At 38.3% G+C, this 60,948-nt stretch overlaps 1 protein-coding gene and 1 pseudogene across 1 annotated transcript; both read right to left on the bottom strand.

Moving 5' to 3' along the window:
• Positions 1 to 238: 238 nt before the first annotated feature.
• LOC125828844 (uncharacterized) lies at positions 239 to 2,803 on the bottom strand. Its single transcript, XM_049508167.1, has 3 exons — positions 2,483 to 2,803; positions 2,089 to 2,386; positions 239 to 402 (listed from the first exon to the last, which is right to left on the bottom strand). The coding sequence occupies exons 1-3, from the start codon at positions 2,801 to 2,803 to the stop codon at positions 239 to 241; spliced, it is 783 nt and encodes a 260-aa protein (XP_049364124.1).
• Positions 2,804 to 23,191: 20,388 nt separating this feature from the next.
• On the bottom strand, positions 23,192 to 23,599 carry LOC125828829 (histone H2B.3-like; annotated as a pseudogene).
• Positions 23,600 to 60,948: the final 37,349 nt, after the last annotated feature.

Raw genomic sequence — 60,948 nt, 5'->3', positions numbered from 1 at the left:
TCTTTTTTCATACCATTCCACCAGTAGACTTCCTGCAAATCATGGTGGCTCCCGGATGAATAGAATACATCTTGGTGGCTCCCAGATGAATAGAATACCAAGAACTATGAGCCTCCTCTAAAATTTGCTCCCTCAACCCATCAACATCCGGAATACATAATCAACCTTGGTACCTAAGTATCCCATCTCCCCTTTGGGAGAAAGCCTCAATGGACTTCTTGAGTACCGATTCTTTCAATTATATTAATATAGGATCAAGTCCTTGTTTAGACTTCACATCTACCACAAAGGATGATTCAGAGCCACTGTGAACCGTGAAATCACCCTTAGGAGAATCTACTAGTTGGACACCTAGCTGGGCCAATCTATGAACCTCTCGGACTAACTCTTTCTTTTCATCTTCTACATGAGCCACACTACCCATGAATAATCTACTAAGTGCACCTCTACAACATTAGCTTTTCCGAGATGGTAAAGGACACTCAAGTCCTTCAAAGGTTCTTACCACCTTATTTGTCAGAGATTCAAGTCTCTTTGGGTAAACACCTATTGAAGACTTTTGTGATCGGTGAAAACATCCACATGGACCCCATACAATTAATGTCTCCATATTTTTAAAGCAAACACAACTGCCGCTAATTCAAGATCATGGATCGGATAATTCTTATCATGTACCTTGAGTTGCCTTGAAGTGTAGGCAATCACATTACCTTGTTGGATGAGCACATATCCCAACCCCACTTTAGAGGCATCACAATAAACAACAAAGACATCGATACCCTCAGGTAAGGTCAACACCAGAGCGGTAGTAAGTCTATCCTTTAATTCTTGGAAGCTTTTCTCACAAGCTTCCGACCACACAAACTTGGTTTTCTTTTGAGTCAAAGCCGTTAACGGAGAAGCAATGGAGGAAAAACCCTCAAAAAACCTCCTATAGTAACCGGCCAAACCTAAAATACTTCTAATATTGGTAGGAGTTAGAGGTCGAGGCTAACTCTTGACCGTATTCGTCTTCTTAGGATCTACCTCAATACCTTTGCTTGACACAATATGACCAAGAAAGGCTACAAACCTCAACCAAAACTCATATTTATTAAACTTTGCATATAATTGGTGGTCCTTAAGGACTTGCAATACAATCCTCAAATGGTCTATATGTTTACCCTCACTCCTTGAATATATCAAAATATCGTCGATAAACACAATCACAAACATTTCAAGGTAGTGCCTAAACATCGTATTCATCAGGTCCATAAATTCCACCGGGGCATTAGTTAGGCCAACTGACATCACAAAGAATTCATAGTGCCCATACCTAGTTCAGAAAGCCATCTTGGGTATATCATCTCTATCACCCTAAGTTAGTGATAGCCCAAACGAAGGTCAATTTTTGAAAAGTAACTAGCCCCTTGGAGTTGATCAAACAAGTCATCAATTCTCGGAAGGGCTTATGTATTCTTTATGGTAACTTCGTTCAATTGGCGGTAGTCGATGAACATTCTAAGAGACCCATATTTCTTTCTAACAAACAACACCGGAGCACCCCATGGAGAGATACTCGGATGAATAAAGCCCTTATCTAGCAAATCCTTGAATTACTTTTTCAACTCGGCCAAAGCCTTTCTATAAGGAGGAATGGAGATAGGTTGCGTATCCGGCAAAAGATCAATGCCAAAATATATTTCCCACTCGGGAGGAATGTCGGGCAAGTCATTGGGGAAGACTTCCAAAAATTCATTCACCACGGGGACCGACTCTAGAGAAGGGGTTTCAGATTCAATATCCCTCACCCTAACAAGATGGTAAATGCACCCTTTTAAGATCGTTGTCCTAGCTTTGAGATAAGAAATAAATTGACCTCTAGGGATGGAATTCCCCCCTTTCCACTCTAAAATTGGCTCATTTGGAAATTGGAATTTGACAACCTGAGTCCTACATTCTATAGAGGCATAGCTTGCATGCAACCAATCCATACCCAAAATCACATCAAAATCTAACATGTTTAACTCCACTAAGTCCACCAAAGTGACTTTATGAGAAAAAGAAATAGGACAACTTCTATAAACTTTCCTATCCCTATGGACTCACCAACTGGAGTAGAAACTGAAAAAAGCTCCAATAACACTTCGGGGAGTATTTCAAATTTCATGGCCATAAAAGGTGTCGCAAAGGACAAAGTGGCACCGGGGTCTAACAAAGTATATGCATCAATAGAAAAGACTTGTAACATACCAGTCACCACATCCGGTGAGCTCTCATGGTCTTCTCGAAGAGCATAAAAGTGGTTTTGCTTTTTAGCATTGGAGTGTGAACCGCTTGGTGGATTTTGCTTATCTTCTCTTCCCTTGGCTGTAAGTGTTGGGTAATTCTTCAATTGATGGCGAATCTAACAACAACCATAATAAACACCCAAACCGGCTAAACATTTACCATCATGTTTCTTACCATATTTGGCACAAGTAGGCTTTGCCATGGGAGTTACCTTGTCATACCCTTTTTGAGGCTTAGGGTTAAGTACGCTATCCTTGTTGACCATTGGGCAAGCACTAGAGGAACTTTGTTTGAACCTTTGCCGACCTTGCCCATCAGACTTAACATTGGAAAAGTTCTTATCACCGGTCCTAGCCCTCTTCACCTCCCTATTCATTTTCTTGAGCTTTTGCTCCTCAATTTGTTCGGCATGGACCATAAGACTTGAAATATTCATACTTGGGATAAGCATTGTCGAACGACATACATTGACTACCGAATCAGACACTCCCATCACAAAGTTATTCATTCTGACCCTTGAGTCTACCACCATGGTTGGAGCATACTTGGATAGTTGGGTGAACTTGAGAGAATACTCTTTCACACTCATCCCCCCTTGTCGAAGGTTTATGAACTCTTGCATTTTTCATTCTCTTAACTCTAGGGGAAATAACCTATCAAGAAACGCTTGCTTGAATACCTCTTAATCTATGGGACCCACTCCTATTGGCCCTCACCCTTCCACTGTTCATACCAATTTTGAGCCACATCCTTTAGTTAGTAAGAGGATAGCTCCACCTTCTCCTCCGAAGACACCCCCATAACACCAAGTATCTTGCAAACTTCATCAATTAACCTTTGGGGATCCTCTTCCACCTTGGAGCCAAGAAACTCGAGGGGGGGGGGGTTCATCCTAGAAAAATCCCTCAATCTCGAAGCCATAGGATTCACATTAGTGTTCACTCGAGGACCAATATCTCTATTGGCTTGCGCCATTATGTCGTGGGCTTGAGTTGTCACGGCTTGAGCTTGAACCGTCATGGCTTGGGTCAATGCTACCAAAGTCGACCTAATCTCCACATCCGTCATAATCGGAGAATCATTCAGAGCTTGATTTACTTGAGAAGTTTGATTACCTTGAAGAGCTTCCTCATTCACATTGTCACCTTTCACTCTTCTTGCATTAGCCCTTCGTGTATTCATTTTCTGAAGACACAAGAGAAGGATTAGGAGAGGGACTTTTATAGAGTTAAACTCTAAGGCACGACTTAAGAATAATGAAAGAAGTGAAATTTCCTAAACATCTTATAGCCTCTCATTCATAAATGAGGTCTGCTTCACACTATGAATAAGATTCTACTAGACATGGCTTATGAGACATCATCCTAGAATCATTCTAAACCTTTCGCTCTGATTACCAAGTTTGTCACCTACACAAAGGTACTCCCTAGATGTAACAAGGCACACAATGCCCCTAAAGGCACCATGTAAGCCACTTAACATCATCATCACATAAAGAACAATAAAGAGTAAAAGACATTTTCACAAGTCCTAAGAAGTTTTCATAAAAGCAAAGCGGAAGTCTAGACATTGTTTCTTTTAGCCATCTATTACAATCGAAGTCTCAAAATAAGGTCACAATCCTTACAATAGAAATCCGACATGAAATACAAAGAAATGAAATGAACAACAAAACATCACTCATCCTCGGATCCATTAGGACTCACCACAAGCTTTGGAGAATAGTCAATCCAAGCTTTGCACAAGAAGAAAGGTCACCTCAAATGCTGGAACCTACACTTTGTGGAAAATGTAGAAGAAATATGGGTTAGTACAAAGATTTCACAAGTAAGGTAGACATGCACAAAACCATAAAAATATGCTAAAAAGGGACAATTTAGTTGAAGAGCATGCACTTTATCAAGTTTAAGAATCATCATGAAAAGGAGAGTGAAAGTATAATTCGTGAGAATATTCAGTATATAAGTCACCACATCATAATAGAAACCCACCAAGAATACCCTCAAAATCTACTTGTGCCATATATAAGTAAGATCCCATAATCATACCCATGCTAAGAAAAACTCCTTGAACAACCATAGTTAATAATTCATCTTTTAATTACATTGGGAATAAGCCTTAACCGACATAGACCATGTGAGCTTAACATGGAAACCGGTGTCATACCCCACACCGAACAGAGGTGTCCTACTTGCCTAAGGTAGAACTAAATGTATTAACTTTTAGGTGGATTAACTAGCCAAAGGCTTATGAGGGCACATAGGTAAGGGATACATAAATTGTTACTAGAAACCAAACCTTACTTAACGGGGGAGCTTCCATCTCATGAGATTAACTTTAGAAACCCCGTCTTTCTTAACGGGAGATCCTCTATCTCATATTCAATATCCACTCGGTGCTAAGCATTACTTTGCACAATTACATGTTTAGTCTTTGAATTGCATTTACAAGCATGAAGGAGTGTCTAAACCCTCCATCCAACACAATTCACAAAATAGCTCATAGATTCAATAGGTGAGAATAGACTTTCAAACTTAGAATCATCATATAGTGAGAAATTTAATGTCATGATCATTATGTGTTTATGAGAATTAACTTTCAATTAATACAATAACTAGATTATAATCATGTTAAAAAAATATGCATATATGAAGCCCACAATTTGCCATAATTCTCTTGTTTTACCCTTCTTGGATCAAGGATCACACTCTCGCAATAAATTTAGGGTTACTAAATTCAACATGGATAATAAAATGATCAAAAGAACTAAATTACAACAAATACAATTCCATACAATTGGTCTTACTACAATTCACCCCCATCACAAAGTCATAAATTAGGATTATGGGGATTTCATGGATTCATGGGAGATTATATCATAAAATCAACATAAAACAACAATTCAACCATAATATATGTTAAATAAATCATTGAAATCATTTTTAGAAAGAATCCATGACTTGGAATGAAAACCCTAGGTTTTGGAAAATTGTCTACTTTTAAATTGGAAGTTTAAAGACTCCATGGAAGAAATAATTCCATGAATCAAAGACTACCATACCTTAGGTGTAGAAATCCAACCAATTTGTGTGAGAAAGCCCCCTTATTGAAGCCCTAACTTGATCTTCTTCTTCTTCTTCTTCTTCAATGGAGTTTTTAGAGAGGTTTGATTTTGATTTGGGTAGTTGAATTTTTTATGAAGTGTTTGTATTTTTTTTATGACTTAAAAGACATATATATGTCTATTGAAAATCATATAAAACGACCATGCATTAAACTAACTTAATTAGGAATTTACCTAAAGACCCACTGGTGCCACCTACGAACCTAGGACCTATGGTCCGTGAGTGAACCTATTGGCCGTTCTGCAGGATCGTACGTCCATGGTCTGGGGCTTGATTTTTGGGGCATGACCCACGACCACCACCTACGGTGCATAGGTGGACCTACGGGGAGTAGGTTCCCTAATGGGTCACTTCCCAGGTCATTTTTTGGGGCCTTTTCCTCAAGGTTGGTCCTAGGGGTTTAGGCCTTGACGTTCTAACTTGAAAAAATGAATTTTAAGGTACAAGGATGTATTTTCTCGGCTTTAACCGTAACGTCAAGCTTTAGCTAAGCCTATTAGTTTTGTGCTTGACTCTAGTTTAGTTTAAAATTATCTGGAATTTTACAGATATAGATTCTGAAACCCCTTATCTCGAGTCGGTCCCCAGTGTTAATGAGTTTCTGAAAGTGTTTCCAGATGACTTAACTGGTATTCCTCCCGAGCAGGAAATAGACTTTGGTATTGACCTTCTCCCAGATACGCAGCCTATCTCTATTCCTCCTTACCGTATGGCTTCGGCAAAAATTAAGGAGTTGAAAGAACATTTGAAAGATTTGTTGGATAAGGTTTTCATCCTACCGAGTATATCTCCATAGGGTGCTCCAATTTTTGACTTTTAAGATTAAGTATCCACTTCCAAGGATAGATAATTTGTTTGACCAACTTCAAGGAGCAAGTTATTTCTCTAAGATTGATCTCCGATCGGGTTATCACCAACTGAGGGTGAAAGATGATGACATTCTGAAGACGGCTTTTCAAACAAGGTATGGTCATTATGAGTTTTTGGTAATATCATTTGGGTTGACTAATGCTCTGGCGGCGTTTGTGGATTTGATGAATATAGTGTTTAGACAATACCTTGACATGTTTGTGATTGTGTTCATTGATGATATCTTGATCTACTCAATGATTGAGGATGGGCATATTAATCATTTGAGGATCGTGTTGTAAATTCTTAAGGACCAACAACTTTTTGCAAAGTTTAACAAATGTGAATTTTGGCTAAGGTCCGTAGATTTCCTTGGTCATATTGTTTCAAGTAAGGGTATTCAAGTAGATCCTAAGAAGACGGATGCGGTCAAGAGTTTGCCTAGACCTCTAACTCCTTCATTTATTAAAAGTTTCTTGGGTTTAGCCAGTTACTACAGAAGGTTTGTTGAGGGTTTCTCTTTAATTGCCTCTCCTTTGACAACTTTGACTCAAAAGAAGGCAAAGTTCATATGGTCCGACGTATGTGAAAAGAGTTTTCAAGAGTTGAAGGATAACGTTCCCTCCGCTCCGGTATTGACCTTATCTGAAGGGACAAATGGTTTTATGGTTTATTGTGATACCTCGATAATTGGGCTAGGGTGTGTGCTTATGCAAAATGGGAAAGCTATTTCCTATGCCTCAAGGCAACTTAAAATCTATGAAGAGAATTACCCTACTCACGACTTTGAATTAGCGGCGGTCATTTTTTTCTTAAAGATTTGGAGACACTATTTGTATGGAGTACATGTAGATGTGTTTACCAACCACAAGAGTTTGCAACATGTGTTTAGTAAAAAAGAATTGAATTTCGCCAAAGAAGGTGGCTTGAGTTATTGAAAGATTACGACGTAAGTGTTCTTTATCACCCCAGTAAAGCCAATGTGGTAGCGGATGCTCTTAGTCGGTTATCTATGGGTAGTATTTGTCATATTGAAGAAGGAAATAAAGAGTTGGTTTGAGATGTTCATAGATTGGCTCGATTAGGTATTCAACTAGTAGAATCCACCAAGGGTGGTGTTATGGTTCACAATGGTTCCGAATCGTCTTTTGTGGAAGATGTGAAATCTAAGCAAGGTCTTGATCAAATTTTAGTAGAATTGAAAGAAGCGGTGCTTAAGAAATCCGTAAGGCTTTCTCCCAAGGGGAGATGGTGTGCTTAGATACCAAGGTCATTTATGTGTTCCAACTATGGAAGACTTGAGGGAACATATTTTGACAGAAGCACATATTTTGTGGTATTCCATTCACTAGGAGCCACCAAGATGTATCGTGATTTAATGGAGGTCTTTTGGTGGAATGGGATGAAGACGGATATTGCAGGATTTGTGGCTAAGTGTCCAAATTGCCAACAAGTAAAGGTTGAGCATAAAAAACTAGGAGGCTTATCCCAAGACATTAGCATTCAAACTTTGAAGTCGGAAGACTTTAATATGGACTTTATAGTTGGTTTTCCTCGCACCCGACGACAATATGATTTGATTTGGGTGATAGTAGATCGGATGATGAAATCGGCTTATTTCCTTCTGTTAAGGTTTCCTACTCGACGGTGGACTATGCCAATTTGTACTTGAAAGAGATGGTAAATTTGCATGGAGTGCCTTTGTCCATTATTTCCGATCCTGGTACCCAATTAACTTCACAGTTTTGGAAGTCGTTCCAAAAGGGTCTTGGCACTAAGGTTAATCTTAGCACGAATTTTCATCCCCAAACCGATGGGCAAGCGGAGCGTATGATCCAAACTTTGGAAGATATGTTATGGGCTTGTGCGATTGATTTTAAGGGCAATTGGGATGACTATTTTCCATTGATTGAGATTGTTGATAATAACAGTTATCACTGAAGTATCAATGTGGCTCCATTTGAGTTTATATATGGTAGGAGGTGTAGGTCTACCATAGGATGGTTTGAGGTGGGTGAAGTTTCCCTAATAGGTTCGTAATCGGTACAAAAGCCATGGAGAAAGTTCAGCTTATAAGGGAAAAGTTGAAAATGGCACAAAGTAGACAAAAGTCATATGCCGATGTGAGAAGAAGGGATCTAGAGTTTTAAGTCAACGATTGGTATTACTTGAAAATCTCATCCATGAAGGGTGTAATGAGGTTTGGTAAGAAGGGAAAGCTTAGTCCCTGATATGTAGGCCCATATCGGATTTTGAGACGCGTTGATAAGGTTGCTTATGAGTTAGACTTGCCGAATGAGTTGGCGATAGTGCATCATATTTTCCATGTCTCTGTGCTTAAGAAGTGTGTTAGAGATCCAACATCAATAGTTCCCCTAGAAGGGTTGGTAGTTGATAAGAGTCTTTCTTATGAGGAAGTTTCAGTTGAGATTCTGGACCTGCAAGTCAAGAAGTTGAGAAACAAGGAAATAGCTTCTGTGAGTATTGTGGAGGAATCTTGTCGTTGAGGGTGCTACTTGGGAGGTCGAGGCCGATATGATGGCCCGATATCCTCATCTCTTTCCTTCTACTTCTATTCTAACCTGAGGTAAGGAGTTCGTCTTGGTTTGTCCTTGTTTTTGGAGTCATGTGTTTTTATGTGTTTCCATGATTTCCTTATGTGATGCATATTCATGAAAACTTGTTTTTTGAAAGAAAATGAGTTTACATGATTGATTTTCCTCATGTTGTTGTGCATTGAGTATGAGTTGCCTATAAGACTTCATGAGATAAATTGATGAACATGCTTTAGCAATACTTTTTGAGATTGAATTGCATATGAGCTCCATGAGATTATGTTGAGAACGCTTTTATCTTGGAGAAGGTAGTTTCTCCTTGAACATGACTAATGTTGACATTTCATGCATATTGGGTTGCTAGATGTAGTTCCCACTTTATTATGATGCATTTAAGTATGTTTAGCTTGGAGTTGATGTTTCCTCCTTATTTATGTGCATTGCATGCATAATGGGTTGATAGAATTAGTTTCACCCCTCTTATGATGTTTTGAGAATGTCCTAGCTTTTGACGGTACCCTGACTGTCCATTTTCATCACCAAGTAGGTTCATCCCTAGGGCTGCCATGCTGGAACTTTTGGTGAGGTAAAGAATCACTCGGTGGCTCGTTGAGTGGTCTTGCCGATCACCAGGATTGCCTTTCTTTAACTTCTTCAGCTTTTTTGCTCCTTTTTGCCCGATAATGTACTTGCCTTGATCCTTAGCCTTCATTACTGCAAATCAACACTTTAACATTAGTTTAGAGCATAAATTAGGCATTGAGGTTAGTAAAACTATCAAAATAAAGCCCTAAATAAGTCGAAATCTTAGAATCATCAACAAGCGGAGTGTACCATTGAGACATTGGAAGCTATGTTAAGAGCTTGTGTGATTGATTTCAATGGTAATTGGGATGATCACTTGCCTTTGATTGAGTTTTCTTTTAATAATAGCTATCATTCTTGCATTGGGATGACACAGTTTGATGTTTTTTATGGTAGGAGGTGTAGGTCTTCTGTCGGTTGGTTTCAGGTTGGTGAGGTTTTTTTGATGGGGCTCGAGTTGGTGCATGATGATATGAAAAAGGTTTGACTTATTTGTGAGAGGTTGAACACTACTCAAAGTTAAAAGTCTTACTCTGATGTTAGAAATAAGAACTAGAATTTGATGTTGATGATCGGGTCTACTTGAAAATTTCACCCATGAAAGGTGTCATGAGGTATGGAAACAAAGGGAAACATAGTCCCTATTATGTGGTCCTTAGAATTGATACATATGGTATTCCATGACTCTTTGTTGAAGAACTGTGTTGGAGATCTGACTTTTATTGTTCCTTTAAAGGGTTTGGAAGTTAAGGAGAATCTTTCCTATGAAGAGGTTCTAGTGGAGATTTTAGACCGGCAAGTTAGGAAGTTAAGAAACTAAAAAGTTTCTTCTGTGAAGGTTCTTTAGAAGAATCAATTAGTTGAGGGTGCTACTTGGAAGGCCAAAGCTGATATGATGTCCTAGCATCCTCATCTCTTTCCCTCCGCTCCTACTCTAGCTTGAGATATTAGCTCATTATTGTTCATTCTTAAAAACTTTTGTGTTTTAGTCATTCTCATGTTTCCATATGCATGCAAGTTTATGAAAACTTGATTTTATATCTTATGATTTATCTTGGAGTGATTCTCCATGTTTTATGTACATTTTGATGAAAAAATGTATTCATGTTGCGTTGTTAGTTTCTCTCCTACTCTATTCTTGCTAGCTTGAGTCTCATTCGAGAACGAATGTTCCCAAGGGGGGATATTGTAATACCCTTGAAGTTGGAAAGTCTTAAGAAAAAGGAAAACAATAATTTTTAGGTACTGAAAACGTTCTTCTTGTTCAACCTACAGACCGTAGGAAGTTCGACGGGCCGTAGGCAGTCCTACAGATCGTACAAAGGAACTCTTAGACCTAGAATTAAGTTTTGGAAACTATTAAGCTTCTATGTTTGGACCTAGGACTTCACAGGACTAACTATAGAAAGTTTAATGGGTCATAGGACTGACTTGTAGAATTGATCATAGGTTTTATGTAAAACCTCAGGCCTATGGATTGTTTTGACGAGTCATAGTTGGTTTTACCGACCATAGGAACGTCCTATAGAAAGGTCCCAAACATAGTAAAATTTTGGACTAAAGGTTTAGTTCTACGGAAGGGGTCTACAAACCAGAGGAATTTGGAAGGACCATAGAATGGTCTCTGGGAAATGATTGAATATTTGGTATTCTAAATTTTGTTCTAAGGTTGACCAGGGTGGGCCACAGAAATTCCTACGGACCGTAAGTTACAACGGTAGGGCTATCCGACACTTATTTTGAAAGTATATTAGGGTATTTTCCTATCCATTTAGTGCCTATACTACTTCGTTTTGACCCTAGTTCTAATACCTATAACTACCCATATACTCCTAAATTTTCCCCAACTTCCTCATACAATCAAGTTTCCAAATTCTCTCATAGGTTTTCTCAAAATTCCCTCTCTAGATCAAGGAAAATGAAGTTAGGGTTCTTCAAGTTCAAGTCTTCTCTCTGCATCAATTGCTTGTGGACTTTGATAGAAGGTTGGTAGGGAGCTCATTAAAGGGTTCCATTCACCCTTGAGTCCCAAAGATTCTTCAATTCTCCCATTAAATTTCAATTCAATTGGCTAGGTTTTCATTCAATTTATCTTGGGTTTTATTTGTATTCAATTGTTTGGTTTTGATCATATTATAATTGTTTAGATTCAATTACATGTTTTCCAATCAATTCCATATGAACCCATGCATTGATTATGATTTTTACAATGAACTCTAATTTGAATGAATTTGAAGTAAAGCTATGAATCAATGAATGATGTCTTCAGGAACTTATGCATGATTTATGAAAAGGAATGATTAGTAATCTAGGTTGCTTTAAGATAATCATCAATGAATTGTGAATGGTTTTCTCACGTACTTAAGGGATCATGACTTGGTGAAAGATTTTCTCACTTAGACTTGATTAAAGATTTAATGAAATATTGTATGATGTTTAAGCTTGGATTAGTATTTCAGTTATGCTTTACCATGGATGATGATAATTTTATGTCTATGTGACTATTTTGTTGGTATTTAACTTATGATAGAAAGAACATTGAGGTGGAGGCTCAAATAAGGTAGTCTCTACTAGCAACCTCTAGTTCCAAATTACGTGCCCCTATAGGTTTGGCTTAAATTACCTATCTAGTTGATCCACATATATTATATGATATGATACAGAGTTATACCTTGGCAAGTAGACTCTCCCTTATCGGTGTGGGAGTCTTATCAGATTCCATGTTATATATCGAATGGTCTATTTTCAGTTAAAGGTAATATCCCATAAAATGATCTAAGTTACTTACAAATGTTTTATGAAACTTTTCTTATGTTTCAAGATGCATTGACCATGTTCATGATTTACGATTCTTCTCAAATGATTTTACTATGTTTTAGTTTTGTCATGCATATTAGGTTTTCAATTATGTCCCCTTAGATCAGGTTTCATGTTTTATTGAATTCCCCTCATACTTAGTACATTTCATGTACTAATACATATTTGTGACTATATTGTTGCTCTAATGTAGGGCTTGACGATTGTCTAGTTGATCATCTTAAGAATTTGAAGACTTGGTGAGTCCTCATACTTCGAGGACAATATTTCCTTTATTACCTACTTATGTTTTTATGTTTCAGATATTGTACTTTGTGTACAGGTTACGTCCCCACTACTCTTTTTTTATGTAATAAATGGCTTGTCTAGACTTTGATGTATTTCCACTTTTATGTCAAACTCTTTACTTCTTATGAGATTTTTTTATCTATAATGTTGAATATATGTATGTCAAGTGTCTTGTGTAGGGACTTTTGGGGTCATATACACGATGTCAGGTCTAGGGTGTACTTTGGGTCGTGACATGTGGAACCCTAACCTTGTCCATGCTCAGAGTATTCTAGTTGTGCTAGTTTTTCGAGTTATGATTATGGGACTTGTTGAAGGTTTTAGAATCAATGGACTTCCAGCAGTTGGAGACGGAAACGACTCATACCCGGGGGCCAATATTTTGACCCACTTGGTCTTGGTGATGACCTTGCCACATTTGTTGAGCACAAGGTGAAAGAGACCAAGAACATAGTACTGGCTATATTCTCCATCTTTGGATTCTTCATTTAAGCTATTGTTACCGGCAAAGGCCCTCTTGAGAATCTATTGGATCACCTTGACAAGCCTATTGTTAACAATGCTTGGGTTTACACCACTAAGTTTGTTCCCGAATCGTAAGATGATTTATGTTTCAATTCTTTGAAAGTACTACTTTTATGTAACTGAAATATTAAAAATAAAAATATGTTGTAGATGAAAATCATTACGAGTTTAGTCTTTTTTGTTTCATGAAAGTAACCTTTTGTACAATCAACTTGTTTATACGAAGATATAGATGTTGCTTTCGATAATAAAGCATTTCAAAGCAGTTAGAAAAAAGATTGCAAAAATGAAAGCAGCAACAATAACAAACTACTCAGGAGTATCTGTCGCAGACTCCATGGGTGTGTCCTCTCTATCAATATCTTTGGTCATAGGAGCTGGAGGAATATCTGTACTAGCAGGAACATCTTCTCTCAGAATGTCGGGGATCTCAATTGTGCCGAATAACATCGACAAATCTGTCCACTTCAGTTTGTCCAAATCCCTGCGCATCCCAACAACATCTACCTTCAAGGCTGTCAAAGCAGCAGAATCACCTCGGCCCTGCTCACAAGCCTCAACGCGCAACGTAAGGGTATCCAAAGCCATTATGTGGCCATCAATCAACTCCCGATGGTCTCTCATGTTAGCCCTAATAGGAGCTGAAGCAACAACAATTGTCTGCTCTATCATCCTACGCACAACGACCTCTACCTGGGAGGCACACACATTAGTAGAATGAGCCAGATGGCCCATCTTATACAACATAGCCTAGGTGATAGGGGTCGGGAGGCACCAGCAGCAGCAGAAGAAGTGGGAGGGGGTGCAAAAGTAGAACTGAGAGTAGAAGAAGTAGAAGGACCAGAGGTACATGTAGGCTCATTGGACTAAGGGGTTAGTATGGCCTCGGTCGACAATATGTCAACATCAACTACCGGGGACGTATCCATCGGTGTAGCCCTTATCATGTCGGCCTCATCCCTCAAGTACTCAGCCTCAATCCGCCAGATGTTAGTTGAGGAAATGGGTGTCACCTCCACATCTGTCTTCTCAACTATGGGAACATGGGCCCGTCTGCACAGCTCGGTGATCAGCATTGGAAATGGAAAAGAGGTCTAACTCTGCTTGGCCCTCATGGCCATCTCTTGCTAAATGAGCAGACCCAAATTCAACCTTTATCGATCTATAATAGAGCCTAGATAGGCAACCTTTTGATATCGGAGGATTGACTCATTCTATGAAGGCATGATGATGTTGCTAATGAACCCGAACCTGTATCGAGCAACCACGTTTAGGTCCTTCTTCTCAATCTGTGCACCTGCCTCGATCCACCTCGAAGTCATATCAGAAATGAGAGGTGCCAACCAACACTTTAGATCATATAGGGTCTTCTTCTTGAACAAGTCAATATAGTCATGCATGAAGTCTCGTGAACAACCGAGTACCTCATTGATTTCCGTGTTGCTACACTTTACTTTCTTCCCTCGAACCACTATGAAGTCAACACTTGCCTTCTTCTTTCCTTTCGGCACCAACTTCCCATATGCCGAATAAAACTCCCGAACCTAAGTAGAAATGTAAGGGCCTCAAGGTTTAGTAAAAAGCTCAAATCTATGGAACTTCAGGGTGTTCCACACCTCAGGATACCTGTCTACCACACCATCGGTAGACAAATGCTTTTCTTCTAAGATGGTCCTCAAACCCTAGGCCTTTAGTCTATTGAGTGACTGGGGAGGAGGACCCTGAACTGGTGAGGCATGTACCACTGCCTGATCTGCAATTGGAGGTGGAGGTGGAGGTAGAGGTACTGGGATCCTAGATGGATCATTCATAGACTTGAAATGTAGATCCACTCTACTAGCCTGAAGGAGCTGATCGTCCTCTGGTACAAATACAGAGGCTGTGGAACTGTCCCCGAAATGGCCCTCACCGTCAGACGTAGTGAGGTACGTAACATAGACACCTTCACTATCGGAACTTCCCTCCATATGTGTGGGTTGTACAAGGCCCTTGCCTTTTCCCTTTCCCTTTCCCCCTCTTGGAGGTAGTTTGGTAGTTGGGACGCGAGAAGCAACAGCCTTTTCATTTATCACTATTCCTCGTGCTCGCTTTCGAGTCGGTTGATTCCTCCCTGGAACTTTAGGACTAGCCATTTTTGCAACTGAAAAAGCACACGTTAGATCCAATTAAAAAAAAATTAAAATAGGAAAAATTGCACAGAAAGACTCGCTGAACCCATTTGGCGAGCCAAGTCAGGCTCGCCGAAAGTTCCAAAGTAAAATCACTCAAAAATAATCATAGGTCGGCGATGACCAGGGCCAATCGGTGGATCGCCACTCGGCGAACTAAAAGTAGCTCGCCGAATGTTACAGATCAATTTCATAAAATAGGGTGCAGAAGGGTGATCCAAGGTGCTTTCGGTGAGTCACTGAGTGAACTCGGTGAGCTCAGGAATATCGCCAAAAGTTACAGAACTCAAACCAACTAAATAGAGAATTAAAAATGCGATCTAAGAGACTTTCAGCGAACCGCCGAACCATTTTGTGATCTCAACCCAGCTCGTCGAGTAGTCCAATATGCTAGATTTGTACCCCCGACCTTTAAAATCTAACCCGCAGCCCATGAAAACAAAATTAAACTATTGTTCTATGCACTTCAACAGAGACCCATAATACTCATTCCCACAGGGTACTCAGACTTCCCCTGATTTGGCCAAAATTGGCCAATTGACATCTTTTGCCCTTAAGAATGACGTCAACCGCTCTATCATTGGGAAAAATCCTAAAATTAGCACAATTAAGGGTTACTCAGACTTTACCCCATTAAACCCATGACAAATTTAGCACAAACCAACAATTTTAACATGCTTAGACATGGGAATTCACGATTTAAGGCCAATTAATCACGATTTAAACTAAATACGGGCAAAAAAAACACCAAACGATCAACAAATCAACACTAAGAATAGATAACAACCACAAAATGATCATGCATTCGATTTCAGCCAAATGTAAAGCGGGGTTCAGAAAACCAACCTTATATGTCGAAAGTTTGAAACGCTAGGCAAGCAAAGAATCCAAAAATCCCCCCCGAGTCGTAAATCCCACACAAAAAAGTAAGACAATGGAGTACGAAAGCAAATAAAAGCAGTTCTGAAAGTTCGGAAGTAGAAAAGTATGAAAATGAAGAGCTTTAGAATTTAAAATGGTTTGGCCTTTACAGACTCTTCAGTTCGCGTGCCAGTCTGCGACCACAACATACTTCAACGACCCACTCGGCGATTCACCAAGTGGTACTTTAGCTCACCAAGTTTTACAGAACTCCTAGCAAGATAGGTGGTTCTAATGGCGGTCCAAGTTGGGCTCACTGACCTTTTGGCGAGTCGCCAACTGGACCTTTGTCTCGTCAGCTACTATTTTCCCAAAACTTCAACTTTTCAACCTTCACATTCAATACCTGTTATTCAAAAAACAATAATAAAATCATAAAAGCTTGGGTTTCCTCTGAAGAAATGCCTTATTTAATGTCGTGGCACGACGTGGATACGCTTTCAAGGGTCATTTTTTGGGTTGGCCAAGATATCACCTGTTACACCCCCTTTTGGCCTTAGGCTTAAATTGATGAAATTTGACCTCTTTGCATTTCCAGTTGTTTGATGGACACTGAGTGACAGGTGACTGTTTGATTGAGCGTGGATTCATCCTCTTTCATTTCTTTTAGAACCTTTTCCAACCCTTCCACTTTATTGAGAATGCATCCAAGCATGTATTCCATGTTAAAGTTCTCCGGGTCTGCCATTTGCTCCTTTGGCTTTTGACGCTCATAGGGTGGAACATATTCTTCCTTGTCTCCATCTCGTTCCTTCCAATTAATCCCATGGTCACGCCATTTTCTGTCACGGTCTCTCCATCCATCATCCCTTTCTCTATTCCAACCTAGATTCTCACCCGACCTAGATAGCTCAGATAGAAACCTCCTCCTTGATTTGCAAGAAAAGTCACTTCTTCATTATAAAGAGGAGAGTAGATGTTATTTCGAAAGGATGTTACATTATATCCCCTTGGACAAGTTGATCAGCCACACCTTTGTTCACCAAGTCAAGACTCTGGTAGAAGTGTTGTAACAACACGTTGTTTGGAAGTCGTGAGTCGGACATTGAAGTAACAACTTCTGAAATCTCAGCCACGTCTCATGGATTGGCTCACCCTCTAAGCATTTGAAGCCCTAAATATTATCTCTTAATGCGATCATCTTTGATGAAGAAAAGAACCTTACGTAGAACGCCTTACTAAGCTCATAGCAAGTGGTAATGGAGTCCCTCGGTAGATCAGCTAACCATTTGGTAGTTTCCCCATCAAAGTAAAAGGGAGTAACCGGAGACAAATGGATTCTTGTGAGATATTTTTGAACGAGAATGGACCACATACATCCAAAAAGTTCCAAATATTATCATGGGGATCCTCATAAGCTTGCCCTCCATATAATCCTTTCATTTTCAAGAGTTGCGATATCGTGCTAGTCACGTGGAAGACAACATTCTCCGCAACAGAAGGTAAACGTATAACACCTACGCCACCCAATTAAATTGGGTCATTTTCATCATTCAAATTTATGACGTCGTCATGGTGGCCAAGTTAACTACCGTTACTTCCAATTACACTCATCTCGTCCTCTATTTAAAAATAGTCAACAACAAAACAAAACAAGGTAAGTAGATTCAACTACAACACAAAAAGATCAGAATTTAAACTTTAATAATAGAATCTAAACACCATTCCCAGCAGTGGCGCCATTTTTGATAAACACTCAACTACACCTCATCCAATACTAGGTGTAGGCAATCGTAATCTAGTATAAAACCCAATGAAGAGTTGGGGTCGAACCCACAGGGCGCAGTACAAGTTCAAATTTGGTTATGAAGTCTTAAAGGTGGTCTAATCAGTTATAGGAATAGAAATTATTGAATACATTTAGATAAATCAAAGGGGTGACATGAATGTTAAATGGGAGAATTGGTTTGTCAATTAACAAATATAGAAATTACAAAAACAGGGGAATCAATAAGTAAAGAGGAATTCTTGGGGATGTGATCGATTATAAGCTAATTTCTCTATATGGGTAATTGTAGTTTACTAAAAACTGTTGAATCTCAATGGGTAGGCTAGATAATAGATGCAATAGCTTTCGCTCAAACAACTATTTTGATTCAAGCGAGTTCTCTCAAACCTCGACAAGCTTAACAATATAAACAGACCAATACCTCAATTTATCTACTCTCTCGAGCTAGATAGGTAGAATCGAGTTTAGGATTCACTCTCTCGAGATGAACCCACAACAACTCAATAACTACAATCATCAATCAAAAACCTTAGTTCTAAACCTCTTTCTCAAGCAAGCCTAGAACACTAAGTTAGAATTGCATTTTCAACGACAATTCATAGATTAATACACAACTGTCAATTAAACCCACTTCAAATCAACATTTAAATTAGTAAACAACAATACCCCCAAGCTAATTAAAGCAAATAATCACATTATCATAGACCATAAATTGAGGTTTTAGCCACACATCATAAAAAGGAAGGAACAATTACCAATTAAGTTATACATGAACTGGGTAATGGTTTTCAAATCTCTAGAATGCTTCAAATCAACTTAATTCAAAAACCCAATTGAAAATTCCTCAAAACCAAGTCTCAGAAGCTCTAAGTTCTGCAATGGAAAACTCTGAAAAAACTTGATTCAAGACTAGATAGGACTTTCCTCTCATTTTTTGCTTTTCAAATTTCAATATATAGTTTCCCCAATTTTGTCCTTCAGGACCATTAGGTGAAGTAGGTCGAGCATCGCCGACCATGACAGTGATGCGCCCATTGCTCCATTCCATCGCCGGCTTGCCTTGGGTTTTTATCCTTAGGGTTCTGTGACTTAAGGCGATCAGGATCGAGATCGTTGATCCTTTTAGTGGTATACCGATTGTCCATTTCCATCGCAAAGTATGTTCTTCCCTAGGGCTAGCATGCTAGAACTTTTGGCGAGCAAAAGAGCTACTCGACGGCTCGCCGAGTGGTCTTGGCGATCACCACGATTACCTTTCTTCAACTTCTTCCGCTTTTTAACTCCTTTTTGACTGGTATTGCCCTTGCCTTGATCCTTAGCCTTCATTTATGTAAATCAACACTTAAACATAAGTTTAGATCATAAATTAGGTATTGAGGACAATAAAACTATGAAACCAAAGCCCTAAACGAATCAAAATCTCAGACTTATCAACAAGCCGAGTGTACCATACAGACATTGGAAGATATGTTGAGAGCTTGTGTGACTGATTTCAATGGTAATTAGGATGATCACTTGCCTTTGATTGAGTTTGCTTTTAATAATGACCATCATTCTAGAATTGAGATACCACCGTATGAAGTTTTTATGGTAGGAGGTGTAGGTCTCCTATCAGTTTGTTTCAGGTTGGTGAGGTTTCTTTGATATGGCTCGAGTTGGCGTATGAGAATATGGAAAAGGTTTGACTTATTTGTGAGAAGTTGAAAACTACTCAAATTTAAAAGTCTTATTTTGATGTTAGAAGAAAACAACTAGAATTTAATGTTGATGATTGGGTCTACTTGAAAATTTCACCCCTGAAGGTGTCCTGAGGTATGGAAAGAAAGGGAAACTTAGTCCCTGATATGTGGGCCCATATTAGATTTTGAGGCATATTGGCAAAGTTGCTTATGAACTTGAGTTTGGTAATGATTTAGCATTGATACATCTGGTATTCCATGTCTCTTTGTTGAAGAAGTGTGTTGGAGATCCGACATTTATTGTTCCTTTAGAGGGTTTGGAAGTTAAGGAGAATCTTTCCTATGAAGAGGTTCTGGGTGAGATCTTAGACCGGCAAGTTCGGAAGTTAAGAAACTAAAAAGTTTCTTCCGTAAAGGTTCTTTGAAGGAATCAATTAGTTGAGGGTGCTACTTGGAAGGCCAAAAATGATATGATGTTCCAGCATCCTCATCTCTTTCCCTCCGCTCCTACTCTAGATTGAGATATTAGCTCATTATGGTTCATTCTTTCAGACTTATGTGTTTTGGTCATTCTCATGTTTCCATATGAATGAAAGTTCATGAAAACTTGATTTTATATCTTATGATTTATCTTGGAGTGATTCTCCAAGTTTTATGTGCATTTTGATGATAAAATGTATTCATGTTGCATTGTTAGTTTCTCTTCTACTCTATTCATGCTATCTTGAGTCTCATTCGAGGACGAATGTTCTGAAGGGGGAGATATTGTAATACCCTTGAAGTTGGAAAGTCTAAAGAAAAAAAAACACTAATTTTTAGCTAATGAAAAGGTTTCTCTAGTCCAACCTACAGACCGTAGGAAGTCCTACAGGCAGTAGGAAGTCCTAGAGGCAGTAGGCAGTCCTACAGGTCGTACGAAGGAACTCTTAGACCCAAAATTATGTGTTGGAAAATTAAGTTTCTAAAGATTAGGCCTACGACTTGAAAGGATGAACGGTAGAAAGTTTGATTGGTCGTAGGACTGACTTGTAGAATTGATTAGAGATTTTATATAGGACCTCAGGTCTACGGATGATTTTGATGAGTCATAGTTGGTTTTACTGACCATAGGAAGGTCCTATAGAAAGGTCCCATACATAGTAAAATTTTGGACTAAAAGTTTACTTCTACGGATGGGGTCTACAGACCATAGGAATTTGGATGGACCGTAGAATGGTCTCGTGGGAAATGATAGAATATTTTGTATTCTGAAGTTTGTTCTACGGTTGACCAGGGTGAGCAATAGAAATTTCTACGGACCGTAGTATTATTTGACACTTATTTTGAAAGGGTATTTTTGTATCCATTTAGTGCCTGTACTACTTCGTTTTGACCCTAATTCCAATACCTATAATTACCCATCTACTCCTAAATTTTCCCCAACTCACTAATTCAATCAAATTTCCAAATTCTCTCCTAGGTTTTCTAAATAGTTCCCTCTCTACATCAAGGAAAAATAAGTTAGGATTCTTCAAGTTCAATTCTCCTCTCTTCATCAATTGCTTGTGGACATTGATATAAGGTTTGTAGGGAACTCATTAATCCGTTCCAAAGATTCTTCAATTTTGCCTTTCAATTCCAATTCAATTGACTAGGTTTCATTCAATTTCTCATGGGTTCTATTTGTATTCAATTGTTTGGTTTTGATCATATTATAATTATTTAGATTCAATTACATGTTTTCCAATCAATTCCATATGAACCCATGCATCGATCATGATTTTTACTATGAACTCTAATTTGAATGAATTTGAAGTAAAGCTATGAATCAATGAATGATGTCTTCAGGAACTTATGCATGATTTACGAAAAGAAATGATTAGTAATCTAGGTTTCTTTAAGATAATCATTAATGAATTGTGAAAGGTTTTCTCACGTACTTAAGGGATTATGACTTGGTGAAAGATTTCTCACTTAGACTTGATTTAAGACTTAATGAGATACTGTATGATGTTTAAGATTGGATTAGTATTTCAATTATGATTTTCCATGGATGATGATCATTTTATGTATGTGACTATTCTGTTGGTATTTAACATAGGATAGAGAGAACATTGAGGTGGAGGCTCAAATAAGGTAGTCTCTAGTAGCAACCTCTAGTTCCAAATTATGTGCCCCAATAGGTTTGGCTTAAATTACCTATCTAGTGGATCGACATATAGCATATGATATGATACAAAGTTCTACCTTGGCAAGTAGACTATCCCTTATCGGTGTGGAGTTAAATTGGATTCCATGTTATATATTGCATGGTCTATTTTCAGTTAAAGGTAATATCTCACAAAATGAACCAAGTTACTTAAAAATGTTTTATGACACTTTTCTTATGTTTCAAGATGCATTGACCATGTTCATGATTACGATTCTTCTCAAATTATTCTACTGTGCTTTAGCTGGTCATGCATATCATGTTTTTTATTATGTCCCCTTAGATCAGGTTTCATGTTTTATTGAATTCCCCATATACTTAGTACATTTCATGTACTAATACATACTTGTGACTATATTGTTTCACTAATGTAGGAATTGGCGATTCTTCTCCCTCCGTTCATAGCTAGTTGATCATCTTAAGGATTTGAAGACTTGGTGAGTCCTCATACTTCAAGGACAATATTGACTTTATTACCTACTTATGTCTTTATGTTTCGGATATTGTACTTTGTGTATAGGTTACGTCCCCACCACTTCTTTTTTTATTTAATAGATGGCTTGTCTAGACTTTGATGTACTTCCACTTTTATGTCAGACTCTTTACTTTTGATGAGATTTCTTGTTTTTCTCTATAATGTTGAATATATGTATGTCAAGTGTCTTGTGTAGGGACTTTTAGGGTCATATACGCGATGTCCCTTCTAGGGTGTACTTTGGGTCATGACATGGGCAACCCTAAACTTGTCCATGCTCAGAGTATTCTAGTTGTGCTAGGTTTCCGTGTCATGCTTATGGGACTTGTTGAAGGTTTTAGAATCAATGGACTTCTAGGAGTAGGAGAAGGCAACGACTCATACCTCGGGAGCCAATATTTTGACCCACTTGGCCTTGGTGATGACCCTACCACATTTGCTGAGCTCAAGGTGCAATAGACCCAGAATGAAAGACTGGCTATGTTCTCTATGTTTAGATTCTACGTTCAAGCTATTGTTACCGGGAAAGGCCCTCTTGAGAACCTATTGGATCACCTTGACAAGCCTATTGTTAATAATGCTTGGATTTACGCCACTAAGTTTGTTCCTGAATCTTCATATGATTTATGTTTCAATTCTTTGAAAGCACTACTTTTGTGTAAGTGACATCTTATAAATGAAAATATGTTGTAGATGAAATTCATTTCGAGTTTAGTTGTTTTTCCTTCATGAAAGTAACCTTTTGAACAATCAACTTGTTTATATGGAGATAGAGCTTTCGATAATAAAGCATTTCAAAAGAGTAATAAAAAATATTGCAAAAATGAAAGCAGTAACAATAACAAACTACTTAGAATAGAAAAATTGGATATCAAGAGTAACATTAATTTTGTCTCCTCAATTTCTTTTTTTGAACACATTCAAATCTATTCTATATTCAATTTTTCTGTTCTTTATATAATCAAACATAATTGAAAATCATCCAACAGAAAAATCAATACAAAACCAACACATCTCTAAGAGCTAGTGAATTTGGCAACCGCCTTAGTACCCTCAGATACAGCGTGCTTGGCCAATTCACTAGGCAGAACCAATCGGACAGCAGTTTGAATCTCCCGAGAAGTGATGGTAGGCTTCTTGTTGTACCTAGCAAGCTTAGTAAACTCCTCAGCAAGCCTCTCAAAGATATCATTGATGAAGTTGTTCATGATTCCCATAGCCTTGCTTGAAATCTCTATATCTGGATGAACCTATTTCAGCACCTTGAAGATGTAGATCTTGTAAGTATCGGCAGAATTCATTGACCTCTTATTCTTCTTTTCTCTGTTGGCGTCCTTAGGAAAGTTCTTGCCGGCCTTTGATTTCATAGCGGCGGTGGCAGGAGCCTTCTCAGCCGATGACTTCTTCTCTGCATTTTGTGCCATTGAAGGGAAGAATTCAGAAATTGGGGGGATTTTGGAGTTTGAATTGTGTGAAGTGAAAGAGATGCAGAGGTTTATTATATAGGAATTTGGGGCTACATATTCATTGGTTAGTTTTGTATGACGCGGATACTGAATTTGAACCGTTAGATCTTATAGTCAATCATCGGTGTAGAAGGAAAGTGAATTAAATTAAAGTAGATCTCTTTCCTAGTTAATATGAAACATTTGTTTAAAACAAGGATTATAATTTCATATGGGATAAATAATAAATTTTTAATATTTTGGTTTATAATTTATCCTGATATCAGCTAATATCAATTAAATATAGAATAAATATAATTTCAAATTTGTTAGTGAAATAAATAAATATTTCTTAAGGGTATTTTTGTGTTTTAAAGGTGTCCAACTCTTACTTTTTTTAAATACTTGTTTTTTGACTTGTGCGTGCACGTGATTACTAATTCACAAAATATATGTTATAGTAAATAATATTGCTTATTTAGGTGAAGATTTGAATACTAAGTTTAGCACAAAATAATATTGCAGATTCTTTTGTTAATGTTCAATGTGGATCGTCATATATATCTCATATTCACACAAACCTAAGAAGATCGTCAATGATAAAATTTATTAGTTAAATGCAATAAATTATATATTTATTTCAATTTGATGAAGTTCAATCGTGTAATTAGTCATATCTCACTAATATTACCTTATAGACGATATTTGTTGTGTATTTTTCCTGTCATCTAACCAGATGTTTGCACGTGTATTCCACGTTAAACTGTTTAGATGTCATATGAAAATGTGAAGAGAACAACTAAATTTTATAAGTTATCACATAATAGACGATGTTCTTGTTGTTGGCTCTCATACTTTACTTCTTGATTGACTGTGTACATAAATAAAAGAAAGTTATCTGGCAGTCCATAGTTAATTGAGAAATATTCTTTTTTTTTACCAGAAAAAACTAAAAATTAAAATTAAAGAATATATTTTATGTGTGAATTCATATATATAACTACATGTTCATCTTACACCCAAAAAAGGTATAATTCATATACTCGTAAATTATTTCAATTTATTCAACCAAGTATGATTCGTCAAAGGAAAAATTACAACACCATGTTATCACATATATATGGGCGGTGTAATAATATGAAAAATTATTGGTCAAAAGGAAATATAACGATAGATGAAAGATAGAAATTAATGTAACAACTATGAAATTCATAATGTTATACCTTAGAACATAAAAGAGTTAATGTGCAATAGCTGAATTTCTATTAAATTTTATACATAAATAAATAAATAGGACTTTTAATTAATGTTACTAGTTTTGTAGTTATTAGATTTTAAATTAGTGTAAGGGAAAAATGTAAATGTTTATTCCATATTACTGAATATAAAATTTATTTTGTAATTGATAAATTTTAAATGATTCATACATATTCACATATTTTCACATTTGTTGTGAGTGTTTTTTTAAAAAAATAAAATAACTTGGAACATTTTTAAATAATTTATTTTAAACTTAGAAGATCTTGTTAACTTGATAATACATTTGTCACATATATAATACTTTAATTTAAGTACAAATACCTACCAAAATGTAAATATATATTTTCATTAATGAAAATATTTATCTCATAAAAATTAGCTATTAAATAAATAATAAAAAATTAAACTAATAAAAATTTCAACTTACGTTATTACAAGTCATATGAATTTCTCTTTGACTAAAATACTTAAATATCATGAAATAGTAAATAAGTAAAACAAAAATGCAATGTTTATATCGTAATAACTATTTTGAAACAAACTTCCTGACAATCTAAATCATATAAGTAGTATTGATAAATAAAGTCATTCTTTTGTCTTGAGCATTAAAAAAAAAATTATGACAATTCTCTAAATTTTAGAAAAAGATATTCAGAAGCATATATCTATATCACAAAAGAAATTGTTAACAAAAACAAATAAACATCATGTTAACTTCATATATTGGAACATTACATACTAATGTATATATTAAGCAAAAAATAATTATTTTATAATGAAAATTATTTTCCTCAACTACTCAAAGTTATCGAATATACCCTCTTAGCAGAGAATGATTTATAATTCATCTGAATAGTGCCCCATATTCTGTTAAACTTCAAACACACTCACCAACAATAAATCACACACAAAAAAAATTATAATGCATGAAGAAGAAGCGTAGAAGATTTTTTAAAAAAAATTGTGGTTATAAAATGAGAGGAAATCCCTCTATTTATTGTCAACAAAAGGTAGCATGAACAATTGTTTTTTGTGTCTTATCTGAAAAGTCATGACCTTTCCGGGAAGTCACAACCCTTTGGAAAAGTCACAATTTATTGAAAAAGTCACAACTCTTTAGAAAAGTCACAATTTATCGAAAAATCACAACCCTTTGGAAAAAGTCACAACTTATCGAAAAAGTCACAACCTAAGTTAGGGATATTATAGTAATTTAACATTCAAGTTAGGAGTTCATGCTTTTAAGGTAATATAGATGTATTTTGATTCTCATTTTATCATATATATAAAATAATACTCCATATATTCTTGTATAACTTAAAGTGAGTATTATTTAATATCGTGTTATGATAAAAAACGATCATGAGTGATACCTTCACTTAAACTTGTAGGTGGGCGAACCAACTAATGCAAATCTCAATTTATATTAGTTATTCAACTTATGAAATACGATAATAATGCGGAAGATCAAATCTATTAATGTAAGAAACAAAAATCAACTAGCACCTATTAGATATTATTCCCAAGAGCTGAACCTCATCACATCAAGGACGTCTAATCCCAAAATACCAAGTCTAAGAGTAATAAAGATACCTGAATAAATAAATAAAATAGTTTATGTCCGAAAGCTAAATACATCATGCCATGATCGAAAGAATCCAAAATGAGCTAGAATGAATTGCTCACACTCGAACCTGATATGTTGGAAACTAGCTAGAGTTGAGTGCGATTCAAAGTTGTTGATACACTCACTACACTCTACAAAAGGAAAAGGAAGGAAAATACAAGTAGGAGTCAGTACCGTGGAATATGTACACAATAGATATCATTAGCCGACTCAAAATATAAACTAATATGCATAAAGTAATACCATGAAATCAACTATAGCACATAGTAGTTGGTAAGCAACAAACAACATGAACAAGTAGCAACAACAACGAAGCGAGTATGTAATCAGTCACAATATCAAGAACACACTTGAGGACCCATGCCTCTACACCATGCTCTTTTGAAAAATTAGTTATTTGAGATTGAGTGCATTACGTTATTTTAATATGTTTCCCTTTAATGTTACCCTATTAGAATGTGACACTCGATCAAATAATATAGTGCGACTCAGGGCACCCAATCAAAACATATTATGCCGGATTGTGGTATTCGATTTAAATATATCGTGTCGGCTCGTGCTACCCGATCTAATAGTATAGTTAATTCATCACTTTCCACTTCATTAACAATATTTTATTAAGACTTCTTTATTCAAGACATCGTTTTGACATAGAAAGGTTAAGATTATGAATTCCGCGATCTTGGGATTACAGATCAATCACAACAATATATAAATCATTAAACCACAACGAGTAAGTACACAGGAAGTTTCACGACATAACTTAATGACTACCAATCACTATTATGAGTTTCTCTATCATATAGAACAAATCATAGCCTACCTTGACCAAAGAACCGAAGTCAAGCATATTAACCCCTAAATGTCTTTCTTTTCCTCGATGACTCATAACGTTTCAAGTCTATCAAGAATACAATATTCATAAGCAAACGAGTCTGTAGACACCCATAATGCTATATATCTTGCCCTTCAAATATATCTACCCAAGGTCACAATCTTAGCATTGCAATCGAAGATAGCAAAATTTGGAGAAAGACAAGTCATACCCAAGATTACATCAAAGTAAACCATATCCAGTATAATTAAATCTACATAAGTTCTACTCTCCACAAATGCCACAATGCAAGACCTATACACCTTCACAACCAGCACAGACTCACCATCAAGAGTAGAAATACTAAAATCATCTCACTTACGAAACATTTTGAACGTTGTTAGCTTGGGGAATTCAAATGGCTTCACCTCTCTATGTATACCTCTATCACAAAATCAACCACTTTCTGAAATGATTTTGCAGAAGCAGCCACCTGTAAAGCTAGATTTTGCAAATCTGACCTCAATTCCTTCACAAATTGGCGAATCCCCTCTTCTGAACTAAAAAAGAGTTGAGTAACATACCTAGATAAAACATGAAATTTGGCCTCATCGACTATAACATACATCTTCCCTTACTCTAAATTCAGGAACTCATCTTATCGTATCCTCAAAGTCTAAGGGATATACTTCTTCATGAAAGAGCTAGAAAATTCTACCCAAGTCATAAGTAGTGCCTTTACTAATGAACACTCAACATGAGACCCCACCACATTTTAATGTACTTTTGGAACTAGTATTTCATAAACTCAACACCAAATAGCTCTACTATATCCATTTTATGAAACAACTCATGACAATCAATAAGGAAATAATAAACATCAGTAGATTCAGTACTCTTGAAGACTATAGGTTTCAACTTAAGAACATAATAAAGAGATCATGTTGGTCACTAATCATTAAAGTCCATGTAGTCAATCGGGAAAATAAGCCTATTTCCAAGGACACATCACCTCTTGCTGGTGTTTGTGCTAGCACTTCTATTGCTCTAAAACTATACATATGTAAAATACAATGAAGGAGGTTAGATATCAATTTGTATCGCCTAGATACTAATTGGATATAAGTAATAGTATGAAAGAAAGAAAGGAATGAGTTTTCCTCAAGTCCTATAGTCGCCCGAAGAAAAGTAAAGGTGTCCCTTTACCAATACATAAGACTCTACTAGATTTGTTCTTGTGTGATGACATCAACAAACCTAACGCTCTGATGCCAAGTGTCACGCCCTGAGGCTACCCCCTAGACGCGGACAAGGGACCTAAGATCACGAGTGACCCCAAGCTAACCCTGCTAGCATAATCATAAGCATGCTAAAGATAAACTGAAACAATAAGACTGTGCAGAAGCTAAAGCATAGGGACTAAAAAATATGAAACATGACTAAACTGAATGCGATGAACAAGGTTATACTATGTTGAAACTGAAATCTAAACTAAACTAATAATCGTGGTCAATGCAATAGGATCAGACTAAACTGTAAGGGAGCTACTAATAACCAACATAAAATCACATGAGCTAAATGTGGAGTTTGATGTATACGCCCCATCGAGAGGACCCAATACACCTGGCCAAAGGTGTAGAGGCATGCTTGCGTGATCACTAAAATGATTCCCACAGAGGGGACTTACAACCTACGGGGCACTTAGTTCTGGTACTGGTGGGTGATTGACCAAAGACCACTCGGTATTAAGCTTCCCATATGATTAACTAATTAACACTTTATGACTGAAATACTAATGTGCAAACTGAGAATGCAATATTTATATACTGATAACAATGCATTCGAGAACTGAGGCATGTTAATGTATATACTGAATTTTCTGACCTAACAGGTGTAATTCAACAACTAAAAGAACTACATAGCTAGGGTTTTATGTTTATGCATGAGTCTAGGCAAAACAATACTATAACAATATAATATGATTTGGATCCTTCTAACATCTGAAAACCCAACAATTCTGACGGTCTAGATAATATTAAGGGAATAAAGATTCTGACTGAAATCTAGGGACCTAATGGGTGAAAGGAACTCACTAGTGAATACCGCATACCTAGTGACGAATTCCAAGGAGAAATCTTTCAATTTTGGGGCTGAAACTGAAGAAACCTTGCTGCGTTCTTGAACTAGGGTTGCTCGACTTGTTTTTCGTGTTACGCTCTAATTTTTTTAAGTTTTGATGAATGATTTAACTTAGGTAATTTCTAGTTATGTTTCTAGGCTAAAATAGACCAAAATCACGTAGTTTACTGTTAAAACGACGTAGTTTAGTGGTCTAACAAAATAGGAAAAGATCAAAGGACCCCTGTCTTAAACTACTAACTGGGATGACCACGGTCACTTCCACGGACCGTGAAAGGGACCATGGACCGTGAAGATGGCCGTGGACTGTGGTCCAATGACTACTGGGTTCTGGGGTCTGCTTCACGGGGTCCACCATGGACCGTGTGTAGGACCACGAACTGTGAAGGTCCCCGTGGTCCTTACTTGGTCTGGTGGTCTGAGGGCCTATCTTCACGGACCATCCCACGACCCCTGTGAAGGACCCCAGACCGTGAATGTCCTCGTGGTCTTCACTTAGGCGTGGGGTCTAAGGGACTAGCTGGGAGGGGCTACTTTCTAGACGTCACGGATGCCACCACGACCCGTTCTCAAGACCATGACCCATGAAGGGTACCATTGTCTGACATCTGGGTCCTGGTGGAGTCGAACTCCCCACCATAGGCAGATCAATGGACCGTGGACCTTGTCATGGTCCGTGAACCCTTTCGTTCACTAGTTTCTGTAATTTTCTGCATTTTTTTCTAGGTCTGGTTTTCGAGGTGTTACAATATATCCCCATTGGGAACATTTGTCTTCGAATGAAGACTAAACTAGCTGAAATGGAGGAAAAGAGCTGCAAACCCTACCACTAAGTTCTGGAAATTGATTTCTGACTGAACTAAGTTCCAAGGACATGCAAACACGCTGAAAATGCAAGTACATACTAAGGAACATGAAGCTAAGACTGAAACTGCTCCTGGAATGGAATCGAAAGGAAAGAGGTGAGGATACTTGGCCTTCATGGCTGTTTCTGCTTCCCACGTAGCTCCATCTACGGACTGACTCCTCCACAAAACCTTGACTAAAGCGACTTCTTTGTTTCTCAACCTTCGAACCTGATGATCAAGGATTTCAACTGGAACCTCTTCATAAGTGAGACTATCCTTCACAACCACACTTTCTAAAGGCACAATAGATGCTAGATCACCCACACACTTCTTTAACAACGAGATGTGGAAAACCGGATGGACTGTTGCTAGTTCTGTTGGCTACTCTAACTCATAAGCCACTTTACCAACCCTTTTCAAGATCTTGTAAGGGCCTACATATCTAGGAATGAGTTTCCTCTTCTTGCCAAATCTCATCACCACTTTCATAGGCGACACTTTCAGGAAAATCCAATCATCAACTTGGAACTCTAGTTCCTTTCTTCTTACATCTGCATAGAATTTCTGGCGACTCTGGGCTATCTTAAGTCTATCTCTTATGAGTTTCACTTTCTCCCTAGCATCATGAATTGAATTTGTCTCTATTAAGGCTGCTTTACCTATTTCAAACCAACCTACTAGAGATCTACATCTACGCCCATACAATGCCTCATAAGGGGCCATATGAATGTTGGAATGATAACTATTATTGTAGGCGAACTCTATAGGAGAATGGTGATCATCCCAATAACCCTTGAAATCGATCACGTAAGATCTCAACATGTCCTCTAAGGTCTGAATAATATGCTAAGCCTAACCATCCATCTGCGGATGAAATGTTGTGTTAAGATTAACTTAAGTACCAAGACCTCTCTGAAATGACTTCCAAAAATGAGAGGTAAACTGAGGACCTTTATCTGAGATGATAGACAAAAGAATCCTATGCAATCTGACTATCTCATTAATGTAAAGCTTGGCGTAGTCCTCTGCCGAATCTGTAGTCTTGTCAGCCAAAAGGTGTGCAGACTTAGTAACTCTGTCAACAATCACCCAAATGGAGTCATGATGTCTGCATGTACGAGGTAAACCTGTGATGAAGTCCATGTTGATCAGTTCCCACTTCCAAGTAGGAATGTCGATCTCTTGAGTCATATCTCCAGATTTCTGATGTTCTACCTTGACTTGCTGACAGCTGGGGTACTTAGCCACAAAATCTGATATATCCATTTTCATGCCATTCCACTAAAAGACTTATCGCAGATAACGGTACATCATAATGGCACCTGGATGAATAGAATATTTGGAATTATGGACTTCTGCAAGAATGTGTTGTCTCTAATCACCCACCTTAGGAACACACAGTCGACCCTAGTACCGAAGCACACCATCTCCCCATTGGGAGAAAATCTGAACTCTCTGCTGAAGGACTACCCCCTTCAGTTGAAGCAATATCAGATCACTGTCTTCCGTTTCCTTAACCTCCACTACCAATGAAGATTTTGACCCATTCTGAACTGTTACACCACCATCTGAAATGTTCATAAGATGAACTCCTAACATTGGCCTTACCAAGATGGTAATGCACACTCATATCATAATCCTTGATGAACTCAAGCCATCTCCTCTGGCGAAGATTCAACTCTTTCTGGGTGAACACATACTGAAGGCTCTTATGGTCGGTGAACATATCTACGTGAACACCATACAAGTAATGTCTCCAAATCTTAAGTGCAAACACCACTACTGCTAGCTCGAGATCATGAGTTGGATAGTTCTTCTCATGTACCTTAAGTTGTCTAGAAGCATATGCTATAACCTTACCTCACTAAATCAACACACAACCTAGGCCGACCCTGAATGTATCACAGTAGATAACATAACCGTTTGAACCCTCTAATAGAGTCAAAATAGAATCTGTAGTCAACCTAGTTTTCAATTCTTCAAATCTTTTCTCACAATCATCGGATAACTGAAACTTAACCTTTTTCTAAGTCAACTTAGTCAATGGAGAGGCTATGGATGAAAATCGTTCCACGAACCTTCTGTAATAGCCAGCCAACCCCAAGAAACTTCTGATATCTGTAGGAGAGGTAGGTCTGGGCCACTGTTTCGCTGAGTCTATCTTCTGAGAATCCACTCGGATCCCTTCACTAGACACAATATGCCTAATGAAAGCAACTGATTGCAACTAGAACTCGCATTTGCTAAAATTAGCGAATAACTGGTGATTTTTTTAGAGTTTGCAGAACAACCCTCAAATGATTCACATATTCTTCCTCAGTCCTAGAGTAAATGAGGATATCATCAATAAAAACGATAACGAACAAGTCCAAATACTGCTTGAACACTCTATTTATCAAGTCCATGAAAGCTGCAGGAGCATTTGTTAGTCTAAATGACATAACTACAAATTCATAATGACCAAACCAAGTTCAGCAGGCTATTTTTGGAATGTCTCTATCTCTGACTCTGAGCTGATGATAACTGAATCTGAGGTCTATCTTTGAGAAATGACTAGCACCCTGAAGTTAGTCAAACAAGTCATAAATCCTGGGGATAGGATACTTATTCTTGACAGTGACTTTTTTTCAACTTCCTATAATCGATGCCCATTTTGAGAGATCCATCTTTCTTCTTTACGAACAACACTGGTGCACCCCATGGGGAAATACTGGGTCTGATGAAGCCCTTATCTAAAAGGTCTTTCAACTGCTCTTTCAATTCCTTAAGCTCAGCTGGAGCCATTCTGTAAGGAGGAATAGAAATAGGCTGGGTATCTGGAAAGAGATCAATTCCAAAGTAGATTTCCCTTTCGGGAGGAAGTTTGGGAAGATCTTCTGGAAACACTTCTGGGAGTCCGTTAACCACTGGAACAGACTCAAGAGTTGGGGTTACAAAGCTTGAATTCTTAACCCAAACTAGATGATAAAGATACCCCTTAGAAATCATCTTCATGGCCTTAAGGTAAGAAATGAATTGACCCATAGGCGCTAAACTACTACCCTTCCATTCTAAGATTGGTTCGTCTGGAAACTGAAAATGAACAATCCTAGTTCTACAATTGACTGAGGCATAACAGGAATGTAACTAATACATGCCTAGAATGATATCGAAGTCTACCATTTCTAAATCTATAAGATCTGCTGAGGTGACATTCTGGGAGACTGTGACAAGGCAATTTTTGTATACTCGTCTAGCTATTACTGGGTCACCAACTGGAGTAGAGACTGAGAAAGGTTCTGAGAGAGTTTCTGGACTAACACTGAACTTGACTGCTATTTAAGGAGTTACAAAGAAAAGAGTAGCCCCTGGTTCTAACAATGCATAAACATCAAGGTCAAAAACTAGTAACGTATTAGTGACTACATCAGGAGAATCTTCCTGATCCTGGCAAGCCTATAACCTATTTTGGCGCTGACCGCCACCTGTACCTGATGAGTTATACTACTGAGTCGGGTGACCTACTGGTGCTGCTAAAGTTATGGACTGAGCTCTACCATTGTTACCTTCTTGACCCTGTTTAAAAAGACAATCTTTCAACCTGTGACCAGACTGACCACACCCAAAACATCCTTCCTTTCCTGCAAGACACTCGCTCAGATGGTTCTTACCGCAATTTGGACAAGTTAGGTAGGTTTTGGTGTCTGAAACACTCCCCTGAGACTTAGAGCCCGATGCCCTACCTTTCTGATCATTTCAGAACTTGGAGAATGGAACACTACGAGCAATTTCCACCACACGATTTCTGTTGGGAATAATCAAAGTTGCCTGTCCTAGCCTTCTTATTCTCCTTAGCGTGTTCCCTAAGTTAATCACCCTCAACTTGCTGAGCATAAGTCATGAGCCTAGAGATGTTCATATTTTCCAACATCACAACATTCTTACACTCTGTTTTCACAAGGTCGGATACCTCATACATGATCTTGTTCATTTGAGCCTTGGAGAGATGGGTGAACCTTAGTCCAGACTCTTAGACCGTCATAGAACCCTACCACAAATTCATAAACTCCTGAGCTTTTGCCTCCCTTAACTCTCTTGGGAAGAACCTGTCCAGAAAGGTCTCACTAAAGCATTCCCAAGTGATATGAGTTGTATTTGTACCTCTGCTTTCCTTCCACTGGGTATACCAGATATGAGCTATATCCTTAACCAGGTAAGATGCCAACTCAACATGGTCATTTACTTGCATCACTCCAAAGATCTTCTTGACCTCATCAACGAGGCTTTGGGGATCCTCACCAATCTGCGATCCTAAGAACTCAGGCGGATTCATCCTAACGAAATCAAGAACTCTAGCTGCAGCTGACCCAATATTAGCATTTGTCGGAAGTGGAACCTACTGATTGTTTTGGTTGGTCACACTCTAAGCAAACAACTGAATAGCATTCCCAAATCTAGCATTCAAAACTTTCTGATTTGGGACTAGAGGAGTTGAGTTTGCATTCCTGTCATTCACATTCCTTGCGTATGCTCTACGAGAAGGCATGATCTGAAAGTGCATAATGAAGGATTAGCATGATGAATTAGATCATACCTTACGCATGATAAGAGTAACAAAGAAATTGAAGTTTTCTTAAAACACTTTGCAACCTCCTTATCATTAGATGTTGCGCACTTCACACCCATGAAAAGGACTCTACTTAGTGCGGCTTTTCAGACATCCTAGGACTCTTAAACCTAATTCTCTAATTCCAAGTTTGTCAGGCCCCGAGGCTACCCCCTGGATGCGGACACGGGACCTAGGATCATGTGTGACCCCATGCTAACCCTGTTGGCATAATCATAAGCATGCTAAAGATAAACAGAAACAATAAGACCGTGCAGAAGCTAAATCATAAGAATAAATATGAAAATGACGGGGAATACCCATATACTAAATCTGAATATAGATAAGTGAGAGTTTGCATACAAAAGAAAAGTCAAACTCTAAGTCTAAGATGAAACTAACTATGTCTGAAATAAAACTTCTACTTACTAGAAATATTGGGACATGCCCCAGCTAGATCTAGCAAAGCTGAAACTAAAGCTAAAAACAATAAAGTAAGTCATGTCACTAGTCCTCGAAGAATGAGGACTCACCACTAATGTTGCTGAACTGAAGATCGGGAAGCGATCTATGCGTGATCTAACTGCTGAGGACCTAAACCTACATCACGAGAAGATGTAGCGCAGAGTATGCGTCTGTACTTGAAAGTGAAATGACCCAAAAAGTTCTCAAAAATGTGCTTCGGAAGTTACCGGAAACTTGTTTAGCTATATAAAAAAAAATCCGTTTCGTTTTTTGAAAATATGACTTCATAATCTTGTTTAGGGGGTCAAATTTAGTGGGAAATGGGTCTAACCCAAATTTTAGAGCAACCGTATCAAAATCCGAAATTTCCAAGTGAAGTCTTTTTCGAGGGTCTACTTTGGAGGGTCATATCTCCTAGCACACAAATTATTGGGTGGCCAATAACATATCCATGGAAATCCCTTTAAGTTAGCTACCTAACGCACTTCGTTTAACCTCATTCGGAGTTCGGACGAAGAATTTATGCCCATTTTCGTAAAATCTGTCCGGCAGGAAATGCAATTTCCAGTGAGCGTTTTTACTGTTCACCCGCCTCATTTTTTTTTCTAAGTGTTGGACCATTTTTTTCCAAAGGGCATATGTTATTTCCTATATACCATTAGTTCAATTCCCATCTCTAAAACATTTCCCAAAACACCTCTCCCATACTTAGACACATTTTCTCTCAAGTTCTCTCAAGAACCCTAATCCAAAACCTTCCTCAAGATTGAAGAGACTCTTGCTCCAAGTTCCAAGCTTCCATTGAAGACACTCTCAAGACCTTCATAAAAACTCAAGGTATGTGGTATTGAACTCATGGGTCCTTCCACCCATAGTGCCTAGACTCTATTCTATTCACTAATTCATGGTTTAAGTTAAGATTCATAAATTAGTCTTGTTCTTTGTAATAATTTCCTGCACATTGAATTTTAAACATGAAAAGTGATTGTTTTGAGCATGTTGTGACTCTAGAACTTGAATCTAAATTTGGAATGGATGTGGAGATTTTCATGTGGGTGTTAAAAGGTGTTGTTGTAGGTTGTTCACTGGTTTGGCTGCATAATTACTACCCTATTTACCATGCTTTTTGATTCCATTACATGCCTTCAAGGTGTTTGACAAAATGTCCAACTATGGAGAATTGATGAATCGATGCTTTAAAGCTTGAGTTATGAGATGTATGGCAATCCAGAGATGTGTTGATGACAAACTAAGCTTGTGTATATGTTCATTCCATACGTGAGATTGCATTAGAGCCTAATGGGAATTTCCTATATAAAGTGTTGCATGACCATGCCCGGTCCGGGGGAAAAAAACCGGACAACCATGTGAGAGGTTTATATCTCACCACCTAGGATGCTTGGGGTGTGACCAACATCAACCATGTGAGAGGTTTATATCTCACCACCTAGGATGCTTGGGGTGTGACCAACATCAACCATGTGAGGGGTTTATACCTTGCCACCAGGGTGTCCGGGTGTGAACGGCATCCCCCATCCTAAGTTGGGGTTATAGATTGGTTGGATCCTGCATACACATATGATATCTACTATTAGTATGGATTTACTTAAACATGTTTTGACTTCACTTTGATCATGCATCCTCATATTGTTATTCATAATGCCTATGAAACTATTTCTTGTATTTCGATTGTGTCCTTGTCTATTGTTGTGTTGCACCCCGCATACTTAGTACATTCCAAGTACTAACGCATATTTTGCCTACATGATGTCACCATGTAGGGACCGGAGCTACTCTTGATCCTTCTCTCCATTCACGTGGCTAGTACGGTGCTTATCCGAGTTGTTGGTAAGTCCTCAATGATTCGAGGGCTATGTTATGTTTCCTACTCCTATGTTTTGAGACTTTAGCTTGCAATTGTATTTTGACTATGAGGGGAGCCGGTAGTATGTCATGGCCCCCGTCCTATCTATGTATGTAGAGGTGTGCATTGGACTAGTATTTTGTAAATGAGTTTGACTCTTGTTCTATGATGTCATTTTGAAATGGTTTGCCCTTAGTCCCTATTTCCCGTTAAATAAATGTTGAATGTACTTCCGCGACCGATGAAGTGTGATGACAAGTTTGAGAGGCTTGTTTGGGGTTCCTTCGGGTTCCTCATTCGCCATGTCACATCTAGGCCCTAGGCTGGGGTCGTGACAGAAAGGTACTAAGCATGCAGGATAGAATAAAGCTGAATAATAACATAACTGCACAAGCAATAAAGCAATGATATAATCTGAAAATGATAAGGATACTGAAAAATACGGAACATGACGAAACTGAATGCAATGACGAAGTTTATACTATTCTGAAACTGAAATCTGAACTAAACTGATAATCATGGTCAATGCGATAGGATCTGACTGAACTATAAGGGAGCTACTACTAACCGACATAAAACTACAAGAGCTAAATGTGGAGTCTCATGTATAAGCCCCATCGAGAGGACCTAATACACCCGGCCAAAGGTGTAGAGGCATGCTGGCGTGATCACTAAAATGATGGCCATATAGGGGACTTACAACCTACGGGGCACGTAGTTCTGGGACTTGAGGGTGACTGACCCAAGTCCACTCGGTATTAAGCTTCCCATATGATTAAGTAATTAACACTTTATGACTGAAATACTGAAACTAACATACACACTGAGAATGCAACTTTTATATACTGATAATAATGCATTCGAGAACTGAGGCATGTTAATGTATATACTGAATTTTCTGACCTAACAGGTGTAATTCAAGAACTAAAAGAACTACACAGCTAGGGTTCTAAGTTTATGCATGAATATGGGCAAAATAATATTATACCAATATAATATGATTTGGATCCTTCTAACAGCTGAAAACCCAACAATTCTAACATTCAAGAAACCATAGGTCTAGATAATATTAAGGGAATCAAGATTCTGACTGAAATCTAGGGACCTAATGGGTGAAAGGAACCCACTAGTGAAATCCCACATACCTTGTGACGAATGCCATGGAGAAATCTTTCGATTTTGGGGCTGAAACTAAAGAAACCTTGTTGCATTCTTGAACTACGGTTGCTCGACCTTTTTCTCCTCTTACACTCTAATTTTTCTAAGTTTTGATGAATGATTTGACTTAGGTAAGTTCTAGTTATGTTTCTAGGCTAAAACAGACCAAAACCATGTAGTTTAGGATTAAAATGATATAGTTTAGGGGTCCAAGTAAATAGAAAAAGACCAAAAGACCGTTGACCTAAACAGCTAACGGGACGGACCATTGCCACTTTCACGGACCGTGAAGGGGACCAAGATGGTCGTGGTCTGTGGTGTAGTGACTACTGTGTTCTGGGGGTCTGCTTCATGTGCTCCACCACGGACCGTGTAAAGGACCATGGACCGTGAAGGTTCATGTGGTCCTCACTTGGTCCGGTGGTCTGAGGGCCTATCTTCACGGATCATCCACGGCCCGTGTGAAGGACTACGGACCGTGAAGGTCCTCGTGGTCTTTACTTGGGCATGGGGTCTAAGGGACTAGCTAGGGGGGGCAACTGTCTAGAAGCCACAGACTCCACCACGGCCCGTCGTCAAGACCACGACCCATGAAGGGTCCCGTGGTCTGACGTCTGGGCCTAGTGGAGTCCAACTCCCCACCACGGGCAGGTCAACGGACCGTGGACCCTGTCACGGTCCGTGAACCCTGGCTCAGGTAATTTTCTGCATTTTTTTCTAGGTCTGGTTTTCTAGGTGTTACACCAAGTTTGTCACTACCCAAAATGTGTTATGAGTGACACCTACACTTAACCTTATAGGAGGGAGAACCAACTAATGCAAACCTAAATTTATTAATTATTCAACTTATGAAATACGATAATAATGCGGAATCTCAAATAATATTAATGTAAAAGACAAAAATATATTAGCGTCTATTACATATTACACCCAAAACTTAAAAGTTATCACATCAAGGACATCTAATCCCAAAATATTAAGTCTAAGAGTATCAAAGATACCAGAATAAATAAATAAAAAATAATTTGTATACGAAAACTAAGGAAATCATGCCACGATCGAGAGAACCTAACACGAGCTAGAATGAATAGCTCACCCTGGAACCTGAACTGCTGGAGACTAGATAGAGTTAAGGCTGAGTTAAAGCCATTGATACACTCAATGCACTCCACAAAAGGAAAATGAAGGAAAATATAAGTAGGGGTCACTACCGGGCAACATGTGTTGAGTAGATATCATCGGCCGACTCAAAATTGCAACAAATATGTATTGTCACGACCTATGTTGAGTAGATATCATCGGCCGACTCAAAATTGCAACTAATATGTATTGTCACGACCTATGGGTACACCCTAGATGTAACATGGTGTGTAGAACCCCGAGAGACCCCATACAAGCCACTTAGCATTCATAACATAAGAAATAGAACAAAAGAGGTAAAGACAACATTTCAAGTCCAAAAGTTTTATGAAAGTAAAGCGGAAGTCTAAACACTTTGTCACAATAGTCATCTACTACAATAGAATGAAATTGGCCCTAGCCCATACATCATGCCCAAAACTGAAAAATAAGAATGAAACAAAGAACAATGAAAAGTACATCCTCCAAGCATGAGGACTCACTAAAGCTCAGGTACCTCGCAATCAATCACTATCGACGAAACTGAGAACCTTGACTGTTAGACACTACATTTGGGGAAATGTAGGCAATAGTATGCATTAGGAAAAAATAATGTACCAAGTATGATAGCTATACATAAAACATTTAAATCATGCTAAAATAAGACATTTCATGACATGCAATTGACCAAGCAAAAACATGATATAAAAGGGTTAGAAAACATAAGTTATAAAACATAGTCAATGCAAGCTAACATCATTTAAAACCTTTGAACACATGTGCGATACTTCTTGAAGTAACCTTAGTTCATTATTGTTGTGGGAATTAGCCTTAACCAACATAGAAACCGTGTGAGCTATAACATGATCCCTTGGTGTCTCCCACACCAAAAAAGATTTTCCTAGTTGCCAAGGTAAGGACCATGAATTTCTATCTTAAATGGATCTACTAGCTAATGTCTATCTAGAAAAGCATATGATGGGGGCACATAGGTAAGGGATAAGGAGATTGCTTCTAGATACCCGACCTCTACTAACAGGAGAGATTCTATCTCAATATCCTCTCGGTTCTAAGCAGAAATCCCATAGAATAGTCATTTCTTACTTGTTCTTATTATCCATGGAAGGGCACATAATCTTGCCAATCCAAGCTTAAGTCATAAGTCATCCACAGAAAGGTATCATTCAATAACTAATCCAAGCTAGGTTTCATTAGGATAACTCTTTATATTTGATTCATTTAGGTGAGAAGAACTTTCAACCTTAGAATCCTTACTATGTGAGAAAACCTGTCACATTCATGATTTCATGTGTATATGAAAAAATCCTTCGAACAACACAACAACAACATCATCATTTATACTTCACTCTCAAAGTATCCTTAAAACATTTTCATAGATTTCATAAGAGCAAGCATAATTCCATAATTCACCTTTTAGGTTCAAACCCACTTTCAATGATCAACATCTAGAAAACATGGGATAGATATGGATTCCATCATAAAATCATGTAAATTTATAAATTCATGCTTGATTCCATAAAACTCTTCCTTTATAATGCAAAACCTATATCATATGATCATAATTTGGAAAACATGGGGATTTCATGAGTTCATAAGGGGAACATCATAAAATCATAGTATTTCATCAATTTATTGCTAAGAGATCATAATTCAATCATTTAAATCAATAATCAAGAGAACTCATGACAATTGAAGAAAACCCTAACTCAATTGGGGATTTCTAACTTTGAAAATAGGAGAATTTGGGAACTCCATGAATGGAAGGAATCAATGAATAATAACTATCATACCTCGATGCCAAAAGCTTGGAAGCAATGGAGGATTTGGAGGCTTGATCTTGAAACCCTAGCTTTCTTCTTCAACTTATAGATAAAGAAATATTTTGGAGAGGTGACTTGTTCCTCTTTTAGAAATTTGAGAGAATGATTTCTATTGGGGAAATTTTGGGGTGGAAATACTTATATAGGGGTCTTAGTGAAGGGTAAAACGACATATTATTAGGCTAGACTAATTAGAAAAAGACCCAACTTCCCCTAAGATAACTGGCAACTTACCGACCTACAGACCCCTACCAATGGATCGTGGACTGACAAATGGTTCATCCTGCACAACCGTCACTGAATTCACAAACTAGGATTTAGGGGCCCTGACATATGGACCCTCGAACGATGGACCAAGGACCTAATGGCGGTCCGTTGGTCTGACTGTAGTTCTGGGCTTCTGAGATTGATTGGGTCGAACAACCACAGACCACACGTACGGTCTGTGGTCCCATCCACGGGTCGTGGTTGGCTTTCGTTGGATGACACGTGCAACTCCTAAAAACTACCAATATGCCCTTCTCGAATTTGGGGTGTTACAATATCTCCCCCTTGGGATCATTCATCCTCGAATGAGATTCAAGATATCACAAAAAGAAAAAAGAAGTCTAGACTAGCAACCCATCATGCATGCAACTTCATCAAAATGCACAGAACCAAAGAGGGACTTCAACTCCAAGCTAGATCATATTCAAAGTATCATAAGGAAGATAGGAACTAGACCTAGCGGCCCAACCTGCATATACTTACGAGATTACTCTTATCCGAGGAGGAAATACCATCTCCAAGCTAAAATCATGTTCAATCATCACATCATGAAGTCTACATGCAACTCATATTCTAATGCACATAAACATATAGAAAACAATCAAATTGACTCATTTTCTCAAAACTTAACCTTTTTTATGAATCATTCATAGTGAGGAAATCATGGAAGCATTTAACACACATGACACCAAACAAAGAGTAGACCATGAGGAACTCATTACCTTAAGCTAAAATAGGGGTAAAAGGAAAGAGATGAGGATATCGGGATATCATACCAGTCTCGACTTCCTAAGTAGAACCCTCAATTAATTGGTTCCTCCACAACACTTTCACGGAAGCAACTTCTTTGTTTCTCAATTTCTTGACTTGCCGGTCTAAAATCTTAACCAGAATTTCTTCATAAGAAAGATTCTTCTTAATTGCCATAACTTTTAAGGGAACTATAGTTGTCGGATCACCAACACATTTCTTTAACAAGGAGACATGAAAATCTGGATGCACCGATGCCAACTCATTAGGCAACTCTAGCTCATAAGAAACCTTACCAACACGCCTCAAAATATGATACAGACTAAGCTTCCCTTTCTTACCAAACCTCATTACACCCTTCATAGGTGAAATTTTCAAGTAAACCCAATTATGAACTTCAAACTCAAGATCTCTTCTTCTTACATCAACATATGACTTTTGCTGACTTTGGGTCGTTTTCAACCTTTCTCTAATAGGTCGAACCTTCTCTATAGCCTCATGTACAAACTCGTGACCTATTAGGGCAACTTCTCCTACTTCAAACCAACCTATAGGAGATCTACACCTCCTGTCATACAATGCCTCAAATGGGGCCATCTCAATATCGAGTTATACCTACTGTTATAAGGAAACTCAATCAATGGAAAATGGTCATCCCAATTACCCTTAAAATCAATCACACAAGCTCTCAACATGTCTTTGATGGTTTTTATAGTACGCTCCGCTTTCCCGTCGGTTCGGGGATGAAAGGTCGTTCTAAGCTTAACACGAGTACCAAGACCTTTTTTGGAAAGACTTCCAAAACTGAGAAGTGGATTGGGTACCACGAACGAAAATAATGGACAAAGGCACTCCATGAAACTTTACCATCTCTCTTAAGTACAACTTAGCATAACCCTCCACCGAATAGGAGACCTTGACGGGAATAAAATGAGCCGATTTGATCATCCAATCTACTATAACCCAAATCGAGTCATGTTGTCACCGGGTGCGAGGCAACCCAACAATAAAGTCCATGTTCAAGTCTTCCAACTTCCAAGTATAAATGCTAATGTCTTGGGAGAAACCTTGATGCTCAACTTTCACTTGTTGACAATTAGGATACTTAGTCACAAATTCCACAATATCCTTCTTCATCCCATTCCACCAATAGACCTCTCATAAATCATGGTACATCTTGGTGGCTCCCGGGTGTATAGAATACTGAGAACTATGGGCTTCTGAAAAGATTTGTTTCCTTAATTCATCAACATAAGGAACACACAAACAAACTTGATATTTAAGTACACCATCTCCCTATTGGGAGAAAGCCTCAATGGATTTCTTAAGCACCACTTCTTTCAAGTCAACCAAAATTGGATCAAGACTTTGCTTGGCTTTTACATCCGACACAAAAGACGATTCGGAACCATTGTGAACCATAACACCACCCTTAATGGAGTCCATTCACTGAACACCCAACCGAGCCAATCTGTGAACATCTCGAGCCAACTCCTTCTTATCTTCCTTAATATGGGCAACACTTTCCATAGATAACCGACTAAAAGCATCAGCCACCACATTCACCTTACCGGGGTGATAGAGAACACTCATATTATAATCTTTCAATAACTCAACCCACATTCTTTGGCGAAGATTTAGATCCTTCTAATTAAACACATATCGCAAACTCTTGTGATCAATAACTACATGAACACCATACAAATAATGCCTCTAACTCTATAAGGGAAAAACAACCTCCACAGTTCAAGGTCATGGGTAGGATAATTCTTCTCATGAATCTTAAGTTACCTTGAGGCATAGGCAATAACTTTCCCATTTTGCATAAGCACACAACTTAGCCCAATTCTTGAGGCAGCACAGTAAACAACAAAACCATTAGTCCCTTCTGGTAAAGTCAACACCGGAGCGGAAGTAATTCTATCTTTCAATACTTGAAAACTCTTCACACATGTTTTGGACGATATGAACTTAGCCTTCTTTGAGTCAAAGCTGTCAATGGAGAGGCAATTGAAGAAAACCTCTCAACAAACCTTTTATAATAACCAACTAAACCCAAGAACTTGTAATATTTAAAGGGGATAGAGGTCTAGGCCAAGTCTTGACCGCATGTGTCTTCTTAGGATCTACCTCAATACCCTTACTTGAAACAATATGACCATGAAAAGCTACAAACCTTAACCAAAACTCACATTTGCATAATTGTGCAAAAAGTTGTTGGTCCTTAAGGATTTGCAACACAATTCTCAAATGATTAATATGCTCATCCTCACTTCTCGAATATATCAATATATCACCAATGAACACAATCATGAACATGTCACGGTATTGTCTAAACACCCTATTCATCAAATCCATAAGTGTTTCCACAGCATTAGTCAACCCAAATGACATCACCAAAAACTCATAATGACCATACCGGGTTCTAAAAGCCGTCTTCAAAATATCATCTTCTTTCACTCTCAACTGGTGACAACTCGACCGAAGGTCAAACTTAGAGAAGTAACTTGCTCTTTGAAGTTGGTCAAACAAATCATCTATAATTAGAGAGGATAGTATTCTTAATTGTCACGTTGTTCAACTGAAGAAACTCAATACAGATACAAAGAGAACCATCTTTCTTTCTAACAAACAAGAGCACCCCATGGAGAGATACTCGATTAGATGAAACCCTTATCGAACAACTTCAACTCATTTAGTTCTGTCGGAGCCATTCGGTAAGGAGGAATAAGAATAGGTTACGTATCTGGGAGAAGGCCAATATGGAAATCTATTTCCTTTTCGGGAAGAATACCAAGTAATTCATTTGGGAACACTTCCAGAAATTTATTCACAATGGGGACTGACTCAAGAGTAGAGGTTTTGGAATCCACATCCCTCGCCCTAACTAGATGATATATGCAGCCCTTAGAAATCATCTTTCTAGCTTTAAGACAAGAGACAAACTTACCCTTACGCATAGAAATTCCCCTCTTTCCACTCTAGGACATGCTCATTTGGGAACTTGAACTTGACTACATGATTTCTACAATCAATAGAAGTATAACATGGGTACAACCAATCCATACCAAGGATAACATCAAAATCTAGAATATCAAGCTCCACCAAATCAACAAGAATAACTCTATGGGAAAAGGAAACGGGACACTTTCTATAGACCCTCTTAGCCACAATAGAATCATCAACAGAAGTAGAGACATAAAAAGGATCTAACAACACATCAGGAAGAACATATATCACGCCCCAAGCCTACACCTTGGACGTGGCCAGCACTCAAGAACCATTGATGGCCCCAAGCAAAACCCTTGGACTGGCTTACTTACTCAGCGGAAGACTTAGACATAAGAAAGAGAATCCAAATACAAGATAACTTAACATGTCTCAAACTGAACTCATAATGTTTTAAAACTAAACATTTAACTTAACCAATATGGCAACTCAAATCTGAACATTAGCCAATAACAAAATGATGACGAATTAACTCACATCTGATTGACTATTTATGAAGCCTCTAAAATAACTGGGATGGATGTCGGGACAGGCCCACGACATCCTAATGAACTAAAATGATAAAGTAATGAAAAATAGGGATGCTCCTAAATGCAAGGAGGCTCACCAACAACTCTGAAGCTCAACTGGATCAACGATGCACTGGATGCTGATCCTGGTTACTTACACCTACATCATAAGACGATGCAGGACAACTGTCATCAGTACATTGAATGTACTAGTATGCGAGTTGGAATGTTAAACACAACTTAAGCTTAAAAAGCATCTGAAAGGAACTGAAGAACCTACCTGGCTCAACTCAACTCAACATAACTGAACTCATTTCAATATAAAGAAGTTTAAAAACAAGTGCAATGCAAAGAAACACTTTAAAACCTGATGTCAACTCTGTGTGTATGCAAAGATACATATAAATTTGAGATGTACGTAAAAATACAAAGAAACTAATGTATATAAAAATACAAAATACTATTGTGGGAGTTTCTCTAACTAACAACCATCACTTAAGAGTTATAGTGATGAAACAACACTTTACCTCACGCTGCCAAGGACCATCATTTACCTTGCCGAGAGTATATGACCTAACTCACTAAGTAGATCCACTAGTCTATGCTAAAAGCATCTTAAGGAGTCATCTAAAAAGTATGATCCTTTACTTCCCATGATGGCTACATGGTTTATGGAGACTTGAGTTAATATGAACTCGCATCCCCATATCGATTCTCAATACTAATCACAAAATATACTTAGCTCATATGATTTAAAATCAAAACTTCTTTATTTTATTTGAGATAATTACTCAAAACTTAGCTTAAAAGCTCTCTTGGAATCGATGTTCCCTTTTCTTGCTCAAATGTGAAAACATTTATAAACTCTTTGGGAATACTTAGTTCCCTTATAGCTTTCTGAGAAATGAACTCAACTTTTTACTATTTTCTTAAGTTGAAACTTAAGTCTTAAAACAAAGTTAAAACGTTTGTGAAAGACTTTTGAAAACTTTATAAACTTCGCTTGACTTGCTTCTTAACTTCTAGACTCGACTCTTAACTTTCCTTGAATTGAAGTATGATTTCAAGGTTCATGATCTCATGTATATGGATGATTTTATGATGTTTAGAGGTACCTTAGAGTGTTGGAATCAACTAGAAAACATAAGTACATCACTAAGGAACTAGTACGAAAAGATAGGGGAGGAATGGGGAAAACTGGCATCCCTGGCGCTCTGAGAGGCGTGGGGCGCCAGCCCTCAAAATTAATAAGGCAAGTTGGGGCTCTCTGTCTAGCACGTCGCCCCAGAGCCTTACATTCAGAGGCTGATTTGGGGCGCGCTGGCTGGCGCAACGGCCCACCCCCTTCCCCAGTTGTTTGACGATATTTCTTCGTCGTTTTTCAACTCTAAACCCTCTAAACTTCAATGGTTCTTTCCCCAAACGCTTAGAATCATTTATACCCTCAATATATGATAGATTCAAACCGAAATTACACCCGAAAATGTGAATCAAACATCAAGCAAACATCAAAAACACAATCCACAATAATTCAAACGAATTTCATCAAGAACTCAAAGGATTTACTTTCAAATCAATATAACCTTGCTGAATTGAATCATGTTGGGCACGTGGGTGAACTAACCCAATGCTATGTGATCTCACATACCTTTTTAGGGATCACCCCCGACGAAATCCACAACCTATACTTGACGAAATCGACGTTGCCTGAACATTCTTCTCCTTTCTCCTCTTCTCCAAACCCTAGCATGAAATTCACTTTTCTAAAACTGACTAAAATCTGACTTTACCCCAATTAAACTCCTAAAAATGAATTAGAATAATTAGGTAAGGAAAATACTAAATTACCCTTCCAAAATCTGGATTAGACTTTCCTTAATCCAACAGCCCAACTTCCAAAGGGAATAACTTACTCATACAAACTCGGAATCGCGAAAACTCGATGATGTTGGAAAGATCATTCCAAGATATTTCCAACCATATCTTGAAGTACACCTAATGCATCCTGAGCTAGGAGTTATGGCCGTTTGAAGTTGACCAAAAACTCATTTTTCCCAAATTAAACAACTTTCCAGATTTTTATTATTTCCAAAAATGACTATTTCCAGTTCTTAGCTCCTTTCTAGCTATTTCAAATTGCGAGATGTTACAATATCTCCCCCTTGGGAACATTCTTGCTCGAATGAGATTACTCTTACTAGGCTTTAAACACCCAATGAGCAAATGCAAACAAATAACATGTTCACTCATAATTTAAAGAGTACTAAGAAGAGAATTACTACCTTAATTCGAAACTTCTCCGGATTCGAAGAGATGTGAATATCTCTTCTTCATATCCTTCTCAGTTTCCCAAATAGCTTCTTCAACAAATTGGTTCCTCTAAAGGACTTTGAATGATGATACCTCTTTTGTTCTCAACTTGCGAACTTGGCGATTCTAGAATCTGAACAGGAATCTCTTCATAAGGTAAGCTTTCCTTGATTCCAATATCTTTAGTTGGTATGATCAATGAAGGATCGCCCGTACACTTCTTCAACATGGAGATGTGAAAAACCAGATGAACCGCGGCTAACTCTTGGGGTAGCTCCAACTCAAAAGCTGCATTACCTACCCTTTTTGATATTCTGTAAGGGCCAATATTCCGGGGACTAAGTTCCCCCTTCTTACGAAATCTCATAACACCCTTCATGGTTGAAACTTTAAGATATACCCAATCATCTACCTCAAACTCTAACTCTCTTCTCCTAACATCAGTGTACGATTTCTGACGACTCTATGTTGTTTTCAACCTCTCTTGAATCACTTTCACCTTCTCCATAGCTTGATGAACTAAATCTGGTCCTATCAATCCTGTTTCACCAACTTTAAACCATCCAATAGGAGATCTACATCTTCTCCCATAAAGACACTCACATAGCCATTTGGATGCTAGCATGGTAACTATTGTTGTAAGAAAACTCAATGAGAGATAGGTGATCATCCCAACTACCCTTTTACTATAGACCACAGATCTGGCTACCATCAGTTGAAAGTAAGGAAATGTTCTTGAGTTGGGCTAAAATTGAGAAGTTTCTGAGATCTTTACGTTAAATTATTGAGTTGGTTGGAGTTAGGTTCTTAGGTACATTTGTTGGGTATCTGTATCTAAAAATAATTTGGGAAAAAGAACTGATTTTGGGCGAATTGGGGCTTGAAAACGAAGAAGAAATTTAGTCGGGAAAATCTGGGCACTGGCTCCACATTGCGGACCTGCTCCCCAGATTTGGGAAAAATGCCTTCGCATCGTGGAGCAGTTACGGACCGTTCTGCCTCAAAAAGTATTTTCGCGACCAAACTTTAAATACATCTCTGCATCATGGACCTAACCTTAGACAGTGATTTTTTCATCTTTTCTCATGTTTAGCTATCTAAAAACACTCCTGAACATCATGAGATCTTTCCTATCACAAATCACAATCCTTGAATCCATAATTTAGTTCAAGGAGAGTTAAGAGTCAAGTTTAGAAGTTAAGAAGCAAGTCAAGAGAAGTTCATTAAAGTTTTTCAAAAGTCTTTTACAAACATTTTAACTTTGTTCTAAGACTTAAGTTTTCAGTTAAGCAAAGAGTAAAGAGTTGAGTTCATTTCTCCAAAAGTTATAAGGGAACTAAGTATTCCGAAGAGTTTAAAATGTTATCACTTTTGAACAAGAAAGGGAACATCGATTCCAAGAGAGCTCTTAAGCTAAGTTTTGAGTAATTATCTCAAACCAAAAGAAGAAGTTTGTTTTAAAAACATTTGAGCTAAGTATATTTTGGGAATAGTATTGAGCACCGTTATGGGGATGCGAGTTCATATTAACTCAAGTCTCCATAAACCATGTAGCCATCATGGGTACTAAAGGATCATATATTTTAGCTGAGTCCTTAAGATACTTTTAGCATAGACTAGTGGATTCACTTAGTTAAGCATTCTATATGACGGCAAAGTATAGGACAGTTCTAGCAGCGTGGGCAAGATGTTGTATCACCACTTAGGCTCATAGTGGTGGTTGTCGGTTAGAGAAACTCCCACAGAAATTATATTACTTTATTATATGAGTAAAGTTGAGTTTGTTATTGAATTTTCTTTAACATACTAAGTTGTTTTCCACTGTTTTACAAGCCTTATATATATTGCATATGTTTATTGCTTTATATTGAGTTAAGTTACTCAGGAGTTGAGTAAAGCCAAGGTAAGTGTTCCTTTCAGATCCTTTTCTAGTTTAAGTTGTGTTTAGCATTCCAACTCGCATATTAGTACATTCAATGTACTGATGCCAGTTGGCCTGCATCATCTTATGATGCAAACGCAGGTAACCAAGATCAGTATCCAGCGCCTCATTGATCAGGTTGAGCACTCAGAGTCAGTTGGTGAGCCTCCTTGCATTCTGAAGGACTCTTTTATCATTTTCTTTCTAGTTTTCAGTTGTTAGGATGATCGGGGGTCCTATCCTGACATCCTTCTTTGTTTTAGAGGCCTCATAGACAGTTAGTCATTCAGTTGTCTTTACATTATCATTTCATATGTTAAGACTTGAGTTGCCATTTTGGCCAAGTTGAATGTTGACTTTTAAACATTTTAAGTTAGTTTATTAAAAAATTGAGTAAGTGCATTTGATCACTGTAATAATGCTTAGAGTCTTCCGCTAAGTAAGTAAGCCAAGCCAAGGGTTCGTCTGGGGCCAGCAATGGTTCTCAAGTGCTAGCCACGTCCGGGGTGTATGCTCGGGGAGTGACAAAACTGGTATCAGAGCACAGAGTTCAAGAGTCCTATGGAGTCGATGAAGTCGTGTCTGTAGAGTCCTAGTTATCGGTATGAAGCACAACACATCTATAATTAGGAGGCTACAACACTTAGGAAAATTATCTCACTTCTTTCACACTCATTTCGTGCGTTAGAGTTTGATCTCTAAAAAGATTCTTTCTAATTCTTGCTTGCGCGTGTTTTTAGATAATCATGCCCCCACGAAGAGCTGTCAGAGGTCATCCTGATAGGAGGAATGTTGAGGAGCAAGGGGTACCCAATGCAGCTGAAGTGCAACCCCTAGGAGAGGTTACCAATATTGAGTTTCGTGAGGCTATCCGGATGTTCAGCCAAGTTGTGACCAACTAGGTTGGGCAACAAAGAGGAGCTAGACATGAAGTGACTGATACTTCGAGGATCCGAGAGTTCTTGAGGATGAATCCTCCAAGTTTCACTAGTTCAAGCACTACTGAGGATCCAGAGAGTTTGGTTGAGGAACTGAAAAAGGTATTTAAGGTTATGCATGTTGCCAATACTGAGAGAGTTGAACTAGTTGCATATCAACTGAATAATGTTGCTAGGACTTGGTTTAACCAGTGGAAAAAAGGTAGAGATGAGGATGGGGCATATTTTCAGGAGGCCTTCTTGGGGTGTTTCTTTCCCTGAGAACTGAAAGAGGCTAAGGTACGAGAATGTCATACCCTTAAGCAGGATTTCATGAGTGTTCATACATATGGGTTGAAGTTCACCCAACTATCCAGTTATGCTCTAGAGATGGTTGCGGATATGATTAGTAGAATGAATTTGTTTGTTGATGGGTTGTCCCGTCTATCAAGAAAGTAGGACAGGATAGCGATGCTAATTGGGGACATGGATATATCAAGGTTAATGGTCTATGTGCAGCAGGTTGAAGAAAAGAAGCTGAGGGATAAGAAGGAGTTTAGAAACAAGAAGGCTAAGACAGGAAATGAGTCTGGACATAAGAAAAGTAATGTGAACCATCATTTTAGCAAAAGCAAAAGGGACCAGCTCCATCATCTACTAGTGCACGTGCATCCAGAAACAAAGGTGAGTATAATGGTCAAAATTTGCAGAACTTTAGAGCTAGACCTGCACAGTCTCAGGGTAGTGTGGCACAATGGGGTAACTCGGATCCTGCATGTGCTAGGTGTGCTAGAACCCACCCAGGTAAGTGTCGTGATGGCCAGTCAGGTTGTTTCAAGTGTGGACAAGAGGGTCAGTTCATGAAAGAGTGACCTAGGAACAAGCAAAGTAGTGGAAATCAGGGCAATAGAGCCCAATCTTCATCAGTTGCACCACCAGATAGGGCTGCACCTAGAGGAGCTACATCCGATACTGGCAGAGAAGAAAACTATGCGATCACTAGTCGCCAATAGCATGAGAAATCTCCAGATGTTGTCACTGGTATGATCAAAGTCTTTACTTTTGATGTTTATGCTTTACTAGACCCATGAGCAAGTTTATATTTTGTAACCCCTTATGTTTCAAATAAGTTTGATGTTATTCCTGAGAAACTCTTTGAACCCTTTTGTGTTTCTATACATGTTGGGGAGTCTATTCTAGCTGAGCAAGTATATCGTGATTGTGTCATTTCCATCAATCACAAAGACACCATGGCCAATTTAATTGGGTAAGACATGGTAGATTTTGATGTCATTTTAGGTATGAACTGGCTTCATGCCTGTTATGTCTCCATTGATTGTAGAACTCGAGTTGTCAAGTTCCAAATTCTTAATGAGCCAGTCTTAGAGTGGAAAAGTAGTTCAGGAGTGCCTAAGGGTCGTTTCATTTCGTACCTTAAGGCAAGAAAGTTTGTTTCCAAGGGGTGTGTCTATCACTTAGTTCGAGTTAATGACTCTAGTGTTGAGATACCTCTTATTCAGTCAGTTCCTATAGTAAAAGGGTTTCCAAAATTTTTTACAGCTGATCTACCCGGAGCCCCTTCTGAGAGAGAAATTGACTTCGGTATAAATGTTCTTCCAGATACCCGTCCTATCTCTATTCTGCCATATAGAATGGCACCAGTAAAGTTGAAAGAGTTTAAAGAGCAGTTGAAAGATCTCCTTGATAAAGGCTTTATTCGACCAAGTGTCTCACCATGGGGAGCTCCAGTCTCATTTGTGAGAAAGAAAGATGGTTCCCTTAGGATGTGTATAGATTACCGTCAGTTGAACAAATTTACCATCAAGAACAAGTATCCTCTTCCGAGAATTGATGATCTTTTCGATCAACTTCAGGGTGCTTCTTGCTTTCCAAAAATAGACCTCAGATCTGGCTACCATTAGTTGAAAGTACGGGAATGTGATATTCCCAAGATAGCATTCAGGACTTATTATGGTCATTATAAATCTCTAGTCATGTCGTTCGGTTTAACTAACGCACCTGCAGCATTCATGGACCTTAAAAATAGAGTTTTCAAACCTTATTTAGTTATGTTTGTTATCGTTTTCATTGATGACTTACTAATCTATTCAAGGAATGAAAAAGATCATGCTAGCCATCTCAAAATAGTTCTTCAGACTGTGAAGGATAAGGAGTTATATGGTAAGTTATCTACATGTAAGTTTTGGCTTGAGTCTGTGGCGTTTTTGGGCCACATAGTGTTCGGTGATGGAATTAGAGTTGATACCTAAAAGATAGAGGCAGTGCAAAATTGGCCTAGACCCACATCTTCAACTGATATTAGGAGTTTCTTGGATTCATCTAGCTATTATAGATGGTTTGTAGAGGGGTTCTCATCCCTTTCGTCACCTTAGACCAAGTTTACTCAGAAAACAGTGACGTTTCAATAGTCTGAAGCTTGTGAGAAAAGCTTTCAGGAATTGAAAAAGAGGTTGACTACTGCCCTAGTGTTAACTCTACCAAAGGGTACTCAAAGTTTTGTAGTGTACTGTGATGCATCTAGAGTTGGTTTGGGTTGCGTGTTAATGTAGAATGGCAAAGTTATACCTTATGCCTCCAGACAGTTAAAAGTTCATGAGAAAAACTACCCAACCCATGACTTAGAGTTGGCTGTTGTAGTTTTTTCTTTGAAATATGGCGCCATTATCTTTATGGTGTTCACGTGGATGTGTTCACCGATCACAAGAGCCTTCAGTATGCGTTTACTCAGAAAGAGCCTAACCTCATATAAAGGAGGTGGTTGGAATTACTCAAGGATTATGCCATAAGTATTCTTTATCACCCAGGTAAGGCTAATGTTGTTGCTGATGCTTTAAGCAGGTTGTCTATGGGTAGAACCACCCATGTTGAGGAAGAAAAGAGAGAGCTAGCAAAAGATGTGCATAGACTTACAAGATTGGGGGTCCGACTAATGCATACCACAGAAGGAGGAGTAGTGGTGATGAATTGGGCTGAATTATCATTAGTGTCAGAAGTGAAAGAAAAGCAAGACCAAGATCCTATTTTTCTTGAATTGAAGGAAAATGTTCATAATCAAAAAGTATTAGTTTTTGAACTAGGGTGATATGACGTTTTGAGATATCAAGGTAGATTGTGTGTACCAATGGTGGATAGACTCCAAGAGAGGATCATGGAGGAAGCTCATAGCTCCAGATATTCCATTCATCCGGGTTCCACAAAGATGTATCGTGATTTGAGAGAAGTTTATTGGTGGAGTAGCATGAAGAAGGGCATTGCAGAGTTTGTTGCTAAGGGTCCGAATTGCCAACAAGTTAAGGTGGAGCATCAAAGGCCCGATGGTTTGGCTCAAAATATAGAACTTTCGGAATAGGAGTGGGAAATGATAACATGGATTTCATCACAGGTTTGCCAAGGTCTCGCAGGTAACATGAATCTATATGGGTGATTGTGGATCGAATGACCAAATCAGCCCACTTTTTGCTGGTAAAGACTACCCATTCAGCAGAAGATTATGCCAGGTTATATATTCAGGAGGTGGTAAGACTTCATGGAGTCCCTGTTTCGATTATATTAGATAAGGGTGCTCAATTTACTGTAGAGTTTTGGAAGTCATTCCAAAAAGGCTTGGGTTCAAAGGTGAACTTGAGTATTGCTTTTCATCTTCTGCCAGATGGTCAAGCAGAGAACACTATTCAGACCTTAGAGGATATGTTGAGGGCTTGTGTGATTGATTTCAAATGTAATTGGGATGATCACCTACCTCTTATTAAGTTTGCTTACAACAATAGTTACAACTCCAGCATCCAGATGGCTCCTTATGAGGCTCTTTATGGGACAAGATGCAAATCTCCTATTGGATGGTTTGAAGTTGGTGAAGCTGGGTTGATAGGACCATACTTGGTTCATCAAGCTATGGAAAAGGTAAAAGTGATTCAAGATAGGTTAAAAAGGGCCCAGAGCCATCAAAAATCCTACACTGATGTTAGGAGAAGGGAGTTAGAGTTTGAAGTAGATGATTGGGTGTATCTGAAAGTTTCACCCATGAAGGGCGATATGAGATTTGGTAAGAAAGGGAATCTTAGTCCCCGGTATATTGGCCCTTACAGAATATCCAAGAGAATTGGCAAAGTAGCTTATGAGTTAGAGCTACCACAAGAATTAGCAGCGGTTCATCCGGTATTTCATGTTTCCATGTTGAAGAAGTGCATGGGAGATCTTTCACTTATCATACCAACTGAAGATATCGGGATCAAGGATAGCTTCTCTTATGAAGAGATTCCGGTTCAAATTCTAGATCGCCAAGTTCGCAAGTTGAGGACTAAGGAAATAGCACCAGTCAAAGTCCTTTGGAGGAACCAATTTGTTGAGGAAGCTACTTGGGAAACTGAGGAAGATATGAAGAAGAGATGTCCACATCTCTTTGAAACTGGAGACATTCCAGATCAAGGTACTAATTCTCCTCTTAATACTCTTTCATTTGTAAGTTAGCATGTTATAATTGCATTGCTTGTTGGGTGTTGAGTTGAATGTTAGATGTTACACCCTTAGCATAGTAAGAGTAATCTCATCCGAGGATGAATGTTCCCAAGGGGGATATATTGTAACATCTCGCAAATACAAATAACTAGGACGAAGTGAAGAATTGGAAATAGTGATTTTAGGAAATAGTGAAAATCTGGAAATTTGTTTAGGTTAAGAATGAGTTTTAGTCAACTTCAAACAACCATTACTCCTAGCTCAGGAGGAGTTAGGTGTGTTCCAAATATCATAGGAAAGATCTTGGAATAATCTTTCTAACTCCGCCGAGTTTGCGCGATTTCGAGTTCGTATGAGTGAGATATGTCTTTTGGAAGTTAGGTTGTTTAGATAAGGAAAGTCTAGTCCGAATTTTGGAAGGGTATTCTATTCTTTTCCTTGCCCAATTGTTTTATTTCATTTTTGGTAATTAAGTTAGGGTCTAATCAGAATTATACCATTTTAGAAAAGTTAAAGTTCACGCTAGGGCTTGGAGAAAAGTGAAAAGAGGAAAAAGGAGAAGAAAAGTTCAAAGTTCGTCGATTTCTTGGAGATTTTCGTGTGGATTTCGCTAAGGATTTAATCCTACAAGCTATGTGAGGCTTTCATAACGTTGTGTTCTTTAACCCACGTGCCAAAAATGTTTATTTCAGCGTGAATTAGTACCAAAAGAGTTTGAAAGTTGAAGTTTTTGATATATATTCTTGAATTTGATATTGTTCTTGAGTTGGGCTGAAATTGAGAAGTTTCTGAGATCGTTACATAAAATTATTGAGTTGGTTGGAGTTAGGTTCTTAGGTACATTTTCTGGGTATCTGTATCTAAAAAGAATTTCGAAAAAAGAACCTAGTTTGGGCAAATTGAGGCAGGAAAACGAAGAAGAAATTTAGTCGGGAAAATCTGGGCACTGGCTCTGCATCACGGACCTGCTCCCCAGATTTGGGAAAAATGCCTTCGCGGAGAGGAGCGGTCACGGACCGTTCTGCCTAAAAAAGTATTTTCGCGACAAAAATTTAAATATATCTACGCGGACCTAACCTCAGACGGTGATTTTTTTATCCTTTCTCATGTTTAGCTATCTAAATTCACTCATAAACATCATGAGATCTTTCCTATCACAGATCACAATCCTTGAATCCATAATTCAATTCAAGGAGAGTTAAGAGTCAATTTTAGAAGTTAAGAAGCAAGTCAAGAGAAGTTCATTAAAGTTTTTCAATAGTCTTTTCACAAACGTTTTAACTTTGTTCTAAGACTTAAGTTTTAAGTTAAGAAAACAGTAAAGAGTTGAGTTCATTTCTCCACAGGTTATAAGGGAACTAAGTATTCCCAAGAGTTTAAAATGTTTTCACATTTGAACAAGAAAGGGAACATCGATTCCAAGAGAGCTTTTAAGATAAATTTTGAGTAATTATCTCAAACCAAAGAAAGAAAGTTGTTTTAAAAACATATGAGCTAAGTATATTTTGGGAGTAGTATTGAGCACCGATATAGGGATGCGAGTTCATATTAACTCAAATCTCCATAAACCATGTAGCCATCATGGGTAGTAAAGGATCATACTTTTTAGATGACTCCTTAAGATGCTTTTAACATAGACTAGTGGATCCACTTAATTAAGCATTCTATATGACGAAAAAGTATAGGATAGTTCTGGTAGCGTGGGCAAGACGTTGTATCACCACATAAGCTCATAGTGGTGGTTGTCGGTTAGAGAAACTCCCACAGAAATTATATTGCTTTATTAAATGAGTAAAGTTGAATTTGTTATTGCATTTTCTTTGACGAACTAAGTTGTTTTCCATTGTTTTACAAGATTTCTATATATTGCATATGTTTATTGCTTTATATTGAGTTAAGTTATTCAGGAGTTGAGTAAAGCCAATGTTAGTTGTGTTTACCATTCCAACTCGCATACTCGTACATTTAATGTACTGATGTCATATGTCCTGCATCGTCTTATGATGCAGACGCAGGTAACCAGGATTAGCATCCAGCGCCTCGTTGATTAGGTTGAGCACTCAGAGTCAGTTGGTGAGCCTCCTTGCATTTCGGAGGACTTTTTCATCATTTGCTTTCTAGTTTTCAGTTGTTAGGATGATTGGGGGTCCTGTCCCGACATCCCTCTTTGTTTTAGAGGCTTCATAAACAGTTAGTAGTTCAGTTGTCTTTTTACATTATCATTTCATATGTTAAGACTTGAGTTGCTATTTTGGCCAAGTTAAATGTTGACTTTTAAACATTCTAAGTTATTTTATTAAACAATTGAGTAAGTGCATTTGATCATTGTAATAATACTTAGAGTCTTCCGCTGAGTAAGTAAACCAGGCCAAGGGTTCGCTTGGGGCCAGCAATGGTTCTCAAGTGCCAGCCACATTCGGGGTGTATGCTCAGGGCGTGACATGGAGGGAACAACGGTCCCTCATTTGGACTATCGACCATCATTTGGGTTCGTCGTTCATGATCTACCTGACAGGGCTTCACTAAAATGAGCATAACATTTTACTCTGAGATGGGATTTTAGCAAACTTGGTAGCGTTGGAAAGAGGATTCAATTATCTTTCATTTGGTAGGTCATGGCCCACCTAAATCCTTTTGTGCTAAAAGTTATGACCGTTTGAAGTTGACCAAAAAAAAATTTCCCTCTAACTAGCTGCTAACCCTCACATACGGTTCGTAGGACCAACCATGAACCCTACTGGTCAACCATGGGTTGGATCAGAGACTATAAAGATTTGGGCCTTAACGACGGAACCCCACATACGGTATGTGGTGCTACCTACAGTCAGTGGGTGGTTCCATCGGTACTAGCTCCAGATTTTCTGAAAACTAGGATTTTCTTCATTTTTAGATCTGAGGTTTTCCATTATCTATCCCTTGGGAACATTCTATTTTTAATGAAGTCTAAACAAGCTGACTATGGAGGGAATGAGTTGCAATCCCTACCACTAAGTATAGAAACTGATATCTAACTGAACTAAGTTCCCTAAACATGCAAATATGCTAAAATGCAAGCAACTGAAGGAACAAGATACTGAGACTGAATTGACGCAAGAGTAAACTTAGCGATTAGAGAGGTTCGAAGGAAAGAGATGAGGATACTTGGTCTTCATGGCCACTTCAGCTTCCCGAGTAGCAACCTCTACGGACTGACTCCTCCACAAAACGTTTACTGATGCGATTTCCTTATTCCTCAACCTACGAACTTGACGGTCAAGAATCTCAATCGGCACATCTTCATTAGTGAGACTATCCTTCACAGCAACACTCTCTAATGGTACTATGGTTGTCGGATCACCCACACACTTCTTCAACTAGGAAATGTGAAAGACTGGATGAACCGCTACTACTTTTGCTAGAAACTCTAACTAATAAGCCACATTTCCATCCCTTTTCAGGATTCTGTAAGGACCTACATATCTGGGACTGAGCTTCTTTTTCTTGCCAAACTCATCACCCCTTTCATAGGTGATACTTTCGGGAAAACCCAATCATCGATTTCAAACTCTAAGTCCCTTCTCCTTACATCTGCATAAGACTTTTGACGAATCTGAGCTGTCTTAAGTCTATCTCTGATGAGAGGAAATTTTTCCATAGCTTCATGAACCGAATTTAGCCCAATCAATGTTGCTTCACCTACTTCAAACTAACCAATTAGAGATCTACATCTACGCCCATATAATGCCTCATAAGGGGCCATCTGAATATAGGAATGGTAGATATTATTATAGGTGAACTCTATGAGAAGTAGGTAATCATCCCAACTGCCCTTGAAATCGATCACGCAAGCTCTCAACATGTCCTCTAAGGTTTGAATGGTACGCTCTGTCTGACCATTCGTCTATGGAAGAAATAATGTACTAAGATTTACCTGAGTACCATGACATTTCTAAAATAATTTCCAAAAATGAGAGGCAAACTGAAGATCTCTATCTGAGTTGATCGACAAGAGAAGTCCATGCAACCTAAATATCTCACTAATGTAGAGTTTAGCGTATTCCTTCATTGAATTTGTAGTCTTGAAAGCCAATAAGTGAGCAGACTTAGTGACTCTGTCTCTATCCCCTAAATGAAGTCATGTTGTTTGCGAGTACGAGGTAAACCCATAATAAAGTCCATGTTTATCACTTCCCACTTCCATAAAGGAATGTTAATCTCCTGAGTCATACCTTATGGTTTGTGATGTTCAACATTAACCTGTTGACAGTTAGGACACTTAGCAACAGTGTTTGTGATGTCTCTCTTCATGTCGTTCCACCAAAAGACTTCCCGTAGATCACGGTACATCTTTGTGAAACCTGGATGAATGAAATACCTGGAGTTATGGGATTCTATAAGGATCTGTTGCTTCAACTCACCCACATTAGGAACACATAAGTGACCCTGGTAACGAAACACACCATCTCCCCCTCGAGAGAAAACCTCTACTTTCTACTGGTGAACTGCACCTTTCAACTGAAGCAATATAGGATCACTATCTCATTTTTCCTTAACCTCTGCTACCAACAAAGATTCTGATCTATCACACCACCATCTGACATGTCTGTAAGGCCAATTCCTAAGCGAGAAAGTCGTTGAACATCTTTTTCTAATTCTTTCCTTTCTTTCTCATATGCTACGCTACCCATAGACAATATGTTGAGTGCATCGGCAACTACATTGGCCGTATCAGGATGGTAAAGCACATTCATGTCATAGTCCTTGAGGAATTCAAGACATCTCCTTTGACGAAGATTCAACTCTTTCTGGGTGAACATATATACATGAGCACCATACAACTAATGTCTCCAAATCTTTAGGGAAAATACTACAGCTGAAAGCTCGAGTTCATGAGTCGGATAGTTCTTCTCATGTACTTTAAACTATCTAGAAGCATGCATATAACGTTACCTCGCTTCATCAACACACAACCTAGGCCGACTCTGGATGCATCACAATAGATCACGTAACCATTCGAACCATCTGGTAGGGTAAATACCAGAGTTGTAGGCAACCTAGTGTTCAGTTCTATGAAGCTTTCTCACACTCATCTGACCACTGAAATTTGATCTTTTTTTGAGTCAACTTGGTCAATGGGGAAGCTATGGATGAAAATCCTTCGACAACTCTCCTATAATAATCAACCAAGCCCAAGAAACTACTGATATCAATTGGAGAGGTGGGTCTGGGCCATTGCTTCACTGCCACTATTTTCTGAGAATCCACTCAGATTCCTTCAATAGATACCACATGACCAAGGAAAGCGACAAACTATAACCAGAATTCAAATTTGCCGAACTTGGTGAATAACTGGCGATCCTTGAGAGTTTGTAGAACAACTCTCAGATGAGTCTTATGCTCCTCCTCACTCCGATAATAAATGAGGGTATCATCAATAAAGACGATAACGAATAAGTCCATATATTGTTTG

Source organism: Solanum verrucosum, unplaced genomic scaffold (genome assembly GCF_900185275.1).
Source record: "Solanum verrucosum unplaced genomic scaffold, falcon-dt-bn FXZP01000198.1, whole genome shotgun sequence".
Classification (NCBI taxonomy): Eukaryota; Viridiplantae; Streptophyta; class Magnoliopsida; order Solanales; family Solanaceae; genus Solanum; species Solanum verrucosum.
The sequence above is the reverse complement of the archived record's forward strand: the minus strand, read 5'-3'. Positions and strand labels throughout refer to the sequence as shown.

What these genes read in the sequence shown, in the direction of transcription:
- LOC125828844 (XM_049508167.1), bottom strand. Translation starts at nt 2,803, where the DNA reads ATGGTGGTAGACTCAAGGGTCAGAATGAATAACTTTGTGATGGGAGTG. An exon ending in CTCAAAAAGGGTATGACAAG is followed by an intron (nt 2,387 to 2,482) that starts GTAACTCCCATG and finishes GGTTGTTGTTAG; the next exon opens with ATTCGCCATCAATTGAAGAA. An exon ending in TTCAGTTTCTACTCCAGTTG is followed by an intron (nt 403 to 2,088) that starts GTGAGTCCATAG and finishes TGGCTCATGTAG; the next exon opens with AAGATGAAAAGAAAGAGTTA.